The sequence below is a fragment of the Nerophis ophidion genome, linkage group LG06 (assembly GCF_033978795.1).
Source record: "Nerophis ophidion isolate RoL-2023_Sa linkage group LG06, RoL_Noph_v1.0, whole genome shotgun sequence".
Lineage (NCBI taxonomy): Eukaryota > Metazoa > Chordata > Actinopteri > Syngnathiformes > Syngnathidae > Nerophis > Nerophis ophidion.
In genome coordinates this window covers 42,055,028-42,127,116 of record NC_084616.1, presented here as the reverse complement: position 1 = coordinate 42,127,116, position 72,089 = coordinate 42,055,028, and the positions used below count along the sequence as shown (strand labels likewise).

The window sequence follows — 72,089 nt, the reverse complement described above, 5'->3', positions numbered from 1 at the left end:
GTGTCAAACTCATTTTAGATGGGGGGCCACATGGAGAAAAATGTACTCCCGAATGGACCGGACCGTTAAAATCACAGCACGATAACTTAAAAATAAAGACAACTTCAGATTGTTTTCTTTGTTTAAAAATAAAACAAGCACATTTTGAAAATGTACAAATCATAATGTTGTTGTTGTTTTTTAAACTTACATGTTGCGGTTAATAGTATTTTACCTTTATTTGTCGTTATTTATACCTTCTGAATAAATTGTGTGATGATGTTCATCAGTCAAATCATTGGTGTTAATTTTCAATCTATCAAGATAAAAAATACAATTTGATGAAAGGCCTAATGAAATGAGATTTTCTGATTTAAACGGGGATAGCAGGTCCATTCTATGTGTCATACTTGATCATTTCACGATATTGCCATATTTTTGCTGAAAGGATTTAGTAGAGAACATCGACGAGAAAGTTCACAACTTTTGGTTGCGAATAAGAAAGCCTTGCCTTTACCGAAAGTAGCAGACAATGTGCGCGTGACGTCACGGGTTGTAGGGCTCCTCACATCCTCACATTGTTTACAATCATAGCCAGCACCAGCTAGGGCTATTTGGACCGAGAAAGCGACAATTTCCCCATTAATTTGAGCGAGGATGAAAGATTCGTGGATGACGAACTTTAGAGTGAAGGACTAGAAAAAAAAAAGGCGATTGCAGTGGGAGCGATTCAGATGTTTTTAGACACATTTCCTAGGATAGTCCTGGGAAATCACTTATCTGCCTATTGTGTTGCTAATGTTTTAGTGAGTTAAATAGTACCTGAAAGTCGTAGCGGTGTGGCAACGGGTGTGTTAATGCCAGAGTCTCTGAGGGAAGTCACGGCAGCTGCAGCAGGACAGAAGCTCCGCTGATCTCCGGTAAGAGCCGACTTATTACCACAATTTTCTCACTGAAAACTGCCGGTTGACATGTGGTTGGGACGACGTGGCGCAGTGGGAGAGAGGCCGTGCGCAACCCGAGGGTCCCTGGTTCAATCCCCACCTAGTACCAACCTCGTCACGTCCGTTGTGTCCTGAGCAAGACACTTCACCCTTGCTCCTGATGGGTGCTGGTTAGCGCCTTGCATGGCAGCTCCCTCCATCAGTGTGTGAATGTGGAAGTAGTGTCAAAGCGCTTTACGTACCTTGAAGGTAGAAAAGCGCTATACAAGTACAACCCATTTATTTATTTATTTTATCCATGTTCGCTTGACCGCTCTGATTCACCTCCGGGAATTTTAAACAAGGAATCACCGTGTGTTTGTGTGGCTAAAGGCTAAAGCTTCCCACCTCCATCTTTCTACTTTAACTTCTCCATTATTAATTGAACAACTTGGAAAAGATTCAGCAACACAGATGTCCAGAATACTGTGTAATTATACGATTAAAGCAGACTACTTATAGCTTTGATCGGGCTGAAAAATAATGTCCGCTACAACCCAAGACGTCAAATGCATGCGCCACCATACGCGTCATCATACCGCGACGTTTTCAACACGACACTTCGCGGGAAATTTAAAATTGCAATTTAGTAAACTAAAAAGGCCGTATTGGCATGTGTTGCAATGTTAATATTTCATCATTGATATATAAACTATCAGACTGCGTGGTCGGTAGTAGTGGGTTTCAGTAGGCCTTTAATATTACAGGATATACTGATGTACTAACATTGTCTGTTTTTTTGTTTTTTTTTACATATGTAGCATCATCTACAAAGATACAAAAAATTGCTTCTGCGACATCTAGTGGACACATTTAGAACAGCAGTTTCTTTTGTTCAAAAATGTTGGCTCATTTATATACTTGGCAAACTCATCCCACGGGCCGGATAAAACCTCTTTGCCCGCGGGCCTGATAAAACCTGTTTGCACGCGGGCCTTACGTTTGACACCCCTGATGTTAGATATTTTCTGACTTATAAATGTCTTTACAATGTTGGATACTCCTGTTAAACAATGTCAAAGCATCAAATCAAAAGGTTCATGCATTTAGGTGTGAGCTTGCACGCAGTTTTGGATGCCTCTGTTCGCGTGGTATTGCAGCCTGGCTACGTCGTGACATCACAGTGAGGTGGACGTACTTATATGAACATTAAGTAAAGCTCTCTGCGGCTTCAGGATTTGAGGAAACACACACACACAAAATAATCCTGGCATGTGCATAGAAATTCTGACGTGCAACATGCAGTGACATAAATGCTGCTAAAAGCAGCTTTTTTTATGCAGTCTGAATCGATCTGTAAGTGGGCAAGTGTACCTAATGTTGTGGTAGGGTGAATCTAAATAATGTTTGTTAAGTTAATTTTCCACCGAAAACTTAAAGATATACAGTTCAGGCCAAAAAGTTTGGACACACCTTCTCATTCAACTTGTTTACTTTATTTTCATCACTTTTTTGCACACTCTTTTCTCCATGAGCTTCAAGAGGTAGTCACCTGAAATTGTTTTCACTTCACAGGTGTGCTTGAAGCTCATGGAGAGAATACCAAGAGTGTGCAAAGCAGTAATGAGAGCAAAAGGTGGCTATTTTGAAGAAACTACAATATAAAACATGTTTTCAGTTATTTCACCTTTTTTTTGTTAAGTACATAACCCTACATGTGTTCATTCATAGTTTTGATGCCTTCAGTGACAATTTACAATGTAAATAGTCATGCAAATAAAGAAAATGCATTAAATGAGAAGATGGTGTGTCCAAACTTTTGGCCTTTACTGTATATTTAAATGGGAACATTATCACAATCGCAGAAGGGTTAAAACCAATAAAAAACAGTTCCCAGTGGCTAATTTTATTTTTTGAATTTTTTTTTTCAAAATTTTACCCATCACGCAATATCCCGAAAAACGGCTTTAAAGTGCCTGATTTTAACCATCGTTATATCCACCCACATTTCCCTGTGACGTCACAGTGTGACATCACCACAAAAAAAGATGGCGGATAGCACAGAAAGGTATAGCATAGTAGTTTGGATTCAGACTCGGATTTCAGCGGCGCAAGCGATTCAACAGATTGCGCATGTATTGAAACGGATGGTTGGAGTGTGGAGGCAGATAGCAAAAACGAAATTGAAGAAGAAACTGAAGCTATTGAGCCATATCACGACAAACAGCGGAACGGGAGGAAGCAAGGACGAATTTGGCGATCGCCTTCTAACCAACGATTGGTATGTGTTTGTTTGACATTAAATGTAGGTGGAGGGAAAGGCTGGATTCAAATATAGCTACAAATGAGGCATAATGATGCAATATGTACATACAGCTAGCCTAAATAGCATGTTAGCATTTATTAGCTGGCAGTCATGCCGTGAACAAATATGTCTGATTAGCACATAAGTCAATGACATCAACAAAACTCACCTTTGTGATGTTGTTGACTTTATCGTTGGAAATGCATCTGCTTTGAGTGTCCCAGGATATCCACACATCTCTGTGTCATCTCTGTCGTAGCATCGCTATCGTCGGTAAAGTGTGCGAGGGACTTTTGCATCTTTTGACCACTGGTGCAACTTGAATCTGTCGATTGGTATGTGTTTGTTTGGCATTAAATGTGGGTGGAGGAAAAGGCTGGATGCAAATATAGCTACAAATTAGACATAATGATGCAATATGTACATACAGCTAGCCTAAATAGTATTTTAGCATCGATTAGCATACCGTGACCATTAATATGTCTGATTAGCACACACCACGTAAGTCAACTTGAATCGTGTTGTTACACCCTCCGACAACACACCGACGAGGCATAATGTCTCCAAGGTACGGAAAACCGTCGAAAAAACGGAAAATAACAGAACTGATTTGACTTGGTGTGTGTAATGTGTTTGAGAAAATGGCGGATTGCTTCCTGTTGTGACGTCATGGGTGAAAGGTCATTGCTCCGACAGCGAACAACTGAAAGGCGTTTCAGTCGCCAAATTCACCCTTTTAGAGTTCGGAAATCGGTTAAAAAAACATATGGTCTTTTTTCTGCAACATCAAGGTATATATTGACACTTACATAGGTCTGGTGATAATGTTCCCCTTTAAACGGTATACATTTTCAAAAAATAAATGATCATAGTTCCACTTGCAATCAGGGAACTTCTCCAGAATCGAACATTTTGCAGACAGAGTCAAAAAAATGATTATGAAAGTGCTTTGGAGCAAACATTTGCGCAAAATGAACACCAAAGCATATCCTACACGTATTATCTAGGCCAGGATTCTCAAACTGTTGGAAGTGTACAGGGGTCGGCAACCCACAAATGTTGGAAGAGCCACATTGGACCAAAAATACAAAAACAAAATGTCTGAAGCCGCAAAAAATTAAAGGCCTTATATAAGTGTTAAAATGAAGGCAACACATGACGTAGCCATAATAGCCTACTATCAAAATTACTGTGTCGCAGGCTGACGCAAATCTTCATTGACAGAAATGTTGAACTGTAATATTTATTCCACACATTTTTACAACATTGGAAAACATTAGTAAAACGGAGGCTTCTTAGAAGGTGAGATAACTCCTACAAAATACTGGCATAGAATGGCCAAAGGTATAGATGTTTGTGTCCAAGTTAAAAGAAACGGCAGGCTGTGTCCTTCTAATGGATTTATTACGATCTTTGCAAGCTGGGTACCGTTCAGAAATGCAGCTAATATTACATACAGATAATATGTAACCGTGTAATACTCTTCCATATCAGTAGGTGGCAGCCGGTAGCTAATTGCTAGTGTGCAGGTAAAAAAGTGTCTAATGCTTAAACCAAAAATAAACAAAAGGTGAGTGCCCCTAATAGAAGGCATTGCAGCTTAGGAAAGGCTGTACAGAACGAAACTAAAACTGAACTGGCTACAAAGTAAATAGAAACAGAATGCTGGATGACAGCAAAGATTTACTGTGGAGCAAAGACAGCGTCCACAAAGTACATCCGAACATGACATGACAATCAACATTGTCCCTACAATGAAGGATAAAAACAACTGAAATATCCTTGATGGCTAAAACAAATTGGCACTAGTGTGTGAATGTGAAGGGGAATGTTGTCTGTTTATCTGTGTTGGCACTGCGATGAGGTGGCGACTTGTCCAGGGTGTCCCCCGCCTTCCGCCCGATTGTAGCTGAGATAGGCACCAGCGACACCAAAGGGGAATAAGCGGGAGAAAGTGGATGGATGGATGGGCTAAAACAAAGTAGATGCGGGAAATATCACTCAAAGGAAGACATAAAACTGCTACAGGAAAATACTAAAATAAGAGAAAAAAGCCACCAAAATAAAAGGGCAAGACAAGAACTAAAACAATAAACAGCAAAAAAGTCCAAATAAGTCAGGGTGTGATGTGACAGGTGGTGACAGAACACCTACTTTGAGACATGCATGCTTGGTTATGGTTTGAAGTCATATCCAACAATTGCGACAACGACTTTTTACTGTCAACTGAGTTTCAATTTTGAAGGATTTCTGCTGGTGGCGTGCCTCCGCAAAATATTTCAAAGCAAAAAAATATGCCCTGGCTCAAAAAAGGTTGAAAAACACTGCATTACACAATCTGGATTATGACCTTTTCTTAGTGTACTCCTGCCACCTCTAGGTCAAATAGGTGAACTGCGATTATCAACCTATTGACCTTCATTTACTGCATAATAAACATACCAACAATGTTAAAACCCACGTTGACACTTTAGACCAGGGGTCACCAACGCGGTGCCCGCGGGCACCAGGTAGCCCGTAAGGACCAGATGAGTAGCCTGCTGGCCTGTTCTAAAAATAACTCAAATAGCAGCACTTACCAGTGAGCTGCCTCTATTTTTAAAATTGTATTTATTTACTAGCAAGCTGGTCTCGCTTTGCTCGACATTTTTAATTCTAAGAGAGACAAAACCCAAATTGAATTTGAAAATTTAAGTAAATATTTTAAAGACTTGGTCTTCACTTGTTTGAATAAATGTATTTATTTTTTATACTTTGCTTCTTATAACTTTCAGAAAGACAATTTTAGAGAAAAAATACAACCTTAAAAATGATTTTAGAATTTTTAAACACATATACCTTTTTACCTTTAAAAAATTCCTTCCTCTTCTTTCCTGACAATTTAAATCAATGTTCAAGTATTTTTTTTTAAATTGTAAAGAATAATGAATACATTTTGATTTAATTCTTCATTTTAGTTTCTGTTTTTTTCGACAAAGAATATTTTTGAAATATTTCTTCAAACTTATTAGGATTAAAATTTAAAAAATATATTCTGGCACATCTAGAAAATATGTAGAATCAAATTTAAATCTTATTTCAAAGTCTTTTGAATTTCTTTTAACATTTTTGTTCTGGGAAATCTAGAAGAAATAATGATTTGTCTTTGTTAGAAATATAGCTTGGTCCAATTTCTTATATATTCTAAAAAAGTGCAGATCGGATTTGAACCTATTTAAAACATGTCATCAAACATATATATTTATTTTGCGAAATCATTAAGATGATCAGTGTTTCCACAAAGATAAATATCATTAATCATTAATGATAACATAGAGTTAAAGGTAAATTGAGTAAATTGGCTATTTCTGGCAATTTATTTAAGAGTGTATCAAACTGGTAGCCCTTCACATTAATCAGTACCCAAGAAGTAGCTCTTGGTTTCAAAAAGGTTGGTGACCCCTGCTTTAAGCGAAGGTAACACACACACACACAAACACACACGCACACACAAACAGATTAAATTAAAGTGTTCCACACACAATAAGACCGTGCACTAGTTTGATATGAGTAGGACACAACTCCGTGATCAGGAAGCTTGTTGAACTTTATCAGTGAATGGTTACATCCTGGAGAAAAGTGTGTGAAGGCTGAAGCCACGTCCTTCTACCTCTGAGGAGACATGTCAGGGTCTTCTCTGACAAATTACTGAGAGTTAGGTCATCGGCCTTTTGTGTGTGTGTGTGTGTGTGTGTGTGTGTGTGCCCCCCCACAGGGAACATGTACATGGACTCCAGACAAAACATTCCTTCCCTGATGGGACCACCCGGATACCCCCACATGCCTCCCATTAGCAACACAGCTCCCGCTATGACGGTGGACTCCTCCATCACGCTCTTACCAGGTGTGTTTCTGTGGATTATACGTTGTGTTCCATTGTATAATGTCAAACTGGAGTTTATGTAATTTTGTATACTTAAAATTCCTATAAAAATGATATTTCAGACTCTACTGCTGGTAAGTACAAGTGGAACATCGATTTACGTACACCTATTTGCAACCTTTTAGGTTTATAAACGTTTACACGTTTTATGTATCAATGATTGTCACACACACACTAAGTGTGGTGAATTGTGTCCTCTGCATTTGACCCATCCCCTTGTTCACCCCCTGGAGGTGAGGGGAGCAGTGAGCAGCAGCGGTTGTGGCGCTCGGGAATAATTTTGGGTGATTTAACCCCCAATTCCAACCCTTGATGCTGAGTGCCAAGCAGGGAGGTAATGGGTCCCATTTTTATAGTCTTTGGTATGACTCGGCCAGGGTTTGAACTCAAGACCTACCGATCTCATGGCGGAAACTCTAACCACAAGGACGCTGAGCTGGTATATGCCCTGTGTGGGAACCGTGTCTCGCCGTACAAACGCTTCTCACCCCTTAAGAGGTGAGGGGAGCAGTGGTTTTCGTGGAGCAGTGGTTTTCGTGGTTTAACCCCCAATTCCAACCCTTGATGCTGAGTGCCAAGCAGGGTCTTCGGTATGACTCGGCCGGGGTTTGAACTCAAGACCTACCGATCTCATGGCAGACACTCTAACCACAAGTTCGCTGAGCTGGTATAGGCCCTGTGTTTTTTTTTTCTAAAAGTATCTTCCAAATATGAATAAAGAGAGCAACAAATATTTCTATTCAGCTTGTTCAAACATTCTGCTATTATTCTGCTGCTTCCATAATTTTGCCAACTTCCGACGCCCATCACGAGAAAACTATTCAGTCCAAGCCTGGGACTGTGGAGAGGAAGTCCCGACTGAGACCAAGGGAGGAAAAAAATTAATAGCCATAGCACACATTAACATGTGTTTAAGAGGGGAACATTAAGTTAAAGTTAAAGTACCAATGATTGTCACACACACAGGAGGAGTGATGGAATTTGTTGTCTGCTTTTGACCCATTCCTTTGTTCACCCCTGGAAGGTGAGGGGAGCAGTGGGCTGCAGCGGTGGCCGCGCCCGGGAATCATTTTGGTGATTTAACCCCCAATTCCAACCCTTGATGCTGAGTGCCAAGCAGGGAGGTAATGGGTCCCATTTTTATAGTCTTTGGTATGACTCGGCCGAGGTTTAAACTCACAACCTACCGATGTCAGGGCAGACACTCTAACCACTAGGCCAAACATCAAAGAACATGAAGGACATTAAAGATATTTAAAAAAAGCAGAGGCGCTGCAACCAGCCATTTCTACAAATAGCTACAAAAGTAAAACAGCAACAAAAAAAACATATACACTGTGGTGGCCTCTGCGGTGTTGCGTGCCATCGTCTACTGGGGTGGGGGGGAGCATGGCCAGAGACAGGAGCAGACCCAACAAAGCAACCAAGAGAGCCGACTCCACCCTTGGCCGCCCACTAACTCACGGCCAGTGTCCAGTCCGCACCGAGACCGAGGCAATAGTTTTTTTACTACCTGCTATTGTTCTGTTTGAGTAATTCCACATGATCAAACCATGTCTAATGTTCTGTTTAGAAGCACTGCTTTAAAGGCTCTGTATACTAAATATGAAATGATAAAATAATCTTGGCTTTTCCTCTTGTCCAGGCCATCATGGCCAGCTGAGCCAGCAGCAGCACATGTTTCCCCCGGGACACTTCCAGGTGAGACGCATGCTGGCTGCAGACGACATCCAGGACGACTTTGACTGGGACTCCATAGTATAAGCGGACGCAGGAAGTAAGGGATAACCTGTGTTGATGTTCATGGAGGTGTAGGACTGTACAGTCAGCTTCTTACTCACGCCAGTGAGAAATTAACTCAGAAGACAATCCAAAGGGATAAAATAAGTCTTTTTGGGGGAAGGGTGGGGGGTGTATGTAGCTGGAGGACAAGTGTAAAGACAATCAAATTGTTGCAAGTGGACCAAGTTGTAAACAACACCTGACACTGTGCCAACATGGCTGACAAGTTGCTAAATCTGTCAAAACATCTGTGAAATGTTAATACATTTTATACATACCTACATATATACACACACACACACACACACATCTATATATATATATATATATATATATATACATATATATATATATATATATATATATATATATATATATACACATATATATATATATAAACACACACACACAGGTTATCATTTGGAATGGGGACCAAGTTTTTGATCATCACTTGTGGAGGCATGAAAAAAATTGGGTAAAATGGCCAATTAGCTCATACACGTCTGTAAATCTCTGGGTTGATGAAGTAATGTGCTGATCATACGTACTGGGGAAAAAAGAGTTAATATGGTTCATGGGGACCAAATTTAAATAATTTTGCGTAATTCACTCAAATTTGTTCGTGACTACTGAGGACCATTTAAATTATTATTATTTTTTACAACATTGAACATAAAGAACATAAAACACTGTTCTACTTAACCAGTCTTGCTGATTATCTCTTCATCTACTATTTTACCTACAATCTCCTTTTGTAGGCCGTAATGCGGCTGTGCAAATGTCTCACACTCAAACTAACCAGTAAATATGTTTTAAGGGCCAAAGCTTTAAAATCACTTAAACATCTTCAGAATGGATCTGACTATCATTTAAAAAGGTTTCCCTTAAGGGAACCTGTTTTTTGGTCCCCATACTGTCAGAGGTGACTGTGTAAACAGAGCGATGTCCCCATTTAGTCAGTATTGCCAGAACACACACACACACACACACACACACACACACACATACACACACACACCCACAACCTGTGAATTTACCATACGTTCCAAACAGAAGGATATTAATTTAAAAACAACCGTTTGTTTTTTCTTTGTGATTTCTCTGTACTGCTTGTATTACCTGTTCTTATCTGAAATGAGGACACACAGGGTGAGGAGAATGCGTGAGTTGAGCGCCTCCTGCTGGTCAAAACAAGCAACACAACATATCCTTTCAGAAGAATTCTATGCACCCACTCTCTTCTTGTTTTGTCTATGGACATTGTTTCATCGTTTTCTTTAGAATTGTTTTTTTTTATGTAAGAATCCATGCTGTCACATTCTCAGGGTGTTTCACCGATTGGTCATTTGAAGCCGTTTGCGTCTTAAGGTGACTGCAACGTTCAGTTGTTGGCTCCTGGGACAAAAAAAAAACAACAACAAAAAACAATAATTTGTCATGGAAAAAGAAAGTACAGTAGAATAAGCTCCGACAACACTGGCTACACTCGGATTCTTGCATCCTAAATGTAGTCATTCTGAAACCATGTATATGATCTATAACAGGGGTCGGGAACCTTTTTGGCTGAGAGAGCCATGAAAGCCAAATATTTTTAAAATGTATTTCCGTGAGAGCCGTATAATATTTTTAACACTGAATACAGCTGTCAGTTTCAAACACTGATGACATCTATTAAACAGACAAGAAGCAAGGAATTAAACAGAGACTGGATTCAATTTAGCTCAATGAGGAGAAACATGTAGACCTGTACCCTTGTATGCCCATCCATCCATCCATTTTCTACTGCTAATTCCCCTTTGGGGTCGCGGGGGGCGCTGGTGCCTATCTCAGCTGCAAATGGGCGGAAGGCGGCGTACACCTTGGACAAGTCGCCACCTCATCGCAGGGCCAACACAGACAGACAACATTCACACTCACATTCACACACTAGGACCATTTAGTGTTGCCAATCAACCTATCCCCAGGTGCATGTCTTTGGAAGTGGGAAGAAGCCGGAGTACCCGGAGGGAACCCACGCATTCGCGTAGAGGACATGCAAACTCCACACAGAAAGATCCAGAGCCCGGGATTGAACCCTGACTACTCAGGAGCTTCGTATTGTGAGGCAGACGCACTAACCCGACTGCCACCGTGAAGCCCTTGTACGCATCCTCTTTTATTTGGACTGTCCCTGATCACAAAAACTAAATGCGTGCATCTCTTATTCTTTTTAATAAAATTGTTATTCTGAAGCTAACCAATAATAATTAAAATACTTTTCACCATTAATGCGACTTCTTGAACAGGTGCGATAGAAACGGATGGATGGATGAAAGTGCATGAGAATATTTTATATTTTGAACGTTATTTTTAACACTGATTACCAGCGGAATTATTCATTACTTATCGTGTTAAGCAACGTCAGCTAAGATTTATCTGAGAGCCAGGCGCAGTCTTTAAAAGAGCCACATCTCGCTTGAGAGCCATAGGTTCCCTACCCCTGCTCTCTAACAACGGTCAGCCATGACTCATTTTGAGGTGAAGACGAGCATCTTTTGCACAATTGTAGTGGAAAAAGTAAGTTTAACGAGAGGAAAAAATAAAGTGATTTTTTTTTTGTGGAAAATCGGATCAGGTAACGAGGGAACAACTCTTGTTTTATCCATTGTGTTCTAGTCCTTGTGTGGAAAAAGTGCTTTGTTTTTTATTTTAAATGTACAGCTCCACATTGCTCAAAAGAAACCATGTTTGTATCAACTGGACGTGAACAGGAAGTTGAAAAAAAAAAAAAGATGACTCTTTGATATTATTGCCATCAATGCTGTATTACAGTGACCAGCATTATATTAGTTGTTTGTGCGTTGTTGTCCTTATGTAAATAACACAATATTTCTCATCGGTTTCCCTTTAAGAAGGAAAAAAACTGCAGACTGGTGGGGATTTTTTTATTATTATTATTATTATTATTATTTGTTCTTCAGGAGACACTGTGTGTAAATATCTTCCTCATATTGTAAATATGTGCTTTTTTGTGTGTCATAGGTAATGTGTGTATGGTTCAACGGTTACAGATTTGTTTCAGTGTTGATTAAAATGTAATTGAACATTTTTACTGCCCTAACCATGCTTCTGCTATTGATGCTTTACTACAGTGGCACATTGTGTTTGTATTAAAAAGCAAACAAACACGTACAGTCTTGGTCAAAAATTTTACATACACTTGTAAAGAACATAATGTCATGGCTGTCTGGAGTTTCCAATCATTTCTACATCTCTCATTGTTTTGTGATAGAGTGATTGGAGCACACACTTGTTGGTCACAAAAAAAATTCATGAAGTTTGGTTCTTTTATGAATTTATTATGGGTCTACTGAAAATGTGACCAAATCTGCTGGGTCAAATGTATACATACAGCAATGTTAATATTTCCTTACATGTCCCTTGGCAAGTTTCACTGCAATAAAGCGCTTCTGGCAAGCTTCTAGTTGAATTTTTGAGCACTCCTCTTGACAAAATTGGTGCAGTTCAGTTAAATTTGTTGGTTTTCTGACATGGACTTGTTTCTTCAGCATTGTCCACACGTTTAAGTCGGGACTTTGGGAAGGCCATTCCAAAAACCTTAATTCTAGCCTGATTTAGCCATTCTTTTACCACTTTTGACGTGTGTTTGGGGTCATTGTCCTGTTGGGACATCCATCTGACCACAGAACTTTCCTTGAGAAGGTCTTATCTTTGTCCATGTTATGTCAGATGAAACAAAAAATCGAGCTGTTTGGGGACAATACCCAGCACAAATTTTGGAGGACAAAAGGTGAGGCCTTTAATCCCAGGAACACTACTCCTACCGTCAAGCATGGTGGTGGTAGTAGTATGCTTTGGGCCTGTTTTGCTGCCAATGGAACTGGTGCTTTACAGAGAGTAAATGGGACAATGAAAAAGCAGGATTACCTCCAAATTCTTCAGGACAACCTAAAATCATCAGCCTGGAAGTTGGGTCTTGGGCGCAGTTGGGTGTTCCAACAGGACAATGACCCCAAACACATGTCAAAAGTGGTGAAGGAATGGCTAAATCAGGCTAGAATTAAGGTTTTAGGATGACTTTCCCAAAGTCCTGACTTAAATGTGTGGACAATGCTGAAGAAACAAATCCATGTCAGAAAACCAACACATTTAGCTGAACTGCACCAATTTTGTCGAGAGGCGTGGTCAAAAATTCAAGCAGAAGCTTGTAGATGGCTACCAAAAGTGCCTTATTGCAGTGAAACTTGCCAAGGAACATGTAACCAAATATTAATTAACATTGCTGTATGTATACTTTTGACCCAGCAGATTTGGTCATATTTTCTGTAGACCCATAATAAATTCACAAACTTAATGAATGTTTTTTGTGACCAACAAGTATGTGCTCCAATCCCTCTATCGCAAAAAAAAAAGGAGTTGTAGAAATTATAGAACAGTCAAGACAGCCATGACATTATGTTCTTTACCAGTGTATGTACATTTTTGACCGCGACTGTACATACAATTTCAAAGCATCTAACAGTGTTTTGTCTCGGTAAAATACTGCAATCAAAATTAATTGTACCATTAGAAAAATTGACCATAAAAATATGATATCCTTTCATAAGAAATACTTTTTGGCATGGTCCTGTAATATCACAACAAATTATTGTAAATTTAAACTGATTGGTCTCTTAAGTAGACTACATTGCACACTCTTGTGCAATAGGTCAAGTTATAGCTTTTATTTGTGACTTTATTTGTAATTAACTGCATATTCACAGTTCAAAAATTACAGTAAACTGCAGTGAAGATATTTCACAATAAGTTAATGTAACTATTATAATAAAAGTAATGTAATTAGAGTAGGAAGACTGTTCATATGGTCCCATTTATTGCAGTTTACCTGACACAAGAAACGTGACGAATAGGGGGGGCTATCTACTTTGGCAGCAAGATGGCAGTAATGTGTTGAACGCCTCCCTGAGGAGGTGTTTAGGTCACGTCCACCCAGCAGGACGCCACGGGGAAGACCCAAGACACGGTGGAAAGATTATGTCTCCCAACTGGCCTGGGAACACCTTTAGGATCCCCTGGGACGAGCTGGACTGGGTAGATAGGGAGAAGGAAGTCTGAGCTTCTCTGCTTGGGCTGCTGACCCTGCGACCCGACAATCTAATGTATGGAGCTTTAAAAGAATAGCTATTAATGTTAAATATATTTTTATTATAAATTAGGGGGCCTCAGTGGGTTAAAATAATTTGAAATAAATACATTTTGCATTTTATTTTGGGAACATGGACCAGTTCCCTTTTGGAACTTGTGGTAAAGGGCTCCAGAGTACCAATCAGCAGAGAAAGGACAGGGAGATGCGGCAAGGCGGTACTTTTGATCCTCAAAATGAAATCATTACAGAGCTACCTCGGTTTCCCTATGCTGCCAAACACTAGGTAAAATAAATTAATCTGTTGGCCTGCGTATATTTTTTGTTCTTTTTTCTTTTTTTTTTCATTTTATTTTTATTGACATCCAGCATCAGACATTTCCATCTACTAAATCATATTCACATACATCACATAACCGTTGTCTGTCCTTAATGTCAAAAGTATTTTTGTTTGCCACCCACCACCCCAAAATAAGAAAAAGATAAACAAAAACAAGGTAGTATCTACACATACATCAATTAAATCAGAAAAGAATAAATAATACATTGATAATAATAATGAACAGAAATAAAATAAAGTAAAATATATACAGATACTTATATGTATATATACACATATAGGGAGTAACTTTTTTTATTTTTTTTTAAACAGTACACTAATTCCCAAGATTTAAGTCAGGCTTATGGAGCGTGACATAATTGACCCAGTTTTCCCAGTATGAGGCAAATTCCTCCAATTTATAATTAATAAAGGCAGTTATCTTCTCCATATTATATATGTCCGTTGTAGTTTCCATCCATTGCTTCAAAGTTGGGCTCTCCTGGGATATCCATTTCCTAGTGATGGTCTTTTTACAAGCCACCAGTAGTATATTCATTAAGTATTTATCTTTCTTCAGCCAATCTTGAGGAGCAAGTCCAAAAAACTAAGTTTTACTTTCAAGGGGTATTTCTCGTTTAAAAATATCCTGTAAAGCTTGGTGTATATCTTTCCAATAGACCTTTATGGTAGAGCAGTTCCAGAAAACATGGTAGTGGTTTGCGTTTGAATTCCCACAATTCCTCCAGCAGGCAGGGGAGTTATCATAGTGAGACTTCTGAGAGGGTGTAATAAAAAATCTGATCAAACTTTTCCAGCCAAACTCCCTCCACTTGGGTGAGCTGGTACAAGTCCATTGATATTTCCATATTATTGTCCATTCTTCCTCCAATATAGTTACCCCCCCTTCCTTCTCCCATTTTGTTTTAATATATGAGGTTGAGTATAATTTCATATTCAACAAACACTTATACAGGCATGAAACAGTTTTATCAATAATTTCTGAATTGTAAGCTTTTGTAAACAATTCAATCCAACATATATTCGTCTTTGTAACGCTTTTCACCTTCATATTAACAAAATGACGCAACTGCAGATATCGATGAAAATCTTGGTTTTCTAATATATATGTCCTTTTCATAGTTTCAAAACTAAGCATTTTTTTATTTTCCATTACACTACATAAAGCTGTTATACCCTTAGATATCCAGTCCTTAAATCTTGAGTTTAATTGATTAGGTGCAAACTCTGTATCATAACCCTAACACCCATGGATTATCAATGTTATTTATGTGGGCTTGTAAATTGCTATCTGCCAGAATTGCTTGTATGGGGATGGAGACCATTTCTTCTTGGATAATTTTCCATTGAGCAACATATGACGGGTTGCACCAGCATATCACTGCTCTCATCTGGGCTGCAAAATAATAATATCGGAGGCAAGGTAAACCCCATCCTCCTTTTTGTTTGATCAATTGTAAAGTTTTGAGACAAACTCTTGGCCTTTTACTTTGCCATATAAACCTCGATAGCATTTTGTCCCATTCATTGAATTGGTTTTGGTTAATCTCTATTGGAAGGGTTTGGAACAGGTATAGCAGTCTCGGCAGTACATTCATTTTAATGGAATCAATTTTAGAACTAAGGCTAAAGAAAGGAATTAAGTTCCATCTTGCTATATCATCTTTTATTTTTTTATGTATGGGTAGATAATTGTATTCTGATAATTTTGTTAGATCTTTTGACAAATTAATGCCCAGATATTTAAAAGAGTCTGTTTGCCATTTCAGAGGGTAACTACTTCTAATTTCCCCTGGTGGGTTATAATTATATGAGAGTAGATGGGTTTTTGTTCTTTTTTCAATTGACTACAAGTGCAAATGAAGCCACCGTGGAGTCCAAAAAAATTTACAAGCGCTTCTTGAATTCTATTAAATTCAAGAAGGAACTTGTGGATCTACCCACTTCATTCGTCATTTACATGTATTCCACATTGTTTTCTACTCATATAAAACTATAATTGTTTTACAAACCCCGTTTCCATATGAGTTGGGAAATTGTGTTGGATGTCAATTTTAAACGGAATACAATGATTTGCAAATCATTTTCAACCCATATTCAGTTGAATATGCTACAAAGACAACATATTTGATGTTCAAACTTTTTTTTTTGCAAATAATCATTAACTTTAGAATTTTGATGCCAGCAACACGTGAAAAAGAAGTTGGGAAAGGTGGCAATAAATACTGACAATGTTAAGGAATGCTCATCAAACACTTATTTGGAACATCCCACAGATGTGCAGACTAATTGCGAACAGGTGGGTGCCATGATTTGGTATAAAAACAGCTTCCCAAAAAATGCATAGTCTTTCACAATAAAGGATGGGGCGAGGTAAACCCCTTTGTCTACAACTGTGTGAGCAAATAGTCAAACAGTTTATGAACAACGTTTCTCAAAGTGCAGTTGCAAGAAATTTAGGGATTTCAACATCTACAGTCCATAATATCATCAAAAGGTTCAGAGAATCTGGAGAAATCCCTCATGACCGGAAACCAACATTGAATGATCGTGACCTTCGATCCTTCAGACGGCACTGTATCAAAAACTGACATCAATCTCTAAAGGATATCACCACATGGGCTCAGGAACACTTCAGAAAACCACTGTTTGTCGCAGTTTGTCGCTACATTTGTAAGTGCAAGTTAAAGCTCTATTATGCAAGCGAAAGACATTTACCAACAACATCCAGAAACGCCGCCGGCTTCTCTGGGCCCGAGATCATCTAAGATGGACTGATGCAAAGTGGAAAAGTGTTCTGTGCTCTGACGAGTCCACATTTCAAATTGTTTTTGGAAGTATTCGAGATTGTGTCATCCGGACCAAAGGAGAAGCGAACCATCCACACTGTTATCGACGCAAAGTTCAAAAGCCAGCATCTGTGATGGTATGGGGGTGTATTAGTGCCCAAGGCATGGGTAACTTACACATCTGTGAAGGCACCATTAATGCTGAAAAGTACATACAGGTTTTGGAACAACATATGCTGCCATCTAAGCGCAGTCTTTTTCATGGACGCCCCTGCTTATTTCAGCAAGACAATGCCAAGCTACATTCAGCACGTGTTACAACAACGTGACTTCGTAAAAAAAGAGTGCGTGTACTTTCCTGGCCCGCCTGCAGTCCAGACTTGTCCCCCATCGAAAATGTGTAGCGCATTATGAAGCGTAAAATACGACAGTGGAGACCCCGGACTGCTGAACGACTGAAGCTCTACATAAAACAAGAATGGGAAAGAATTCCAATTTCAAAGCTTCAACTATTAGTTTCCTCAGTTCCCAAACGTTTATTGACTGTTGTTAAAAGAAAAGGTGATGTAACACAGTGGTGAACATGTCCTTACCCAACTACTTTGGCACATGTTGCAGCCATGAAATTCTAAGTTAATTATTATTTGCAAAGAAAAAAAATAAAGTCTATGAGTTTGAACATCAAATATCTTGTCTTTGTAGTGCATTCAATTGAATATGGGTTGAAAAGGATTTGCAAATCATTGTATTCCGTTTATATTTACATCTAACACAATCTCCCAACTCATATGGAAACGGGGTTTGTATATGAAATGTATTTTTTCTCAGTTTTGGGGAGGTTTGGGACTAGGAATGGGTTCCGAATTTGGTACTTTTACAGACATTTACCAAATCCCGTCGGTACTCTCCGATATTGAATCACGTAAAATCAAACAGTGCCATTTTTGATACCTTCGTTGCACGTGACTTCACATCTGATTGCAGATTAAACACTGACCTTTACTATAACAATCTACAAGTTTAATATAGGTTGCTTCTCTGTCTTCCCCTCCATTTTTCGGTATTTATTTTTCTATCTCTAGTTATCATTACGTACATGTATTGTTGCATTTTAACAACTGTATTGTTGATAATAGAGGTAAATTATTGTTATTATACATTATCAATAGCGCTATCTTTATTGGTATTCATATTGCTCCTTTTGTAGTGTAAAAATGACCATTGTCATTTCTGTATTATTATTTATTTCACTATCTGCTTCTTTGCTATCACTTTTGCGACCATATTTGTACATATCCTATTTGCTGATATTGTTATATTGTTGTTGTTTTTGTCTCTCTGTCTTATCCTCCTCTTGTCCCCACAATTTCCCCCTCTGTCGTCCTTTTTTTTTCTCTTTCTATCCCCTCCAGCTCCGGCCCGGCTGCACCAAATGATAATATAAATACATTCAATAAAGTCAAATGCAAATAAGGCGACAAGATAAGTATTCTACACTTCTCTTTTGTAGAGTAAATCTGAACAGCCGATATGGGCATCTACATCAACTATATGATTTGCCTGAGAAGCTGGACAGGACAACAAAATAAATAAAAAATGGCCCCAAAACTTGGCAGGTAAAAAAGCAGTCAACCGCCCCTTAGAGTGGCCTTAGTGAAACTGCCTGGTGATTAGGCGATGATAGAAAACATGTAGGCTCACAGTAAAGTTCCACTTATCAAAATGTGTTAGCATTATGCTAATTTACATTGGATTTAGCATAACATGCTACTCATTAGCATGAACAATTTCACATGGCAATCTCAACACCTCCACATTTGGTAAATAAAACTACAGCTAAGATGTAATTAACAGTCAAACATTAAGTACAATACTTACAGTATAAACCAGACATAGGCAATTATTTTGACTCGGGGGGCCAAATTTAGAGAAAAAAATGTGTCTGGGGGCCGGTATATCTGATTTTTAGGAACACAAATACAAAACTTCATAATAATGTCTAATTGAATGCTGAAAACAATATGACAGATCGCTTTAAAAAACGGAATGGAACTATTTTTTTAACTGAATGAGACACCCAGAATGTACATGAAATAAACAATGTGGGATTTACAATATTAACTACGAACGATAAAACACTGAATATTGACAACATATGAACGTCAGACCCCCTTTCGATCGACATATAATCAAGCCAAACGCAACAAAAATTCAACGAACAGCGAAATATGTAAAAAAAACAAAAAACACCTACAATCTGATAAATCACAAAGCTTTCGAACTTTGTTGCACAAATCTCCTTCCGCATCTGTCCCTAAAACCTACATTTTCGGCTGGCCGCTCTGGAAACACTCTGTGGAAACGCTCCCCACCCACACTGCTTGGTGCCTCGTCTGAGTTGCTGTGACTTACATTGCCATAGTAACTAATTAGATAACCCTAGTAACTAGTATATTATGCAAAAGTGCAGATTCTAACCTATATCTATATATCTATCTATAGTTCAAGACTTACGCTAATTTAAAAATTACTGCACATCATAATGGCAGCTACAGTTTCTATCTTAAAGATCTAAAAAAATTATTTGGGAATGCCCGCTAGGTCAGATTGAAAAACTTAACGGGCCGCATGTGGCCCCCGGGCCTTAATCTGCCCACGTCTGGTACAAACATTATGTAGGGTTCAACAAAAGACTAGATTCAACTTAATGGTAAAAGCTACTCTCTGAATAGGCAACATGCTACTGCCATCTAACATCTTGGTAGTGCAACTGCATGCAGAGTCTACTATATAATACTTGCAAATGAGATTAAAAAAATGTAAGAAAACAAGCTTAGTGTTAAATGTCAAATACATTTGTTTTATTATGAAACCATAAACATTTATTAACACATGAACACACACACGCAGAAGTACCGAATATTGGTACTGTTGAGTAGCGGTATTGATTCCCAGATACAGTGTATCAATACCGTATCAATTGAAATGTAAAAGGTATTCAACCTATTTGAAAGAGAGTAATTGAAGTTTCATTATTTCTAATGAATAACATTTATTCGGTCTTCGTCTGACCTTTTGGAATGGGTTACCAACAAAACATATATCACAGTGATTCTCAAAGATATATGGGTACCATTAGTGGTATGCCAAATTGTAATTTGATTAAATATCATAATGTAACAGTTTTATTTTTCTATATTCAACTGTGTATACTGTTACAAGATACTTCAATCAATCAATGTTTACTTATATAGCCCTAAGTCACGAGTATCTCAAAGGGCTGCACAAGCCACAACGACTTGCTAAATAAAACTTCTGCCTTATTTTTTATTGAATACTTAGGCCTACTATGCTACCTCTGCCCACTTCTCCCTTGTGGTTCGGTCGCCATGGATGAAGTGCTGGCTGTCCTGAGTCGGGACCCGGGGTAGACCGCTCGCCTGTGCTTCGGTTGGGAACATCTCTGCGCTGCTGACCCATCTTCTACTGGCCCCACTATGGACTGGACTCTCACAATATTATGCTTGACCCACTCGACGTCCATTGTATCTGGTCTACAGCCACATCTGCGGTCCTCTCCAAGATTTCTCATAGTCATTCACATTGACGTCGCCTTGGGTTGTGAGTTTTTCCTTGCCCTTATGTGGGCTCTGAACCGAGGATGTCGTTGTGGCTTGTGCAGCCCTAAATAAACATCGATTGACTAAATTATACTGTATTTTTAATGTTGGTCATTATGGTGGTACTTGAAGAGCCAAGTGTTTTCAATGTGGTCCTTGGTGAAAAGTTAAAAAGAAAACATTTGCAACTCTTTGGTGATGTCACTCTAGCACAGGGACGTCAACCAAGGGGTATGACTTTGCCAAGTGTAAAATTAAGGTGCATTTTTAAACTAAAAAACTGCTGTTCTAAATGAGTCCACTGGATGTCGCAATAACATTTCTAGTATGCAAGGAAAATGGCTTAAACCGACTCCTCCACCTCCACCCAATGTAAAACAAACAGGGGTACAATCAACAATTGGCATCCCCACTTATTTTTGTTTTTGTATTTATTTATTTATTTTTTTGTCCTGTCCAGCTTCTCAGGCAAATCATATAGTTGATGTGGATGCCCATATCGGCTGTTCAGATTTACTTTACAAAAGAGTAAACCCACTTAAAAATCAAGATTCAAGATTGTTTATTGTCATATGCACAGTTAAACAGACAGTTTGCCGTACAACAAAAATTTTACTTTGGTAGTCCACCCTTCAACAAGTCGCACGGTACTTAGCTAAAAATAAAAATAAAAAGTATATACAAGGCACAGTAAGTAACGTAACATTATTGCACATTCTGATTGACAGTCAACAGTATAAATATGCAGGTGACCTTTAGTGATCTTTAGTGATCAAAGGTGAAAGGTGTCTACAGTGATGGTTCACAGTTCGGGGGTGGTCATGATAGCTGTCTTTTGTTCAAAAAGACAAAAGTAAAGACGGGGGTGGGATATAGCATTCACAAGCCTGATGGCCTGTGGGTAGAAACTGTTTGTCAGTCTCGTAGTCTTGGATTTCAGGCTCCTGTATCGTTTGCCTGATGGTATGAGGCTGAAGAGACTGTGCTGGGGATGTGTACTGTCCTTGATGATGTTGTGAGCTCTCCTGGTGGCCCTGGTAGAGTATATGTCCTGTAGTGAGGGGAAGGCTGCTCCTGATATGTGCTGAGCAGTTTTAATCACTCGCTGGAGTGCCTTCCTGTCCTTAGCAGTGCAGTTTCCATACCAGACCGTGATTGAGCTGGTAAGGACACTCTCAACCGTACTTCTATAGAATTTGCTGCGAATTTTGGGTGGCATACCAAATTTTCTCAGCCTTCTTAGGAATTACAGTCGCTGCTTGGCTTTCTTTATTGTTTGTTGGGTGTTGTGAGCCCAGGTGAGGTCCTCGCTGATGTGGGTCCCGAGGAATTTAAAGGTTTTCACCCTGTCCACCTTTGTCCCCCCTATGTACAAAGGTGTGTACTGTGCACTCCTTCTCCGTGGGTCAATTATTATCTCCTTGGTCTTGTCTGTGTTCAGAGAGAGATTATTGTCCTGACACCAGGCCACCAGTTTTGCTACCTCCCTTCTCTACGCTGCCTCAGTTCCCCCGGTGATCAGTCCGACGACCGTAGTATTATCCGCAAACTTGATGATACTGGTGTTGTTTTGGGAGGCCACACAGTCGTGTGAAGAGGGTGTACAGTAGGGGGCTCAGCATGCAGCCTTGGGGGGTCCCTATGCTTAGAACCTTTGTGCCTGATGTCTGGTTGCCGATTCTGACTGACTGGGGCCGGTTTGTGAGAAAGTTCAGGACCCAGTCACAGAGAGACATAAGACACTGCACATTAATATAGTTCTGTAAAAATTATTGTCGTCTTTGCAAATTTTAAGAAATTGAACAGTGGAAATGACAACCGAGGTAGTTGATACATAGAAACGTTTTTATTCATGCTTTATTTTGTTATGTTCAATCCCAGATGGACTGTGACTTAAAGTTGAATTGCTGTCTAGATCAGTGTTTTTCAACCACTGTGAGATACAGTCTGGTGTGCCGTGAGAGAATATGTTATTTCACCTATGTTGGGTAAAAATAAGTTTTGCAAACCAGTAATAATAATCTGCAAATGTGCTGTTGTTAAGTGTCGGTGATGTCTAGAGCTCGGCAGAGTAATACTCTTTCATATCAGTATCAGCAAACAGCTGATTGCTTTGTAGACGTCGGGAACATAGTTTGTTGTGATCCCAATATGCAGATGACAGCGTGCAGGTAAAAAGGTATCTAACGCTTAAGAAATGGGGGTTTGTTCACCTAAGATGCAAATGGACTATTCCAGACAAGGCGTGCAGGTAGGAACATATTTATTTCTCAAAACTCAACAAGGTGAAGGCACAACGCGCTGATCGCACTTGGAGACAAAAGCTAACACCTAGCATCGACTATGGACATAGAGAACTTATGAAACCTAGTCCAGGCATGAGGCAAACTACTAGCATAACTATGGCATGGAACAACAAAAACTTATTTGGTATGGCATTAAGTAAACACTTGGCATAAACTATGGCATTGCATAAAACAAACAAATGATACCAGGCCGAACTGACTCGCAAACGCAGGCTTAAATGATGTCTCATGATTAGAGCCAGGTGATGCTCCCGAACACAAGGGGCAGGTGAAACTAATATGCAACCATGGAAACCAAAACAAACAAGGTGTCAAACAGGAACTAAAAGAGTCCAAAACTAATAGAACATAACAAAAACATGATCCGGACCATGGATCATGACAAGGGGAGGCTTTGCAAAATGAAACTAAAACCGAATTGCCTGCAAGGTAGACAAAAACAGAATGCTGGACGACAGCAAAAACTTACAGAGTGTGGAGCAGACGGCGTCCAAAAAGTACATCCGAACATGATGTGACAGTCAACAATGTCCCTGCAAAGGATAGCAACAAGTTAAATAGTCTTGATTGCTAAAATAAAAAAAAGTGTGGGGAATAGCGCTCGAAGGAAGACATGAAACTTCTACAGGGAAATACCAACAAAACACGAAAAGCCACCAAAATAGAAGCGCAAGATAAAAACTAAAACACGACACACAGGAAGACACCCAAAAACTCCAAATAAGTCACGGCGTGATGTGACAGGTTGTGACAGTACACCTACTTTGACACAAGAGCTATAGTCATGCATGGTTGGTTATGGTTTGAATTCTTATCCAACACTTGCGGGAAAAACCTTTTTATTGTTAATATCAGCTGCTGGGTTTAATTTTTTTATGTTTTCTGTTGATGGTGTGCTTCTGCGTTTTTTCAATGAAAAAAGTGTGCCTTGGCTCAAATAAGGTTGAAAAACACTGGTGTATATACACTGAGATTAGGTCTAAGTGGTTTTGAAACTGCACCAATGTTTTTCCTTTGGAATGTTCAACTATAACGCTTTCTCGGTTACTTTGTTGGGTCTGTTCTTGTCTCTGCCCATGCTCCCTGCACCCCAGCGGACGATGGCGTGGAACACCGCAGAGGCCACCACAGTGTATATGTTTCTTTTACTTTTTATTCATAGCTGTATGTAGAAATGTCTGGTTGTATCCGCTGCTTTAATGTCTTTAATGTCCTTTGTCTTCTTTGATGTTTCCCTCTGACACACATGTGAGAGGGATGTGTACTATGACTATGAGTTGTTTTTTTCGCCTTGGCCTCAGTCTGGACCCCTCTCCAGGGCCCAGGCTTAGACCGATTTTTTTTACTATATTTTATTTTATTTTAATCTTCTATTGTTTTCTCCCATTCCTCCCACTTGTTTACCTGTATCTCACCTTTTTTGTAAGGGGCACTGGAAGCCGGCAGACCCGTCAGCGATCCTGTTCTGTCTCCCTGTAATGTTTGTCTGATCTTGAATGGGATTGTGCTGAAAATCTTTATTTTCCTGAAGGAATAAATAAAGTACTATCGAATCTATCTAATCTAAGTGTTTTGTCAAGAAGACCATTTGTGATATGTACATTTTTAGAATGCGCTTGTTCTATTTTGAGCCAAAGTAAAACAAAAAAAACAATCTGAAGTTGTCATAGTTGTATTTTTAAGTTATCATGCCATTAATCTACCATGCCCGGCCCACGTGGAAATAGTTTTTTTCTGAGATAAAATGAGTTTGACGCCCCCATGGCTCTAGCACCATCTACTGGTCGTGGTCGTGGTTGAACCCAACTTTGAAACCCCACCGCCGTAAAACACTCACGACCTATATCCAGTTCTGCGTGAACCCCCAAAGGCCGCTCTGCGTGCCGGCCAACAGGTGCCAGCCAAGGGCCGGTCAGCTCTGCAGACCACCCTCGGGCTCTGTGCTCGTGAGAAAGTCACACCGTGTTCCCACTGCTGCGTCTTTTCTGCCCGCTTTGCATGCAACAACAACTACTTCACTTCCTTTAGCAAGGCATCGGTCATTAATTTTTCAATGTGCAAAACTTTTCTTTGGATCCTCATAAATAAGTGTCATGAATTTAACTATGATTTTTTATCTCTTCTTAGTGCCCTCCTCCCAACACAAACCTGCCCCCCCACCCACCCACACACACACACACATACACACCCACCCCTAAATCCACAAGACCCACACAGCCCAGAGTCAGTGCCCACACCCCTCCTCCACTCTGCTGTTCAGTCTTTCTCTCTTTCTGCTGTGTACCAGTCCCTCAGCCTACCTCACGTCCACAAAGTGACCACAGCTCCTTCTCCAAACATCCTCGGATCTCCTTGGCTTTTCCATTCTTGACCTTTTTGGGGTTGTTATTTTTTTTGTTTTGGCTCCCTCACTCTCTACCGTGTGAGGACTTCAGTGACGTTGCTCTCTGCCCCCCCTACCCCCAGAAGTGCGCTCAGGAGTCTCTTCATTCATCACGGACCAGGACCGGATTTGACCGCCATGAATGTTCAGCTGCTTCTCCTGTTGGCCGTCTGCGCCTTCACACATGCAAGTAAGTCAAATTCTTCCCCCTCCACAAAAAAACCCTGTAGTCATCAGGCAGTCACCATGCATCCTGTGAGTCCACCTACTCGTGTGCCAACGCTGCTACCCCTTTGTCTGCTTCAGGCCATGATATCATTCTAACACTAAATGTGGAAAATAGTAATGCTTCATAAAGTTTAAAAAAAAAAAAAGTAGTTGAATAAATCGTACTTGTTTTTATTTGCTTATAGTTCTCAAACTTTTTTCACCAAGTACCGCCTCAGAAATAAAAATTGGCTCTCAAAGTGCCACCATAATCACCAAATTCAAAATGCATAGCATAGTAGACCTAAGTAGTCATAAAAAACAAAGCAGAAGTTTTATTTATCAAGTATATTCAACATCAAACACAGTTCAAACAGTAAGACTGTGTTTAAATATAGGGGGAAAAAAAAAAAAACTTTCATCAAGTGGTTTATCATCAAGGGGTAGGCGGGCTCCATCTAGTGGTAGGCCAAAAAAAGTCACTTGATTAAAGTACAGTGTTTTGTTTTCCCATCTTCAAACGGTGTTACTGTTCAAACTGTGTGTAATCTTACAGTGGCCAAAATAAAAAATAGAACCTCTGCCTTGTTTTTAATGAATACTTAGGCCTACTGTAGTTTAATGTTGGTCACTATGGTGGTACTAAGGACATTTTATTTGCATTGCTTTCAATTTCAAACAGGACATACAAATCCTTACATTTTACGTTTTAAATCAAATTTCCTCAAGCATCAGTCCTAAAAAAATCAAACATGTAATTCAATCAATCAATCAATCAATCAATCAATCAATGATTATTTATATAGCCCGAAATCACTAGTGTCTCAAAGGGCTGCACAAACCCCAACACAAACCAATACGACATCCTCGGTAGAGCCCACTCAAGGGTAAGGAAAACTCACACCCAGTGGGACGTCGGTGACAATGATGACTATGAGAAACCTTAGAGAGGACCGCATATGTGGGCAAAACCCCCCGCCCCGCCCTCTCTAGGGGACCGAAAGCAATGGATGTCGAGCGGGTCTAACATGATACTGTGAAAGTTCAATCCATAGTGGATCCGCAAGAGTTAAAAAAAAATAAAAATCTTAACCCTTTTATTTAGGTGTAAATACATAAAATAACGCCCCCATAATGATCAACAATAAAATCCACTAGTGTAATAGGCCTCAGTATTCATTAAAAACAAGACAGGTGTTTTATTTAAGAAGTATATTTAAATTTTTGGCCACTGTAACATTAAACACACTTTGAACAGTATGACTGTGTTGGAATATAGGAGCATTTAAAAAAAAAAAAAAAACTTTCATCAAGTGGTTCTCATCAAGGGTTACGCGGGCTCCATCTAGTTGGTAATAATGGTGGTACTTAGAGAGCCAAGTATTTTCTGAGGTGGTACTTGGTGAAGTAAGCTTTAGAACCACTGCCCTAGGGACTTTGGATTTGAATTACTCTCACTGTCAAACAAGACATAAAAGTCCTTAAATTTACGTTTTAACTCAAATTTCTCCAACATCCATCCATCCATTTTCTACCGCTTGTCCCTTACATCAGTCTTAATAAAAAAAAATCAAACATGTAATTTTAAAAACAAATCTTGACCCTTTTATTTTGGTTTAAATACATAAAATAACTCCAACATAATGACCGACATTAAAATAGAGTCGCATAGTAGGCCCACGTGTTCATTAGAACGAAGCAGAGGTTTTATTTGACAAGTGTATTTCATATTTTGACCACTGTAACATTACACGCCGTTTTAACATTAACACTCTGTTCCAATATAGGAGAAGAAAAAAACTTCCATTAAGTGGTTCTCATCAAGGGTTACGCGGGCTCTATCTAGTGGTAGCCCAGAAAAAAGTCACTTCCATATTTTGACCACTGTAACATTACACGCCATTCGAACAGTAATACTGTGTTTGAATGTAGGAAAATAAAACACTGTAATTTAATCAAGCCATCGTTTGGTGTACCACCAGATAGAGCCCGCCTACCACTAGTGGTACACGTACCGCAGTTTGTGAACCGCTACTGTCGGGTGTTGTTGACTAACTGCATCGTACACCTTTGTAAGAATTGGACATTGACATTTTAGGATTTAACATATAAAATAAAATGGGGGGAAATGACATGTATTATAACACAGCAAAATGGTGGCCATAATGACGATAATTTACTAAAAGAGTATAATACTACCACCACCATGGTTGACGGTAGGGATGGTGTTCCTGGGATTAAAGGCCTAATTTTTTCTCCTCCAAACATAGTGCTGGGTATTGTGACCAACCAGCTCAATTTTTATTTCATCTGACATAACAAAAATAAAATGAGGGGAAATGACATGTGTATTATGAACACAGCAAAATGATGGCCAAATAATGGCAATAATTTACTTAAAGGTCAAAAAAGTTTGTCAAATCCCATCTCTTCTCCATTTCTCAGCAGTTACTGCCAGTTTATTTACTTCATGGGTTTAAAGAAGAAAAAAAAGATTAAAGTACAAATTATTGTCACACACACACTCGGTGTGCTGAAATTATCCTCTGCATTTGACCCATCTCCCTTGATCACTCCCTGGGAGGTGAGGGGAGCAGTGAGCAGCAGCGGGGGCCACGCCCGGGAATCAGTTTGGTGATTGTGAAAAGTTGCTATATTCCATTGGGGAGAAAAGAGTTTAAGGGAAGTGAAAAATTGAAAAAATATACATATATAATTAATAAAAAAAAAAAAAAATTGTCAATGGGGAATCAAGCAACTCTTACAGTAAATGTGAGCTAAAGTAAACAAATGGCAGTAGTTTATTAAGGCGCCAACAACATGTTTGGATATGAAGTCGTCATGGCGGGTGATGTAATCAGAGGTGTAGTGCAGCCGCATGCCTTGTACATTTTTTGGCACCAGCTAAGAGAAGCAAACTTTTTCAGAAGAAGAGGAGGATGTGTGTGGGCGTATACGCCGTAACTTACACTGTGCACATTTATCTGACAGCATATCGTCCTCCTTTTCACTTTATTCTTTTTTAAAAAAGTCTAAATGGTGCTCCATTTCTATTCTTTTGCTCGGCCCAACCCTAGGCATGGTCAGAAGAAAGGGGGTGTGGCCGACTGAAGCTGCAGGGCAGAACTCATGGTTGGTGTATTAATAGAGGGGGTTCTATATTTAAGAGGATGCATAGAAATGGTGGCAGGACATACAGTGGTGGTCAAAAGTTTACATACACTCGTAGAAAACATAATGTCATGGCTGTCTTGAGTTTCCAATCATTACTACAACTCTTGTTTTTTTTGGTGATGGAGTGATTGGACCACACACAGTGGGGCAAAAAAGTATTTAGTCAGCCACCGATTGTGCAAGTTCTCCCACTTAAAATGATGACAGAGGTCTTTAATTTTCATCACAGGTACACTTTAACTGTGAGAAACAGAATGTCAAAAAAAATCCAGGAATTCACATTGTAGGAATTTTAAAGAATTCATTTGTAAATTATGGTGGAAAATAAGTATTTGGTCAACCATTCAAAGCTCTCACTGATGGAAGGAGGTTTTGGCTCAAAATCTCACGATACATGGCCCCATTCATTCTTTCCTTAACACGGATCAATCATCCTGTCCCCTTAGCAGAAAAACAGCCCCAAAGCGTGATTTTTACACCCCCATGCTTCACAGTAGGTATGGTGTTCTTGGGATGCAACTCAGTATTCTTCTTCCTCCAAACACGACGAGTTGAGTTTATACCAAAAAGTTCTATTTTGGTTTCATCTGACCACATGACATTCTCCCAATCGTCTGCTGTATCATCCATGTATCCATTTTGGTATAAACTCAACTCCTCGTGTTTGGAGGAAGAAGAATACTGAGTTGCATCCCAAGAACACCATACCTACTGTGAAGCATGGGGGTGGAAACATCATGCTTCGGGGCTGTTTTTCTGCTAAGGGGACAAGACCATTGATCCGTGTTAAGGAAAGAATGAATGGGGCCATGTATCGTGAGATTTTGAGCCAAAACCTCCTTCCACCAGTGAGAGCTTTGAATGGTTGACCAAATACTTATTTTGCACCATAATTTACAAATAAATTCTTAAAAATTCCTACAATGTGAATTCCTGGATTTTTTTTCACATTCTGTCTCTCACAGTTGAAGTGTGCCTATGATGAAAATTACAGACCTCTGTCATCATTTTAAGTGGGAGAACTTGCACAATCAGTGGCTGACTAAATACTTTTTTGCCCCACTGTACTTGTTGGTCACAAAAAAATATCGATGAAGTTTTGTTCTTTTATGCGTTTATTATGGATCTACTGAAAATGTGACCAAATCTGCTGGGTCAAAATTTTTGGTAGCAATCCACAAGCTTCTGGCAAGCTTCAGGTTGAATTTTTGACCACTCATCTTGACAAAATTGTTGCAGTTCGGCTAAATGTGTTTTATTTCTTCAGCATTGTCCACACGTTTAAGTCAGGACTTTGGGGAGGCCATTGTTAAACCTTAATTCTAGCCGGATTTAGCCATTCCTTTAACACTTTTGACATGAGTTTGGGGTCATTGCCCTGTTCGATCACCCAACTGCGCCCAAGACCCAACCTCCGGGCTGATGATTTTAGGTTTTCCTGAAGAATTTGGAGGTAATCCTCCTTTTTCATTGTCCCATTTACTCTCTGTGAAGCACCAGTTCCATTGGCAGCAAAACAGCCCCAGAGCATAATATTACCACCACCATGCTTGACGGTAGGAATGGTGTTCCTGGGATTAAAGGCCTCATTTTTTCTCCTCCAAACATACTGCTGGGTATGGCTGGCTCAATTTTTGTTTCATTTGACATCACATGGACAAAGATAAGACTTTCTGGAGGAAAGTTCTGTAGTCGAATGAAACAAAAATATGTATGTGCTCCATTCACTCTATCACAAAAAAAAGTAAGAGTTGTAGAAATTATTGGAAACTCAAGACAGCCATGACATTATGTTCTTTATGTATGTAAACTTTTGACCACAACTATATGTTGTATGAAGAGATCATTTCTATAAGAAAAGTTTAGAGGGGACTGGAGTTTATCGTGTATTGTGGTGATACCGCAGTTAACAATGTACACTAGGTGGCTATTTTGAGGAAACTAGAATAAAAAACACATTTTTGGTTATTCCACCTTTTTTGTTAAGCACATAATTCCAGATGTGTTCATTCATAGTTTTGATGCCTTCAATGACATTAAATAGTCATGAAAATAAGGAAAATGCATTGAATGAGAAGGTGTGTCCAAACTTTTGGCCTGTACTGTACATAAAAACACATTTAAATAATGTAAGAAAATTAAACATATGCAATTAAAACATAGACATATATATAAATATATAAATATATATATATATATATATATATATATATATATATATATATAAATTATCAAAAATAATAATAGACTGTATGTTTGAATAAATAATAACATACTCTATGTTTATTGCCTTAAGTCAGACCTTGGCAAATTATTGAATTATATTTATAAATTAAGTCAATAAAGTAATTTTTTTTTTACTTTAAATTTTCGATCTTTAAGATGGAGATGTAGCTGCCATTACGATGTGCACTGAAGTTTTCTAATGACCGTAAGTCCTGAAGTATGCAAAGTATTTCAATGGTTGGAATCTGCGCCTATGGATGATATACCAGTTACTATGGTCATCTACTTAGTTACTATGGTCATCTACTTAGTTACTATGGTAATCTACATCACTGCAGCTCAGACGAGGCACCAAACAGTGTGGGTGCATGTGCAGCGTTTCCACAGACGCGGAAGGAGATTTTCACAACACAGTTCCAAAGCTTAGTGATATAACAGATGTATCAGATTGTAGGTGGGTTTATTTTGTACCCTTCGCGTTCATATTTCACTGTTTGTTGCTTTTTTGCTGCGTTTCACTTCATTGTAAAATATGTCGATCGAAAATGGTTGTCAATATTCAGTGTTTTATCGTTCATAGAAAACTTTAAAATTCCATTAAGTTTTTTGACGCGGTCCGTCATAACCTACACAGTGTCCTAGTGGTTAAAGTGTCCGCCCTGAGATCGGTAGGTCGTGAGTTCAAATCCCGGCCGACTCATACCAAAGACTATGAAGATGGGACTCATTACCTCCCTGCTTGGCACTCAGCATCAAGGGTTGGAATTGGGGGTTAAATCACCATAAATGATTCCCGGATGCGGCACCGCTGCTACCCTCACTTCCCAGGGGGTGATCAAGGGTGACGGGTCAAATGCAGAGAAAAATTTCGCCACACCTAGTGTGTGTGTGACAATCATTGGTACTTTAACTTTAACTAACGTTTTTAGCATTCAATCAGACATTATTACGAGGTTTTGTATTAGTGCCCCTTAAAATAGCTATACCGGCCCCAGACACATTTTTTTTCTCTAAATGAGTCAAAATAATTGCTCAGGCCTGCCTTAAAGGGGAACATTATAACCAGACCTATGTAAGCGTCAATATATACCTTGATGGTGCAGAAAAAAAGACCATGTATTTTTTTAACCGATTTCCGAACTCTAAATGGGTGAATTTTGGCAAATTAAACACCTTTCTGTTTATCACTCTGGAGGCGATGACGTCAGAACGTGACGTCACCGAGGTAATACAGCCGCCATTTTCATTTTCAACCCATTGTAAACATTGGGTCTCAGCTCTGTTATTTTTCGTTTTTTCAACTATTTTTTGGAACCTTGGAGACATCATGCCTCGTTGGTGTCTTGTCGGAGGGTGTAACAACACTAACAGGGAGGGATTCAAGTTGCACCGAAGATGCGAAAGTCTGCCGCCAGACCCCCATTGAATGTACCAAAGAGGCTCCACATTTTACCGGCGATGACAGACATGGCACAGAGATGTATGGATAACCTGCAGATGCATTTGCAACGATAAAGTCAACGAAATCACAAAGGTGAGTTTTGTTGATGTTGACTTATTTGCTAATCAAACATATTTGGTCGCGGCGTGACTGCGAGCTAATGGATGCTAATATGCTATGCTAATCGAAGCTAACATGCTAGTTACCGGCGGTGCTAAAGAAGACATGGCACAGAGATGTATGGATAACCTGCAGATGCATTTGCAATGATAAAGTCACAGAAATCACAAAGGTGAGTTTTTGTTGATGTTGACTGCCAGCTAATCGATGCTAACATGCTACGCTAATCGATGCTAACATGCTATTTACCGGCGGTGCTAAAGCAGACATGGCACAGAGCTGTATGGATAACCTGCAGATGTATTTGCAACTATATTACGTTTCTTTCCACCCACATTTAATGCGGAAAAAACACTTACCAATCGACGGATTTAAGTTGCTCCAGTGTCACAAGTTGCGAAAGTCCTGATCGTTTGGTCCACACATTTTACCGGCGATGCTAACGCAGCTATTCGGCCATGCTACGGCTATGAATAGCGTCAATAGCTATTTGCTCAATAGCTTCAGTTTCTTCTTCAATACTTTCATACTCCAACCATCCGTTGCAATACATGCGTAATCTGTTGAATCGCTTAAGCCGCTGAAATCCGAGTCTAAATCCGAGCTAATGTCACTATATCTTGCTGTGCTATTCGCCATTGTTTGTTTGTATTGGCAGCACTGTATGACGTCACAGGGAAATGGATAGTGGCATCGCAAATAGCGAAAATCAAGCACTTTAAAGCTTTTTTTAGGGATATTCGGAGACTTGTAAAATTTTGAAAAAAACTTCAAAAAATACAACATGCCACTGGGAACTGATTTTTATTGTTTTTAACCCTTTTGAAATTGTGATAATGTTCCCCTTTAAGTCATGGTTAGCTTCTTCAATAAATATTTAAAAAAATATAAATTAAAGTTTTATACATGCCAACACATTTTTAATATATTAAAAAAAATATTGTGTAAAACTTTTGACTTTTTAAATATTTTTTATTTCAACTTTCTTCCCCTTGCAGAACACTGTGAAGTGGTAGAAATAAGTGTCTACCTCTCAGGGAGTTCTTAAAACTGAACTCCTTCATAGACTTGAAATCTCAACAAGTACGACTGTGGGATTCTGGTAGAACGTCGTAGAGAATTCCCAAAGAGCGGGTGAAACCAAGACAACAGGTCATCAATACTCTAATAAGGTCTAAACTTTAAGCCCGCCCCCGTTAAACTGCATCCTGTAAAAAGCCCGCCATCGCCGCCCCCAGTCTCCGTCTTAATGAGTTTTGTCTGCCTCAGCGGGGCTAATAACGCCGCCGTCACATCTGGCTGTTGAAAGGGGGAGGTCAGCGCCCTCTTTGGTCATGGGCCCGCTTTTAGAAATGACTCAAATGTGGCGCTCATACTCCAAATATGAGGCTGGCACAGAGCGCTTAGTCACACTCGCGGGTCTTTTCACCACGCAAAAAGAAAAGTCTGTGCGCGGAACAAAACCTGCTATTTCAGAGACTACACCAAGTAATATCAAGAGCCCCCCGAAAAATGGCGCACATGTTTGTGTGTGACGTGCATGTGAGACATGGAGCAAGCACACAACAAAAGCAGCTGACTCAGGAACACGACTCAAGTGAATGTTGGCTGGATTAGAAGCCTTTAAGAGGCTTGTTTTAAAGCTGTTTGCGAGACATTTTGGAACATTCTATGCATGCATGAGGACAGTCTTGTGTTCTGGTGCACAAAGCAAGCTCCACAAAGAAGTGGGTGGATGGAGTTTGAGTTTGAGTTTGAGTTTGAGTTTGTTTAGAACATGCAAGCATACAACAAGATACATCACAATTTCCAGTTTCTCTTTTCAACATGTTCGAAAAGGAGTAGGAAGAAGCAGAGCTTATTTAATACTACCCCTTTTCTTTTGCATAACAGTTGCTAAAACTTTTGTTCACTTCCTGTTCCCAATGTATTCACAATATACTCCATAAGTAATCACAATAAAAATAAATAATTGGTGAAGTAAGTTATATTTCATATGATGAGATAAGTATGATTATTTTGAGAATGAAAGAATGAATAGGTGAATAAAATCAGAATGTTTATCATGGTTCTTCTTTTTTGTACTTTGTAAACACTTCCAGTTTGAAGAGATTCTTGAAGTGGATCATATTGGTACATTGTTTGATTGCTTTGCTTAATCCATTCCATAATTTAATTCCACATACTGATATACTGAAGGTCTTAAGTGTTGCACGTGCGAACAAATGTTTTAAATGAAATTGTTCTCTAAGATTATATTTCTCCTATTTGGTTGAGAAGAATTGTTGTATATTCTTGGGAAGCAGGTGATAGTTTGCTTTGTGTATAATTTTAGCTGTTTGCAATTTCACTATGTCGTGGAATTTCAATATCTTTGATTCAATAAATAAAGAGTTTGTATGTTCTCTATATCCAACATGATGTATTATTCTAACTGATCTTTTTTGTAACACTGTTAGTGAATGAAGTGTAGTTTTGTAATTATTTTGTAAACCATTTTTTAAATTTGTTAATTTCTTCTGTTATTATTTGTATTGTCTTCTGTGTGTTCTCTCCTGAACAAAAGGCTGTTGTATCATCTGCAAATAATACTAACTTTAAATATCTTGTAACTTTACAAATGTCATTTATATAGAGATTGAATAGTTTAGGTCCTAGAATTGATCCCTGAGGTACACCACAGGAAATCATTAGCATGTATAGGATTGGTTTGATGTAGTGTTGTCCCGGTACCAAAATGTATTTAAGTACTTTTCGATACTTTTCTAAATAAAGGGGACCACACAAAGTTGCATTATTGGCTTTATTTGAACAAAAAATGTTAGGGTACATTAAACATATGTTTCTTAGTGCAAGTTTGTCCTTAAATGAAATAGTGAACATACTAGACAACTTGTCTTTTATTAGTAAGTAAGCAAACAAAGGCTCCTAATTTAGCTGCTGACATATGCAGTAACATGTCATGTGTCATATTCCATTTTATTATTTTCTCAAAATTATTAAGGACAAGTGGTAGAAAATGAATTATTAATGTATGAATAAATTACTTTTTCATTTACTGTTAATATCTGATTACTTTCCCTTTCAACGTGTTCTATCTACACTTCTGCTAAAATGTAATAGTCACTTATTCTTCTATTTGGATACTTTACATTAGTTTTTGGATGATTCCACAAATTTAAGTCATTGGTCATATTCAAAGTCCTCAGGTGTAAAGGGACATATTTCCTGAGTTTATAAACATAATATAAATTTAAAAAAATATATCGATGTAATCAAATGAGTATCGACTGAATACGCTCCTGTACTTGGTATCATTACAGTGGATGTCATGTGTAGATCCACATTACATTTTGTTGGCGTTCAGTTACGTTGTGTAGTGAAGCATGTTTAGCTATTCCCCGTCCTGCAAGGATGATAAATAAAATAAATGGGTTGTACTTGTATAGCGCTTTTCTACCTTCAAGGTACTCAAAGCGCTTTGACATTACTTCCACATTTACCCATTCACACACACATTCACACACTGATGGAGGGAGCTGCCATGCAAGGCGCCAACCAGCACCCATCAGGAGCAAGGGTGAAGTGTCTTGCTCAGGACACAACGGACGTGACGTAGTTGGTACTAGGTGGGATTTGAACCAGGGACCCTCGGGTTACGCACGGCCACTCTCCCACTGCGCCACGCCGTCCCATGATACTTGTAAGGAACTTAATTTATTTGTCGCCATGGAGGCCAGTATTAGTGATTTAGAAGTCGCTAAAACACTGCAGACTGCAGCTGGACTTTAGCCCGTGTCTTAAAGCACCTCTTCCTGAGGGCGTTTCAGTGTTATAACTTCACCATTATCTTTACCTTTTTAAGACAAAATGCATCAGTTCTCCATTTTTCTGTCTACACACTGTGTCTGCTTGTAAGTACTCTGTGATTGTGCGCTGCCGAACATGCTCCTCTGCTTTAAAACCAACAATGACACGGCGGACTTTGACTGGGGGGCAAAGCGTCAGATGCAGTGGTGTAAAGCATGTCGCCACTGGACTCTAGAGCAGTGGAGACGCGTTCTGTGGAGTGATGAATCACACTTTTCCATCTGGAAATCTGATGCACAAGTCTGGGTTTGGAGGTTGCCAGGAGAATGCTACATTTTGGACGAGTGCCGAGTGTGAAATTTGGTGGAGGAGGAATTAAGGTGTGGGGTTGTTTTTCAGGAGTTTGGCTTAGACCCTTATGTCCAGTGATAGGAACTTTGAATGCTCCAGGATACCAAAACATTTTGGACAACCTTGCAGGAACATTTTGGAGCGGGCCCCTTCCTCTTCCAACATGACTTTGCACAAAGCGAGGTCCATAAAGACATAAGAACTTGACTGGCCTGCACAGAGTCCTGACCTGAACAGCTTTAGAACAGAGACTGAGAGCTAGGCCTTCTCCACCAACATCAGTGTGTCACCTCACCAATGCGCTTTTGGAAGAATGGTGGAAAATTCCTATAAACACACTCCGCAACCTTGTGGACAGCCTTCTCAGAAGAGTTGAAGCTGTAATAGCTGCAAAAGGTGGACCCACATCATATTGAAGCCTTTGGGTTAGGAATGGTAGGGCACCTCAAGTTCATATGTGAGTCAAGGCAGGTGGCCAAATACTTTTGGCAACATAGTGTATGTTGGATTGTGTTTTTTTCATAAACAAAAGGTTAAAAATTCCAAAGTAGCCTCAGTGTTCTGGAATTCTCCGTTTGCACAACCTTGTGTACAAAGCAGTGTTTTCCACCGTCTTCACTTCCTGTGTGCGTCACGTCTTCATTGGCTGCTTCGGAACGGTTTTCAGATGTGTGAGTCACATGATTAAAGGTCCGCCGCGTCTGCCGTACCAGTTGGCGGCGGGTGATAGAGTCCAGATGGGACATCTCCGTATCTAAGCTCGAACAGGATGGGCGCACCTTCAATGTGTTGCCTCCGTGATAACGCCCCGGGCGCCGGGCCGCAGTGCGCATGGCACCCCCTGGTACCCTCGCAGCTGACTGAGGAGGGGAGGTCGTGACGGGTGATGGGTGCCTATCGAGCTGGCCGACATTCCTGGGAAGGCAGTCACACCATCTGCATGGATGCATCCCCACCCAGACAGGATAGTGAGTTATAGGCACGCACGCACGCACACACACACACACACACACACACACACACACACACACACACACACACACACACACACACACACGCACACACACAGTATCTATGAACACAAAGCAGGGGCCTCAGTGACAGCTGATTGAAATGGATGGAGCCTGTTACTCCCTTCTTTCCTGTCTCACACTTGATATTGTTGTGGTTGGACCTCAATTACTCATTCTCTTCTCACTGGAGGTTTGTTGTGTTCACGTGGGGGTCTTCTTTCTCTTTTGACCCTCCAACCCAGGGGTGGGCAACCCAAAACGTTGAAAGAGCCATATTGGACCAAAAATACAGAAAAACGAATCCGTCTGGAGCCGCAAAAAAATTAAAAGCCGTATGTATTAGATCAATCAATCAAAATTGACTTATATAGCCCTGAATCATGAGTGTCTCAAAGGGCTGCACAAGCCACAACGACATCCTCAGCTTAGATCAGATCTCCCGTCCAAAGGCAAAACCCAGTAACTCAATGTTGGTCAAAACTGAGCTGATAATGATTTTGGAGTTCCTAGGTGATATGCTTTACATTAGTGTATGCGATATTGTAATTTGTTCCGTAAGTAAGCTGTTCCGTAAGTAAGCATGTCAGGACCTAGCAACTACCACATAACCGCGTAGATACAACAGAAAAACCTAGTATCTCAAGGGACCAATCGGAGCTTCGTTGTCAGTCGCCTTATTGTCTTTAATGAGACATTTGCACGAATGGGGGCCGATGGGCAACCTGATTATGTGATATTATGGCACGAGGGGATATTTGGAAGATTGGCCCAGGACGGTGCAAGCACCTTCATTAAATGTATTGTTCTTAATTCTTCCCCTTGCATACTCTTTTGGGCAGATAACTGTGGAGGTCAAAATAAAAACTGGACGCTGTACACGGCTCTTGCCCAATGTGCAAACGCAGAATGGGGCCCACCCGAGATTGTGATAACATATCTGGAGAAAGGGCACACGTTGATGAGAGCAGATTCAATCCATGGCTCAATCGGCAAGAAAATGAAAGCTCAAGAAAACATCTATACGTTTGATGACTTTGCAGATCTTTGTAAGACAGCATCAAGATAGATTGGTTTTCCTTTGTTTTCTCAAAATCTGTTAGAAGTGAGTTACTAGATTTTGCCTTTGGACGGGAGAGACACAAGTCTTATAATGAAGCCAACACATGATGTGTCTATATTAGCTACAATAGCCTACTATCAAAATGACTATGTGTCACAGGCTGAAGCAAATCTTTGTTGACAGAAATGTTGAAATGGAATTGTGACAGTTCTACAGCCTTCATCATGTGGGTTGCAGTGATGATCCATGCAAGACACATTATAGCAGGTTTGACTGTGGTTTATTGTTTCAATAAATATGTTTTCTTGCCAGTCGGTCGCGCCAATTTCTAGCGTACCTGCTCTTCCTGCTCGTCGCGGCACGCCTTTCGGTGGCCGGTAGCTGCGTCTTCCGCGGGGGCTCATCTCGCTCTTGGTCGCTCTCGTCGTGTTCTGATGTTTCCTCGCCTACTTCTGCCGCAATTGTTCCTCCTTCTCCCCTTTCATACTGCAGCAGAAGATGCAGAGATTGAGAGCAGGTGTGTCGTTTACGAACCTGGCTTGGCTTGCTGCAGCGTCGCTCCAAGTGCGCCCCGCCTCTCCTCTCCTCTCTGCCGCATGCTCCGCCTCCTGGCCGCCATCTCGGGTAGGACCACTGTCTGTCCTATCCCGCTGTCGCCTCGTCGGCGCCATCTCTCCACAGTAATATTCTACACATTTTTACAAAATTACAAACCATTTGTAATTCACAGGCTACTCAGAAGGTGAGAAAACTAATGGAAATTACTGGCTTTTTAATGGCCAGAGGTATAGATGTGTGTGTCCAAGTTAAAGGAAACGGCAGGTTGTCTTCTTTTAATAAATTAATTACAATCTTTGCGAGCTGGGTAATGTTTGCTGTGGTCTGGAACAACGTGGCACACAAACTATCAGAAATGCAGCTGATATTACATGCAGGCAATGTGTCATGAGACATGCAAAACTAAATTATAAAAGTAAAGGACATTAAATGAGCTCAAATATAGCTACAAACGAGGCATAATGATGCAATATGTACATACAGCTAGCTTAAATAGCATGTTAGCGTGGATTAGCTCGCCGTCATGCACTGACCAAATATGCCTGCTTAGCACTCCACACAAGTCAATGACATCGACAAAGCGCACCTTTGTGAATTCAGGCACAGCTTAAAAGGTTTGGTGGACAAAATTAGGGAAAGAAGGAGTGGAAGGTTTTGACAAGTAAACAAACTGTTGCGTCACAGTCCACGCTATGGTGAGTTCAAGAACTGCCAAAAATAGAATGACAAAACAATGTTAACCAAATAGTCTCATCAGTGAAGCATACAAACAAACGTATTAAAAAAGTTCTAACAATTGGGAAGGTTTGTGTCATGTTTGTCCTCAAACCAAAAATATACTAAAACCCCAAAAATATTTTTCCCCCATCTTTTTCCATTCTCAATCCTTTAAAAAAAAAAAAAAAAAAAAAAAAATGCTCCAGGGAGCCACAGGGCGGCACTAATAAGCTGAATGCAGCTCGAGAGCCGCGGGTTGCTGACCCCCGGTCTAACCTTCTGCACATCGTCTTGTTCTATCTCCCTGCCTTTGTCATGATCCATGGTCGGGATCATGTTTTGTTTAGTTATGTTCTGTTAGTTTTGGACTCCTTTAGTTCCTATTTGTGCACCTCCTGAGTTTAGTCACCATGGTTACTTATGATTTCCACCTGCCTCTGTTGTTTGGGACACACGTGTGTCTAATTAATAGACTACTGTACTACTGAAGTCTGCTTTTGTTGATCACTCGTTCTGGCTTCATTGTTTGCGTCACACCTTTGCCGAGTGACTTTTGTTCCATGCTCTAGTCTGTGCTAAATTGTAGCCTTAGCTTCCGGTGCGATCGGCACCTTGTTCCGTCTGTTTGTTTTCTGTTTTGTACCTGTTTTGAGTTCATTTACGACTAAATTATGTCGTTACCTACAAGTCCTATACGGAGTTGTCCTCTTGCTTCCTGGGACAACAAACCCCGCATCACCAAGCGACCCGGTTGTGACAGGGAATGTTATTGTCATTGCATATAGGAACGCAGGGATATTCAACCTAATTGTTTTGGGGGCCACATTTCCAGAATTTAAGGACCAGTGGGGCGGACTTCTTCCTTCACTATTAGTCTTATCTAACCAGGCTCCTCTACAGTAGACATTTCATGTTTGTCTATTATTTAGCATGTTGCTGTTTGTGTCAATCAATAAATCTATCAAAGTTTACTTGTATATATCCCTTAATCACAAATGTCTCAAAGGGCTGCACAAGCCACAACATCAGGGCAAGAAATAACTTTACTATATGGTAACAATGAAAAACCATGGCAGGGTTTTAATTACTTTCTGCACAAAAGCTTGTCCAAAATGTAATTATCTCACCAGGTTTTTTAGCTGAACTCGCGGACCACTTGAGTAGCCCAAATGGTGAAAAAGAGAGGACCTAAAATGGACCCTTGGGGAACACCACTGGTATAACTAGAGAAATTAAATGACCACTGACTGCATCTGAAGTAAACAAGCTACGGCAAACACCTTAGTTACATAGATCACCTTACAAAAACAGGTTTAAAGTGTCAAAAGTGAGAGGACTTAAAAGGGTGCCTTGAGGAATGCATCAGTTATGTCAATCACAAGTCTGGAGCTCAATGGTCTGTTTGCTAGCAAGGTTAAAACGTCAATGTTTACAGTGGTCCATGTTCCTCTAGACCAGTGATTCTCAAACTGTGGTACGTGGGCTTCATCTAGTGGTACGTCAAAGAATAACTTGATTAAATCACAGTGTTTTATTTTCCTGTATTTGAACACAGTGTTAATATTCAAACTGTGTGTTATTTTAAAGTGGCCAAAAGTATTCAATACAATTGTCATATAAAACCTTTACATGGTTTTTAATGAATAGTTTCTTCCTGAGGTGATACTTGGTGAAAAACATTTGAGAACCACCGCTCTCTACACAACAGGAGCACTCTTGTGTTTATAGGAATTTGCTGCAAAAATGTTTGTCTCCCAAGTTTTGAACTGAGCTCAGGGGAAAGTTGTATTTCCATCACATGTTTTTACACTTGCACAATTCAACCTGTCAGAAAAGGAGTAGGAAGAGGCATAGCTGATTTAGTCCTCCAACTTTTCTGTGTCTCGGTACAGCAGTTAGTAGTGTGCCCACTTCCTGTGTTTAACTACTGTTTTTCTATGGTATAAAGCATGTGTAATAATAGGACAGGAGAGTATAGAGTTCATGTGTCCCACAATGGATGAATGATGTGGCTGCGGTGCAGATTTTGCATGAAATAACACAAGTAAAATGAAATTTAAAAAATGCAAAACTAAAAACGAGTAATGAATAATAACAACACCACTATTTCCACCTATGCACATATATTTTAACACTAAGTGACTGCACTATGTATGAATAATAAAACAAAAACACCCAGATCAAAAATATATACATTATAAAATATTGACATAACTGTGTTGTTAGTCTCCTTTCAAAATATTGATTGATTTAAAATAATACTAATAATAATAATAATAATAATAATAATATAATATAATGTACTGCAAAAACAGGAAAAAAACCCATTTCAACTTACTTGCAACTTACTTAAATGTTTTTCTTGTTCTGTTGGATGATTGTTTTGCTTACTTTAATGAGCAAAACAATCATATTTTAGTATATATAACTAAAGATAAGCATGCAGGTCTAATATACTAAGAAGAAATATCCAGTGTTTCAAAAACTATATATATACATATATATTTGTTGGTATACAATATTTATACTTGCTTACTTTTAATTTTAGCTTCTACAATGTAAAGATGACCCCATTTCCCCCTTTTATTTTAAAGAAAAAATTGTTTGAATTTGGCTTAAAACACTTTTTAAGTTGAATTCAAATACACTTTTTTAAATACAGTTGTACCTCAACTTACAAGCTTATCAATTGGTTCCGTGACTTAGCGCGTAACGCAAAACACTTGTATCTCAAATCAACGTCCCCCATTGAAATTAATAGCTTTCATTTAATTGGTCCTTGGCCCCCCAAAACACACACAATTTCTACATATAACATACCTTTTAAAAAGAATAAAAAACCTTTGGATGAGAAATAGTGTTTGAATCAACAATTTTGTAATACAGTCTGCAGAAAATGATGGAAAGCACAACTCTACATAGCAACTGACACTGTTGTCAGAGTTGGAATTGCCGCAAAGCACGTTTTAAGATATTCAACACTCTTACTCCCATCTGGCGGCTAAAGTGGATAGTGCAACGTTACCCTAATTCATCATGTTTCATGTGCCAGGTAAACTGCGACAAATGGGGCCATATGAATCCCCTTCCTTACTGCACTTGTAACTCAAATGTTTACTTGTGACAGCTCTTATTACAAAACTCTCTTAAGTTGAGGTACCATTGGCGATCCATCTATTCATGCATTATCTACCGCTTTGTCCCTTTCGGGGTCACGGGGGATGCTAGAGCCTATCTCAGCTGCATTTGGCCAGAAGGTGGCGTACACCCTGGACAAGTCGCCACCTCATCACAGGGCCAACACAGATAGACAAACAACATTCACACTCACATTCACACACCAGTGTTGCCAATCAACCTATCCCCAGGTGCATGTCTTTGGAAGTGTGAGGAAGCCGGGGTACCCAGAGGGAACCCACACAGTCACGGGGAGAACATGCAAACTCCACACATAAAGATCCCGAGCCCGGGATTGAACTCAGGACCATCGTATTGTGATGCACATGCACTAACCCCTGTGTCACCATGCTGCTCATATATAATGTATAAATGAATAATAATTTTGTAATGCGGTCTGCTGAAAATGATGGAAAGCACCACTGTACATAACAACTGACACTGTAGTCCAAGTTGGAGTTGCCACAAAACACATTTTAAGACATTCAACACTCTACTGCCATCTGACTGGCTAAAGTGGACGAAGTAAACCCCTCAATGTGTCATGTTTCATGTGTCAGGTAAACTGCGACGAACGGGGCCATATAAATCCCCTTTCCTACTGCTCTTATTTCACAACACTCTTAAGTCGAGGTACCATTGGAGATCACTTTTTCAATATTAGTGAAATAGCAACTGGTAGCAAGTTGCTATACAAGAAAAGCTGTTTCATTGATCTCGTGCGTGTGAGTGACAAAAAGAAAAGCTCTGGGGAGCAGTTGTTGGCCGCCACCTGTTGCTTCGCATGCTTGGATCAACATTTACAGAGTTCGATTTACTGATGCATATGGTTCTTGTTGAGAGTATGATCATTCTTTATCATAAACAAACACGGAGTAGTGAGAGCTTTATAGCTGCTGAGGGAACTCAAACCTGCGGCCTGTCAATCACATTCTTAGCCCGCTCATGGCTGCTCCATGTGCTTGTTTGGCGAGAGTATTTTAAGGCCTCCTGCTGAGACTGTGTGGTCGCATGATTCAAAACGTTTAGAATATGCACTGCAGTCTATAGGAACACACATATGGCCGCCGAGGAACCCGTGTTGTGTTGAGCTGGAACCCGTTAAACATCTATGCAGTTTTTGGCAATCCTGAGGGACTCGCGCAGGGTAGAGGAGGGGATATATGCACCATTGACGCAGACCCCCTGCTCGGGGAGGAAACACCACTCTGAGCTAATTGTGGGAACGGGGCATATAGTGAAGCGATTGTTAGCGGGTGATTACATGTAGTGTAAGGACATTTTATCATTGCTTACAGACATTCCAAACAAACAGTCTCGGCCGCCCCCCTTTTTCCTGTTCAATTCTTTACCGCGACAGGAACAAATGCTTGGGTGCATTTACCGCCTGTTACAGCAGCAGCTCTGGTCAGGCTAGACCGGGGATCGGCAACCCAGAATGTTGCAGGCGTCATGTAAAGCCTTATGTAAGTGTTATAATGAAGACAACACATGACGTAAGTGTCTATATTAGCTATAATAGCCTACTATCAAAATGACTTTAAAAGCCTTATATAAGTGTTATAATGAAGGCAACACATGACACAAGTGTCTATATTAGCTATAATGTACTATCAAAATGAAATTAAAAGCCTTATATAAGTTTTATAATGAAGACAACACATGACATAAATGTTTATATTAGCTAAATAGCCTACTATCAAAATGACTTTAAAAGCCTTATATAAGTGTTATAATGAAGACAACACATGAAGTAAGTGTCTATATTAGCTATAATAGACTACTATCAAAATTACTTTAAAAGCCTTATATAAGTGTTATAATGAAGGCAACACATAAGGTAATTGTCTATATTAGCTATAATAGCCTACTATCGAAATTACTTTAAACGCCGTGTATATATTTTATAATGAAGGCAACACATTACGTAAGTGCCGATATTAGCTATAATAGTCTACTATCGAAATGACTTTAAAAGCCATGTATAAGTGTTATAATGAAGACAACACATGACATAAATGTTTATATTAGCTAAATAGCCTACTATCAAAATGACTTTAAAAGCCTTATATAAGTGTTATAATGAAGACAACACATGACCTAAGTGTCTATATTAGCTATAATAGACAACTATCAAAATTACTTTAAAAGCCTTATATAAGTGTTATAATGAAGGCAACACATCAGGTAAGTGTCTATATTAGCTATAATAGCCTACTATCAAAATTACTTTAAAAGCCGTGTATATATTTTATAATGAAGGCAACACATGACGTAAGTGGCGATATTAGCTATAATAGCCTACTATCGAAATGACTTTAAAAGCCATGTATAAGTGTTATAATGAAGACAACACATGACATAAGTGTCTACACTAGCTATAAAAGCCTACTATCAAAATGACTTTAAAAGCCTTATGTAAGTGTTATAATGAAGACAACATATGATGTAAGTGTCTATATTAGCTACCATAGCCTACTATCAAAATTACTTTAAAAGCTTTATATAAGTGTTATAATGAAGACAACACATGACGTAAGTGTCTATATTAGCTAAAATAGCTTCCTATCAAAATGACTTTAAAAGTCGTGTATAAGTGTAATAATGAAGGCAACACATGACGTAAGTGTCTATATTAGCTAAAATAGCCTACTATCAAAATGACTTTAAAAGCCTTATATAACTGTTATAATGAAGACAACACATGAAGCAAGTGTTTATATTAGCTATAATAGCCTACTTTCAAAAAACCTTTAAAAGCCTTATACCTTTGTTGACAGAAATGTTGAAATCTAATATTTATTCTACACATGTAACTGTTGAGTCACAGTCCACACTACGGTGAGTTCAGGAACCGCCGAAATGAGTAGGACAAAACAATGTTCACCAAATACTCTCATCAATGTAGCATACACACAAGTATATTAAACAGTGGGTGTCAGAGTTTGTTGTTGACGAACCCCAAGATGCAGGGACGGAGGCAGGCATTGAACAAGAAAACATGATTTAATAAAAATACTAAGACAAAAACAAGCAAAGGTTTCAAACCAAAAGCGCGCACGTGGGTGGGTGGATAAAAAACAAAAGGCCTTGCGTGGAAGCTTAAAGGTATCTAGAAGGAAACAGAAAAACTGGAAACAACTAATGGCTAATGAAAAAACAAAAAGCTAGGAGAAAAAAAACTACAAATAGCTAACAGGAACAGCTTACCGCTACGACGACAAGGACAAATAGTAGCATGACAGGTAGAAGCTGTAATGATGACATCGACACGACAGGTAGCAACGGCAAAAGAGCGACAATAATCCAGCACTGACTGGAGGAAAAAGCAGGTAATATAGGAGCGTGCTGATTGACCACAGGTGTAGCCAGGTGCCAATCAGCCGCAGCTGAGGGAAAACAGCACACAGGGAGACAAACAGGAAGCTAAACCAAAATAAGAGTGCTGACAGGAACTAAGAACAGGAAATACTAAACACACAAAGGAAAAACTAAAACACAAACTTCTTTCTAACAATTTGAAAGGTTTGTGTCATGTTTGTCCTCAAACAAAAAACATACTAAAACAAAAAGATTATTTTCCCCCATCTTTTTCCATTTTCCATCATTTTTTAAAAATGCTCGAGGAAGCCACTAGAGCGGCACAATCTTTGCAAGCTGGTTAACGTTTGCTGGTGTCTATAAAGGCAAACAACTATTAATATTATATACAGATAATTGTGTCATGAGACATGCAAAACTAAATTATATACAAAAAGGAATTAAATAAAGGACATTAAATGAGCTCAAATATACCGACAAACAAGCCATAATGATGCAGCGAGCCGAAATAGCATGTTTGCATTGATTGGCTTGCACTCATGCACTGACCAAATATGCCTGATCAGCACACCACACAAATCAATAACATCAACAAAGCTCACCTTTGTGCATTCACGCACAGCACAAAACAATTGGTGGACAAAATGACATAAAGTATTGGCACAAAACACGTCTTTCTATGGCAGCGTTGCAGAAAGTTGTACGTGTAAACAAAGTACGAGTGAGTTCAAGGACCACCAAAATCAGCAGGACAAAACGGCGCTCACCAAATACTCTCATCAGTGAAGTATGTTTAATATAAAAAAAGTGGGATTTCTAACAATAAGAAAAGTTGGTGTCATGTTTGTCCTCCAACAGAAACCATATGACTACAAAAAATATATTTTCCATTTGCATACATTTTTGAAAAAGCTCCAGGGAGCTACTAGTTTGGCGCTAATGAGCCGCTGACCCCCGGACTCACTTATTTCAAGCATTCACAGCATTGACAAGAGAGAGTGTTCAGTAAGAGAGCGAAGTGTTGTTTTTTCCCCCCACTTTCCATTGAGAAGAAGTCAAGTCAGGCCGACTTTTTTTTTTTCAGTGGAAAAGTTAGGTCTAGTCCGTAATTTTCCGTAATCCTTGATTTGGATGCGGCGCTGAAGCTTTCAGTTGTGGTGGCGAGGATGTTGAACATGGCGGCATGGAACTCGGGTTATTGAGGGGAAATGATGAGGTTGAGCTTTATGGTGCAGACCTTGATGACAGACACAAGGATAAATACATGTCTTCATGCAGCTGCTACATCCATAAAGGGAGGCTCCTTTTCTTTAACTCTAAGTCAGCCTGCAAGTGGAAAGCTAATAAATGGAAATCGGCCAATGGATGGGCTTAAACCAGGGGTATCCAAACTTTTTTTCACCGTGGGCCGCACACGGAAAAATAAAAGCAATGCAGGGGCCATTTTAATATTTTTTATTTTCAAACCATTACAAAATATATGTGTTTTGTTTTTTTTTTGTTTGTTTTTTTTACCTTTAGGGCTCCCGGGGACCATAGAGGGTAATAAGTGAAATTTTATTATTTATTTTTTATTTAACGCTTACAGTAAATCCACTTCAGGTTGATAAAGTAAAACAACAACAACAACAAAAAAAGCCTTTTCTGTCAAAGACAACTAATTTGAATTTTTTTTTTTTTATAGTAAAACAAATGCAGTATTTAGTAATTAGAGCCCTAAAATATCAATAATGCAAGACACCATTTATTTTAATTCATTATCACTTTTGAGTAATCACAAAGAAAAGATAAATACAGTGATACATTTTATTATTATAATTTTTTTTTTCAACACAAGTTACTGGATCAGCTTCTGTCCATTTTACGTTTGAACTATTATTTTGTTTGTTTTATGCTCTTTTGTCAAATAAAATATTGATGTATTTATATGGCAACCACACAATATGTGCAATATTGTCCCCATTAAACATTTTAAAGTGAAATATTTGAAGTAATTGGAGCCTTGAATAGGTCAATAATTCTTTATAATACTGATTTTTGTTTTGTTTTGAGTATGGCAATAAAAGAAAAAAAAAGGTAGACAAAGAAAAAAAAGCCTGCATGGCAGCTTTGTGTCAACATTGCAACTTTGCTAGTTAGATTTCTCCTCATTCCACTTTTTTTTAAATGTTTTTTTAATTTATTTTCGCAATAGCATTTCCAGAATGTGTGGTATGCCGGAAAACAATTAGCTGCGGGCCGAAAATTGGCTGCACTTTGGACACCCCTGGCTTAAACCCACAAAATGCCAATGAACAGAACTGCTTGAGTTGTTCAACTGCTTGTTGCTAGGCAGAGTTCACGGGGCTCCAACATAACTGCCCTGTAGGTCAATGATATATGCCAGTCAAACGCATTAGTTTGATTAATTGATGAATATGTCACGGTTAAGTGTACGAGTGCATAGTATAGTGAATGTAAAAATACAACAAAATAAAATAAATTAAGTTAATTAGATAACATCCTGTAAGCGTGTTATATTTTTTGTTTTAAAAATGTAAAAAAAAAAAAAAAAAAGGATTATGATGCGAGTGTATCAATTCATTGTAATTCTTTAGGTGAAAATATCACAATCTTTACTTTTTATTATTTATTCTATTTTGATTTGCATTGTATGTTTTAGTCTTACAGTATAATATTGATATTATACTTACTCTCAGAAAATCCACAACACACTAACTGTAAAATAGTGAAGTTAATTTTCTGTAGTGACTTAAAGTGCTTTACATGGTTAAGCCCAATATCTAAGTTACATTTGAACCAGTGTGGGTGGCACTGGGAGCAGTAGGGTAAAGTATCTTGCCCAAGGACACAACGGCAGTGACTAGGATGGTGGAAGCCGGGATTGAACCGGGAACCCTTAAGTTGCTGGCACGGCCACGCCGCCTGTAACACCTGAAACCGGCAGTTGCTGTCCTTCTGGAGGAATTCTGTTCTATTTTCACCCTATATCATTATTAAATAATTGTAAAATAAATAATATTCAAACAAAGCTAATAAAGTTGGTATTTTCAGTCAATGTAATTTGTAGTTTTTTTTCCTCCTAATAATATTAAAACCCTATTTTTTTTAATAAAATGTAATATATTTTCCATCCATCCATCCATTTCCTACCGCTTGTCCCGTTTGGAGTCGCGGGGGGTCGCTGGCGCCTATCTCAGCTGCATTCGAGCGGTAGGGAATACAACTTTATTGTGGTAGAATTAGGACTTAATTCCCGTAATATTGCAACTTTTTGAACACAAAATTAAAATATAAAGGTTAATTCCCATAGTATCTTGTTGTTGTGTTTTTAGGTGTTCAGTGTGGCGAGATTACTCATTACTAAAACATTGTAAAAATGATAATGATTCATTTTATTAATGGCCGCTACCTTTTTTGAGCACCGTACAATTCAGGAAAACATTTTTTTTTAATAAGTTTTACATTTAAAATGTCTATCAGCAGTAGAAGCAAGGCAACAGACCATACATTTTTGATCGGTAAATTGAAATGTTACGGTTTTAGTTCTATGGCTATCTCTTGGTTTGAGAGTAACTTATCTTCCAGAACTCAACGTGTATATTTAAATGGAATGCTATCAAACACCTATTGTTTAAGCTATGATGTGCCGAAAGGCAGGTTTTTGGGACCACTTCTATTTTAATTTTCTTTACAAAAGATCTTCCGCTTGTGACTCAAACATCCAGTTTGGTACTGTATGCTGATAACACCACATTATATCATTCTGCATCTTCAATAGGGGAACTTCAGTTTGTCCTCTCAAAGGACTTAGATGCTGTTATTGAGTGGGTGATAAGTAATAGACTTGTTCTAAACATTTTAAAAACAAAAAGTATTGTCTTTGGTTCACGACATAGTCTGGCAAAAAAATCCTATACTTAATTTACAGATTTTAGGACAATTAATCAAACAAGAGGATAAAGTTAGACTTTTGGGCGTTACACTTAAGTAATGCACTTTCTTGGTCCGAATATATCAATCAAATTGCCGCTAAGATGGGTGGAAGTATCGCTGTTGTTAGGAAATGTGCTATGTATGTAACACCTGCAATTAATAGTTTAGTCTTTATTTGAAGGGGCAATGCACAGAAACAATAAGCTCAAAGACAGACATGTTTTGTACCAGATTATAGCTAAATAGCTCATTTCCATCTGCAGTCCCTGGCTACATAAATCAAAGGGATACAAAAATCATGCAATAAAATTATGACAATAAAAACATACTATAGCATGTAATCAAATTAGGAAAAGTTTAAAATTTGCAGACAGGTAGTACAAACATTGGCGTTGTGTCATCTGGATTCTTGTTCAGTTATTTAGGCTTGAGCTTACAAAATTACAAACATGTAAAGAATTTTTATCATTTTTTCAATCAAAAATGAACACCATCCACTCTGAACTGGCCGCCTCCTCTCCCACCTTCTCCCCTGATCATGCCCCCTCTTTACTCTCCAACCACCCACTCACTTTCTTCTCTGAAATCACCACAACTGACCTATCCTCCATAATTTCTGGTATGAAAGCCTCCACCTGCATTCTTGTCCCAATCCCATCCACTTTATTCATAGCCTGCCTCCCCTCACTCTCACCTCTCATCACCACTATAATTAACTCCTCCCTATCTACTGGCTCTGTCCCTCCTGCCCCCAAGCTGGCTGCCATCACCCCATTCTCAAGAAACCCGGTCTCGACCCCAACTCCCCCAACAACTACAGGCCCATCTCCAACCTACCCTTCCTCTCTAAAATTCTTGAACGTGCAGTTGCCTCCCAAATAAAATCCCACCTTCACCACAATAACCTATACGAAAGTTCCAATCCGGCTTCCGCTCACTCCACAGCAGAGAAACTGCCCTACTCAAGGTCACCAACGGCATCCTCCTCTCTGCCGATTCTGGTTCCCTCTCCATCCTCATTCTCCTCGACCTCAGTGCTGCCTTCGACACCATCAACCACTCCATCCTCCTATCACGCCTCCACTTCTCCCTTGGTTTATCCGGCACTGCCCTCTCCTGGATGAAATCCTACCTCTCTGACCGTCAGCAATTCATTTCAACCAACAACTGCAGCTCCTCCACTGCCCCAGTCACCCACGGCGTCCCCCAGAGCTCAGTACTTGGCCCCCTACCCTTCACTATCTACCTCCTATCCCTCGGTCAGATCCTCCGCCACTACGGCTTTCAGTTTCACTGCTACTTCTTGAACAGGTGCGGTAGAAAAAAGGATGGATGGATTCAAATGCATGAGCATTTTTATATTTTTAACGTTATTTTTACACTGTAATTACAAGTGGAATTATTCATTACTTATTGCGTTAAGTAGTGTCAGCTCAGATTTATCCGAGAGCCAGATGCAGTCATCAAAAGAGCCACATCTGGCTAACGAGCCATATGTTCCCTACCCCTGCTCTACGGCATCACCTCCAAAACCCTCAATAAACTGCAATATGTCCAGAACTCCGCTACCCGCCTGCTCACCGGAACCCGCTCCAGAGAGCACATCACACCTGTCCTTCATGACCTCCACTGGCTGCCTGTCAAATACAGAATCACCTTTGAAATACTCCTCACCACCTACAAGGCACTCCATAACCTGGCTACACCCTACCTCTCTGACTTCCTCCAGCCACATGTCCCGTCCCGTTCCCTCAGGTCTAGTGATGCCGGCCTCCTGGAGGTCCCCAAGTCTAGGCGCCGAACCTGGGGCGACCTGGCCTTCTCCGTGGTTGCCCCCTCTCTCTGGAACGCTCTCCCCAGGCACATCAGAGATGCCCCCTCTCTCCCTACCTTCACAACCACCCTAAAACTCACCTCTTCACACTAACCTTTCCAAACTGACCCTGCCCTTAGTGTTTCTTCATTCTTTTTCCTTTTTTTACTTTTCTTGCTTGCTTATCTTAGTTTTCTTTTCTGATAAAGTTGTTTTTATCCTCCCTCCTCCCCCCACACACACACATGTAAAGCGACTTTGGGTATTTAGAAAAGCGCTATATAAATCCCAGGTATTATTATTATTATTATTAAACAGCTCAAAATGGGGCAGCTAGACTGTTCTTATTGATCGAGTGTGGACAGTATGCATTCTTGTCTCAAATGGCTGAAGGTTATTCATAGATTATCCAGCAGTCTATTGTTACTTATTCGAAACATTATTCATAACAAGTACCCTAGAGCTCTTTTTAAGCAGATTAGTTATAATGCGGACGTTCACTACTACAGTACCAGAGCTTCAACTCAAGGTCTACTTGCATTACCACCACCAATAATTAATTCAATGAAAAGTACTGATGTGTACAGAGGCATTTCTATATGGAATACTCTTCATTTGGACTATCCATCCATCCATTTTCTAACGCTTATTCCCTTTGGGGTCGCGGGGGGCGCTGGTGCCTATCTCAGCTACAATCGAGCGGAAGGCGGTGTACACCCTGGACAAGTCGCCACCTCATAGCAGATATTAGGACTATTCCCAGTAAAAAAAAAAAAAAATTTTAGGAAACATGTGAAATCACTTTTTAGACTTAAAGAGTCTTTTCTTTTTCTTTTCCCTTGTCCTTGCTTTTGTTGTAACTGGATCCGTGTATGTTCTGTAACTGTATCTGTGTACTGTTATTTTATTTTATTATTTAGAGAATATTCTTTTTCCTTCATTTATTGTAACTGGATCTGCATATGTTCTGTAACTGTATCTGTGTACTGTTATTTAATTTTAATTATTTTGAGAATTTTCTTTTTCTTTTCCTGTTTCCTTTCTTTTATTTGTAACTGGATTTGTGTATGTTTTGTAACTGGATCTGGGTATTATTATTTTACTTTAACTTTAGAAAAGGATCCCAGGAAGACTAGCCTGGCGTTTGTGCGTCAGCTAATGGGGATCCTCAGTAAACAATAAACAATAAACAATAAACAATCTACTGAAAACATACCAGAAAATTCCTGAAAAAAAGTTAATTTGATTAACCCTGAAATGGCAGACTCTGCTCTCCGTCTCTCCAAAGCTTGAATCATCCAGTTGTCCTTTGAACAATTCCACATGTTTAACAAGGCTTCCCGCATTCTCCTCACTCATCAACTCGGGCAGTGGCAGCCCCATCCTGCAGGAAATGAGGCAGAGGATGTGGCCTGTAAAGACGCATGTGGCCGTAAAGACAGGATGGAGGGATTGCTCGAGGATGAAGCCTTTATGAGGTCACGAGGTGCGGTGGCAGCATTTGTGGCTTGGAGGACAAGTGCAGTGACAGAGTGACATCACTCCACTATCTCATCATTCGCACCTTTAATTTATTTCACATTGACGCTGTTTGTCGTCAGCACTCATGCAGTTTGTGCACTGAGAGGCTCGACTTTGGTGTGTGAGCGCAGGCCCACGAGCAAGAAGCGGTCAGCCGTGATGGCGGCCTGGTGCAACAATGACTACATTCACATAGGAGGCTCAAGTCGTCCATGAGTGTAGAAAGACGAGAAGATTGGTATGTAAGGTCTGGGAGCGACACCACTCGGGTTACCTAAAGATTTACCGGGGCCCACATTGGGTTGCTTGACTTGTGACCTCTGTAATTAGCCGTGATGTGTTTTTCCCGCGATACAACGACATTGGTGTTGTGAGTCCTACTTTTAGGGGCCACTTTGGGAACATATGAAACAAGTATAAACAATGATACGGTTTTATTGTGTGACTCACACTTGGACAACTGCAGTCAATACAGGAAATTGAGAGTCTTGCTCAAAAATGATAAAGTTACATTCTTTCTAGCAGATGCGGTTTCAAAAGGTTTGGCCAATTAGAGGTAGTCAGTGGTGGGGGGCACCCCCACTTACTTTCCTTATCTGATTTGTAGTCATTTCTCTTTTTGTTGTGTTATGGATTGCACTGATTGCAAATGGTAATTATATACAGTAAGTATTGTATTTCAAAATATATAAAACCAGAGATTTCTTTAGAAAACAAATGTCCATATCCATGTATCATCCACCCACCCACCCATCCCTCTTGCATCCATGTATTGATCCGTTATCATTCACCCACCCATCCATGCATTCACCCACCCACCCATGCATCTATCCATCCATGCATTTATCCATCCATCCATGCATCCATCCATCCTTCCATGTATCCATTTATCCATTGATCTATCCACCCACTGAAGCAACCATTTAACAATCCATGCATCCATCCATCCATCCACAATTTAATTCATCCATTCATCATCCATCCATTCATTTACACAACAAACTACGTATCCCTCCACCTATGCATCTATCTACCCACCATCATCATCATCCATTCATCCATCCACCCACCCAACTATGTATCCATTTACCTAGCCATCCATCCAACCATTAATCCATCAATCTGTTCATTCATGCATCCATACATCCACCCATCTATCTATCCAGCCATCATCCATCCACCATATGCATCTATCGACACATCATCATCCATTCATCCATCCACCCACCCAACTAAGTATCCATTCATCTAGCCATCCATCCATCCATTCATCCATGCATCCATCTATTCATTCACCTATCCACCCACCAATCTATCATCCAAACAACCATTTATCAATCCATGCATCCACCCATCCACAATTTAATGAATCCATCTTTCATCCATCCATTCATTTACCAAACCACCTATGTGTCCATCCACCCATCCATGCATCTATGTACTCATCATCATCATCATCATCATCATCATCATCATCATCATCATCATCATCATCATCCATCCACCCACCCAACTATGTATCCATTCACCTAGCATCCAGCAACCCATCCATTCATCCGTCCATCCATCCATCCATCCATGCATCTATCTACCCAGCATCATAATCATCTATTCATCATCCATCCACCCATCCAACTATGTATCCATTCACCTAGTATCCACCCATTCATCATCCATCAATTCATTTACACAACAAACTAACTACGTATCCATCATCCATCTATTCATTCATGCATCTATCTACCCATCATCATCATCATCATCATCATCAGCCATGTATCATCCATCCACCCACCCAACCATGTATCCATTCCCCTAGCAACCATCTATTCATCCATGCATCCACCCATCCATCCATCTATTTACCCATCATCATTCATTAATTCATACATCCATCCATCCATGCATTTATCTACCCATCATCATCATCATCATCATCATCATCATCATCATCATCATCATCGTCATCAACATCATCATCAACATCCATTCATCCATCCAACCCAACTATGTATCCATTCAACTAACCATCCACCCACCCATCCATCCATTCATCCATCTATTCATCCATGCATTCATACATCCACCCATCATATTCATCATCATCATCCATTGATACATGCATCCATCTACCTATCATCATCCATACATCTATTCATCCACCCACCCAACTATGTATCCACTCACCTAGCCATCCACTTACACATCCATTCATCCATTCATCTGTTCATCCATGCATCCATACATCCATCCATCCATGCATCTACAGTTTGTATCTACTCATCATCATCCATTCATCCATTCATCCACCCACCCAACTATGTATCCATTCACCGAGCCATCCACCTACCCATCCATTTATCCATCCATCCATTTATTCATCCACACATCCATCCACCCATGCAGTCATGCAACCATTCACCCACCCATCCAACCATATAGTCATTCATGCATCCACCTATCCATCCACCCATGCACCTATTAACCCTCTCACCCATCCATTCATGCACGCATCCCTCAATCATCCATCCATCAGTCCCACAACATACATGTGACCTGTGTCTGTATGTTCCCTTGTAGGTCCCACCGCCCTCCCAACAGACCGTGACATTTTTGCAACTGACTCAGTAGCAGACATCACCTCGCAGGCCACGGAAGGCAGCAAGGATCTTGAAGTGGTCACCGGTCCCCCTACGACTGAGCCGCCAACGGCCGCAGAACAAGTGGCGACAGACATCGTGACCGAGGCCCCTTCACCTCAGGTTACAACCAATGGCAGGGAGGGGCCTACCTTGGAGACCGAAACCCCTGCTCCCGCTGCAACTGCAGAACCTGAGCCCCTTACCACTGAGCCCCCTGCTGTGCAGACCGATGTGCCAACTGAGCCTGCCGTGGTCAGCCCTCAGTGGACGGAAACCAGCCAGGCCAACACGGCCGATGAAGTGCTTGTAGAAGACGACGCAGCAGGTGAGGAATAAACTGATACAAACATATCAATTATTTGATATGCTAATACTTTACTTCCCTGTCCTGTAGAAGGCCTGAGCTCTGGTCAGGTGGTCGGCATCGTGATTGGTGCCTTGTTGGCCGTAGTCATTGTCGGCGCCGTGGTGGTTGCTGTTGTGAGGAGGATGGGAAAATATTCGTGAGTACTTTGCCTCAATTTAAAATTATGTCCGGCAAGTAATAAACATAAGTTTTTATTCTTTTTGAACATTGTCAACAAAAATCTAATGATTATGCAGACCTGCAAAAAACACTGCAATGTGCATGCCAGACCAATAGTTGGTGATGTAACTTTGTACAGACATACGCCCACATTTCAAACAACAATTTCAACCATTTTTAAGTCTCCGACATTCAGTTGGTGCCATTTTATTTTTTTATCCAGATGTAAGTTAATTACCGTATTTCCTTGAATTGCCGCCGGGGCGCTAATTAAAATAAAACTTCTTCTCACTCCTGCGCTTACCAAAGGCATGCGGTAAAAGTAAGCATGCCCTAATTATTTTAAAACCTCTTCTCACTCCGGCACTTACCAAAGGTATGCAGTAAAAATTTGAGTGTGATGTAGGCTTGGACATTAAATCCTACTGAATAGCTCTTAATCTTCTTCCCTTTATGCGATTTCAAATTACCGGTATTGAAATCAGCCTCCTCCATTTTGAAAATGATGACAGGGGAAGTGTCACTCGTGATGTCACGAGTTTGACCAGGCGGTAATACTAAGCATGCGCTAATTATTTTGGAAAGCGAGTTTGACCCGGCAGTAATACAAGGCAGCCGCATACTATATGCCCTGCGGAAATTCAAGGAAATACGGTATATCCCGTATAAATCACCACAGTGAACAGAATTTCTAGGCTTGGTTCAAAATGTAACAACAAAAAAATCTGATATTTTCTAGACTGAATTTGGTCCATACCAACAAGCTGCTATACAACGTTGTCTCGTCTAAAGAGTCAGTTCAGCTAGCCTGTCTGAACTTTGAGAGAGGTTGGGTGTGTTCAAGTGATAGACGGGGGGAAAAAGCTCTGACTTGCTTGGGCAGAAGTCGTCCGGTGCCAGCTGTTTTTTTGCACGGAGACCTTGAATATTAGACATCCGGCTGTGGCCCGGTACACTCAGACCTCTGTACTGAAATATACAAAACACTAAAATTAGCTCATGGCTCGAAAACATTTTCCAGCATCTGCAATTGTGTAAACAATCCAATATTTGAAAAGAGCCCAAACAACTTTATTGGCACCTGTGTAAACAGAACGCTACCTGTGATGTCATTTCACACACGGTTGGAGAACAGCGGCGTTCAAAAAAAAAAAAAGATCTGTGGTTTTTGCTCCTGAGTCATCCTTTGATGAAACCCAACCTTTGAGATGTCTTGGACCTGAAGGAGCGAATTTGATGATCTCACTTTCCCAGAAGGGCTTAGATCATCATTTCTGCTCAAATATTTTAACTTTCCTCATGAGAGTGACTACACCATCGCCTGATACAAAACACTAGTGTGCTGCGTTGATGATGTCTGAATGTTTGTGTGTGTGTGTCACAGGTCTGCCAGGAACAGAATGCCAGTGAAAAAAGACAATGTAACAGTTTCTGTCATTTTCCCTATTCCATCAATTCGGCTCGTCATTGACAGCATAACCACACCCTTCCCAATAATGTGCAGAACATTAATTCAGTCTGACAATTTATTACATTTGGAAATTATGTTACTGTATAAAAACAATCCTGAACAAAGCACCAAAGCCGTTTTCTACAAATTAAAGTGCTTGTTTGTACAAGTGCTTGAATTGACCCCCAGTTTGTCTTGAACGGCACCAAACAATGGGAGAGCTTATGGTGCAACACAAAGGCGCCAAACAACATCAAGTGGCTTTTTCATCTTAGGGATGAATTATAACTTTTCCTGCAATTGTTGGTCTATTTCTGCCATGTGTAAACAACATTATGTCTTTGGCTTCAAAAGTGGCAAGTTTTCGGGTTTTGACAATACGCATAACATGTCTGTTATTATACAATGGTACCTCGGTAGTAATTCATTGCAAAGTGTCCGATAAAAACTGAATGGGGCGGACATCCAAGCAATTTTTACCATAAGTTATGGCGTAAATTAAATTGATCCTAAATACCCAAAATTATGAACACAAAACACATTTTATGGCAAACAGATGAGATTTACATGCATAAAACGAAAAATATAAAGGAAAGATGAACATTTAGCATCATTTCCACTTTGATGAAGACGCTTGTTGGCGAAGATGGCGATGAGTGGAAAAGCAGGATGGGACTTGGATGCCTTCTTCGTACTTCACTACAAGTTATTTCTTAAACTCAATGTTGTTGTTTTTACCTTGTCCATCAAAGTGCTTTGTTTGGTAATTTTGCAGTCAAACTCAATACAAATACTTCGGGACACTTTGTTTGGGCGCTCGATTCAGGGGAATGATACTCGGGCAAACACACTGGTTCGTTGTACGCACTGATTGACCGCATCAAAAATCGAGAGTATATGAAAACTGAATCATGTGAAAAGTGGAGCGTACAAAAGCTGTGGTACCACTGTGAAATTATTGATTTCTAATTTCCATGTTTCCTTATAACAAGAATACCAAATTGACCTGAATATAAGACAACCCTGAATAAAAAGACAACCCCTCTTTTTTAAGACCACACCCCTGTGATGGGTGCATTTGTCCAGGTCGATGGTTTGTGTAAGTGACGGCAAGAAAAGCTGTGATTTTCAGAAGGAAAATTCATTTTGTGCCACCTGTTAGCTTGCATCTCCAAATCTCTATATAAACACGGAATACAAGATTAATTTTTTGGGGGAGAATTTAAACTAAGCCTAAAATACTTTGGGGTGTCCAGATCCAATATTGTTTTCGGATATCGGTCCGATGTCAGCAAAAAAAACCAAGAATCAGATGATATCATGTCAAATTTTCCATACACGCCCTGATACGTACAAGCAGTCCTGCAAAGCGTTTACTCGTCCCAAAATGGACAGACACTGAATATCAATGCACACAATAGCACACAAGCCAGCCATACGTAATTGAACAATATAGCAGTCTAAAACCCCACGTGTCAATATAAAGTGTATAACATATATATATATATATATATATATATATATATATATATATATATATATATATATATATATATATATATATTGTGTGTGTGTGTATATATATAGTATCATATTGAGACTTATTATATAAGTATCAATAGTTGCATATTACCTACACATACAAAGTCTCTGAGGCAGAAGCGTATTGGAAAGTATTTGGTAACAGACGTGTCCGCATTATTCATGTTACTGCATCATGAGCTTGACCTGATAGATTATTGTCGCCACAAGTTGTTGCAAAAAAAAAAAATAATAATACCACTCCACTTCAACTTCAAGATAGCATAAGTCCATTCCAGCCAGTTGATAGTAAATAGGTCTTTTTCATACTTACCGTATTGTAATACACTTAAACCAACCAGTAACTTCAACCAACCAACCACTGTTATCCGCATGACTAATATCACTTGATCAAACCTTTTCTAACATCCCATACGACAAAACAAATAACGTATGTATGATTCCTGCGGAAATAGTACTGGATGCGAAAAAAAACTAAAAACTGGTGAAATTATCTGTACATGCAGCTAGTTAATTTTATTTGATAGCACATCCTAAATTAACATTTTTATATCTTGAAATTAGCAGGACTTTCAAGCTAGCAATCAGTATTTAATTCTGAAAACTAGCATTATTCAATTTGCAAGTCTTAAATTAAGCATCCTCAGGGGGTTGCAGAATCTTTAAACAAAGATTATCTATGTGGAAAAAACCAAAATATCGTATTTGAATAATTTTTTTCTCAAATTCAACATACTTAAACTCGAATAGACACAATATAATTATACATAATAACATTAGGATTAGGATGTAAAGCCATTGACTAAAAATAAAGCCCTTAAAACTAGGGACTTTCCTAGAAATACAGTTCGAAATCTGGGCAAGTGGAAAATAATTTTCAGCGTACACAGTGCGTTTTCTGCCCATAGGGCGGGGCAGCCCTGATTCGACGATTTCCCTGGCAATGCCAAAATGCCAAGGGTGGAATTTTGTCCAAAATAATTGAGAAATTTAGGATCTTTAAGACACTTTTCCGTTCAAGTACTCAAGTCATCAACACTTGGGCACTAACAGGCTGCCTTCTCTCATTGGCCCAATTCAAATAAAGTAAAAAAAAATATAGCAGCCTAAGCAGCCGTTCAGTCAGTTATTGTTTAACCTTTTTCTAATATTGCACACTACAAAATAATAAACGCATGTATGATTCTTGCAGATATCTTATAAGAAGTGGAAAATGTTGTACCAGTGGCCGTGCCAGCAACTTGAGGGTTCCAGGTTCAATCCCTGCTTCTGCCATCCTAGTCACTGCTGTTGTGTCACTGCTGACACTTTACCCACCTGCTCCCAGTTCCACACACTGGTATAAAAAAATGTAACCTAGATATTGGGTTTCACTATGTAAAGCGCTTTGAGTCACTAAATGGGTTATACAAACCCTGTTTCCATATAAGTTAGGAAATTGTGTTAGATGTAAATATAAACGGAATACAATGATTTGCAAATCCTTTTTGACCCATATTCAGTTGAATGTACTACAAAGACAAGATATTTGATGTTCAAACTCATAACCTTTATTTTTTTTTGCAAATAATAATTAACTTAGAATTTCATGGCTGCAACATGTGCCAAAGTAGTTGGGAAAGGGCGTGTTTACCACTGTGTTACATCACCTTTTCTTTTAACAACACTTAATAAACGTTTGGGAACTGATGGAACTAATTATTGAAGCTTTGAAAGTGGAATTCCTTACCATTCTTGTTTTATGTAGAGCTTAAGTTGTTCACCAGTCCGGGATCTTGTTGTTGTAATTTACGCCTCATAATGCGCCACACATTTTTGATGGGAGACATGTCTGGACTGCGGGCAGGCCAGTCTAGTACCCGCACTCTTTTACTACGAAGCCACGCTGTTGTAACACATGGCTTGGCATTGTTTTGCTGAAATAAGGAGGGGTGTCCATGCTAACTTTGTTTGGATGACAACATATGTTGCTTCAAAACCTGTATGGACCATTCAGCATTAATGATGCCTTCACAGATGTGTAAGTTACCCATGCCTTGGGCACTAATTTACCCCCACACCATTACAGATGCTGGCTTTTGAATTTTGCGCCTATAACAATCCAGATGGTTATTTTCCTCTTTGTTCCAGAGGACACCACGTACACAGTTTCCAAATATAATTTGAAATGTGGACTCGTCAGACCACAGAACACTTTTCCACTTTGCATCAGTCCATCTTAGGTGAGCTCTGGCCCAGCAAAGCCGGGGGCGTTCCTTGGTGTTGTTGATAAATGGCTTTTGCTTTGCTTAGTAGAGTTTTACCTTGCACTTACAGATGTAGCGACCAACTGTAGTTACTGACAGTGGTTTTAGGAAGTGTTCCTGAGCCCATGTGGTGATATCCTTTACACACTGATGTCGGTTTCTGATGCAGTACCGTCTGAAGGATCAAAGGTCCGTAATGTTATCACTTACGTGCAATCATTTCTCCATATTCTCTGAACCTTTTGATGATTTTACGGACCATAGATGGTAAAATCCCTAAATTCCTTGCAATAACTCGTTGAGAAACATTGTTCTAAAACTATTCGACAATTTGCTTACAAAGCGGTGACCCTTGACTCATCCTTCTTTGTGAATTACTTAGCATTTAATGGAAGCTGCTTTTATACCCAATCATGGCACCCACCTGTTCCCAATTAGCCTGCACACCTGTGGGATGTTCCAAATAAGTGTTTGATGAACATTCCTCAACTTTATCAGTATGTATTGCCCCCTTCCCCAACTTCTTTGTCACGTGTTGCTGGCATCAAATTCTAAAGTTAATGATTATTTGCAAAAAATAAAAATGTTTATCAGTTTTCATATTAAATACTGCATGTTGTCTTTGTAGTGCATTCAATTGGATATGGGTTGAAAATGATTTGCAAATCATTGGATTCCGTTTATATTTACATTTAACCCAATTTCTCAACTCATATGAAAACGGGGTTTGTACTTGTATAGCGCTTTGAGTACTTTGAAAGTAGAAAAGCGCTATTTCCACATTCTCCCATTCACACACACATTCACACACTGATGGCAGGAGCTGCCATTCAATGCGTTAACCACCACCCACCAGGAGCAAGGGCGAAGTGTCTTGCTCAAGGACACAACGGACGTGACTAGGTTCATGGAAGGTGGGAATTGAACCATGAACCAGGAACCCTCAGGTTGCTGGCACGGCCACTCTCCCAATCGAGCCACACCGTCCCCTAGAGAAAATCTAGAGAAAAGCGCTATATAAATATAATTCACTTCACTTCACTACCCTAAAAATATTATATATTCTGGTCATTTTGGTGACCGCACACTAGTTAGCACTAACACACCTAACTGCTTTTATGATAATAATGACCGTTCTAATCTTCATTCACGATAATCTCTCAATTTTTCTATCCCACAGTCCTTGAAGAAGAACAAGAAGCCGGCAAAGCAGCAGAAGTTGTCAAGGTTCTGGAAAATTCTGAACTACTGAACTGTGATGTCATTTCCAATCATTAAAAAAAAAGAAAAAAAAAAGAAAAACAAAAATCATTGTGATACCGGAAGTTAATGATTCTAACCCGGACCCTGGACTGTTGCCAAAAAAAGAAGGCACGGGAGGCTAGTATGTGTGTTTGTATGTACTGTACTGTACTGTACTGTATGCATGTATGTCTAATGTATGTATGTATGTATGTATGTCAGACAAGAGGAGTACTCGTTGCTCAGCTCATTTACTTCATGAACGGCCCCTGGAGGGATTATTCTAAAAAAAAAGATTCTGGATTGGATACGAGATATTTTAAGGGCTTAAGTGATAGTTAGATTTTCCTAGACACTGTAGTACTTTAAACAAAGGAAGCCAGCAGGCCGCTTCCTGGGTTCACGGAGGATGATATACTGTAGTGTGATGGCACAGCACCATTTTGTTTCCATTGGGATTCAAAACAGCAAAGAAACTGTTGAATTGAAAAAAATGCTAACAAAAGTGAAACGTTGAGAACAGGTTCATATTCGTGTTTGTTTCATCCAGAAGTGGAGGGTATGGAAAGTAAGGTAAAAAAAAAAAATTCCACGGAGTGCAGTTTTTGTTTTGGTTGATCAATTCAGTTCAAGAACATGACAAATTTCCGTTTCACGGAGAACAAATAATGCTTTTTGAATTACCTCAAGAGAAAGCGATTTCCTTTCACCGTAGTAAAAACGTTATGAAGCGCCATGTTTGTGTTTGTCTCGTTAGTTTGCGAGCTACTTCCTGGCATTCTCGTTTTGAGGCGGGCAGCAACTATTTTATGACTTAAATTGGTGAGAAAAAAAAACATACATTCTTGTAACAGAAGTAAAGAAATGTGGTTTCTGTATTGTTTGTATTGTATTTGTTAGTTAGCATGCTACTTTTGTGTGCTTTCTTCTAGACGTTGGAATCTTTGGGCACCTCATGATTCGATTACGATTCAGGGGTTACGATTTGATTGTAAATCGATTAATTATGTATATATTATTAGCATTCTATAACCTATTATTATTATTATTACTATTATTATGATTTATTGTAATTGTATTATACCTAATTATTAATACGTATGAAAAGCTCCTCCTATGGCAAATGGCGTATGCGATATGGCCTCATTTCCGCTTTTGGATGTGGGTACGCACAGCATAGACATTTATATGGAACAATAGATACACAAGAATTGCCTGCTAAGGGATAAAATAAATAAACCTCCCCACTATATCTGCCCCCTATGTACCCAATCATATCCATGGCTGACAGTGTTGCCGCACTCTCTCCTGACTTATTAATATACTTGCTAATTTCCTCTTCTGAGCTGGTTACTACTCTGTTGTAGCATACTGTAGTTAAACTTTTGTTAAAGTGTCCAAATTATGTATTTTTCTCTTGTTTCACTACTTCACATTCAAGCTAGCGTAGCGCCACAGCTAGCCTAGCTTTTCTTTTGTTTTTCCCGGCCCTATGCGGGTCTGTGCTAGATTGGAATTTTTAAAACTGTCTCTATTACTTAAACACACTTAAATAATCAATTTAGAATACGCGTTCCATTGAAGAATTCATCATTTTCCCCACTTCTACTTCCATGACATGTGTTGACGCGTAATCTTGCTAGCTAACAAACTAACCATATAGTTTTCATGAGCGGCAGAGGAAATTATCAGCACTGTAGTTACAGAAGAACAGCAATGATGGTTATAAATTCCACACAATGTATAAAAGGACTACGTTAGACGACAGCACGTAGCATAAAGCTAACATTAGCAGCCATTCGCTATTATTTTCCTTATTTTCACTGACCTGTTAACGGCCAACTGTATGACGCACCTTGTGCAGAAGTGGCCAGAACATCAAAATGTCGCACTGTCGAGTGTGTGGTAACATAAAATAAAAGGTGACCCTTGTGACATTCTGACTAATTTAACACTGACATCTAAAAACCTAATACATATCTGTGAAATTTAGCAGAAGGGTTTGTGCCACTGACACTGGTTTTCTTCTGGTCGATTGGAGCTGGACGTTCGAGTGCCTCATCACCGTGTACGTCACTTAAAAAAGTAACTTTAATGTTGAAGTCTCCTACAAATTCTGTGTTCCTTACCAGGGTTGCCCGTGGCACTTAGTTGAAATGCACAGGCGTTAATAATGCCCTGCTTTGTTACTTCGTAAGTGTGCGTGAAAGGGTGTACAAATAATTAAGTCTCGGCTTGGCTTCGCTTGCCTTACCAACTTGCGTAATGTGCACTAAATGAGTGATGTAATGAGCGTTAATGAATAGGCTTTAAGACACAGCAAAGTTTTGCAACGACGTGTTTTTGTTTTTCCTCCCTCCCTGCCTTGCCGTAATACCAGGTTCATTTGTGCCATCGTGTTTTGTTTCAAGCCTTTTATTTAATTGCAGTGTTTTTTTTGTTTGTTCATATTGTTTCAATAAAAAATAAAATGTAAACACTCCATGGCAGTTGTCACTTGATTTCCTGTAAAAAGTTCCATTTGTTTCTGTTTGTAAGCCTTTACATACACAACCTGAAAGGGACAAGCGGTAGAAAACAGATTGATGGTGGAGGATCCTTCTGGTGTATATATATATATATATATATATATATATATATATATATATATATATATATATATATATATATATATATATATATATATATTTGTGTGTGTATATGTATACATGTGTGTATTGTTGTGGCTTGTGAAGCCCTTTGAGACACTTGTGATTTAGGGCTATATAAATAAACATTGATTGATTTATGTGTATGTATGTATATATGTATACATTTATATATGAATATATATATATATATATATATATATATATATACATGTATATATATATATATATATGTGTGTGTGTTATATGTTTATTTTGTATATATGTTTACATTGTGAATATATATGTATACATGTATAATGTATACATTATATCGATATATACACAATGTATACATTGTGTATATATGGACACATATATGTACACATACGTATATGTATAATGTATACATTATATCCATATATACACAATGTATACATTGTGTATATATGGACACATATATGTACACATACGTATATGTATACACATGTGTATATATATGTATAAATATATATATATATATATATATATATATACATATATAAATATATATATATATATACAGTATATACATAGACATGTCTATGTATACACATCTATATATGTATTCATAGACATGTATATATTATATAGACATGTCCATGTATATATATGTATACACATATTAATATGCATTCATAGACATATATAAATATATATATATATATATATATATATATATATATATACTCCTCTCTGAGCTGCCACCTTATCGTGGTAGAGGAGTTTGCGTGTCCCAATGATCCTAGGAGCTATGTTGTCCGGGGGCTTTATGCCCCCTGGTAGGGTCTCCCAAGGCAAAAAGGTTCTAGGTGAGGGATCAGACAAAGAGCAGTTCGAAGACCTTTATGAAGAAGAAAAAACATGGACCCAGATTTTTCTTGCCCGGACGCGGGTCACCGGGGCCTCCCTCTGGAGCCAGGGCCAGAGGTGGGGCACGATGGCGAGCGCCTGGTGGCCGGGCCTGTTCCCATGGGGCCCGGCCGGGCACAGCCCGAAGAGGCAACGTGGGTCACCACTCCAATGGGCTCACCACCCATAGCAGGGGCCATAGAGGTCGGGTGCAATGTGAGCTGGGCGGCAGCCGAAGGCAGGGCACTTGGCGGTCCGATCATTGGCTACAGAAGCTAGCTCTTGAGACGTGGAACGTCACCTCACGGGGGGGAAGAGCCTGAGCTAGTGCGCGAGGTTGAGAAGTTCCGGCTGGATATAGTCGGACTCACTTCGACGCACAGCAAGGGCTCTGGAACCACTTCTCTCGAGAGGGACTGGACCCTCTTCCACTCTGGCGTTGCCGGCAGTGAGAGGCGACGGGCTGGGGTGGCAATTCTTGTTGCCACCCCGGCTCAAAGCCTGCATGTTGGAGTTTAACCCGGTGGACGAAAGGGTAGCCTCCCTCCACCTTCGGGTGGGGGGAGCAGCAGTTCAGAGTACCCACCCTTTTTGGGAAAACTCGAGGGAGTACTGGAAAGTGCTTCCCTTGTCCTACTGGGGGACTTCAACGCTCATGTTGGCAACGACAGTGAAACCTGGAGAGGCGTGATTGGGAAGAATGGCCGCCCGGATCTGAACCCGAGTCGTGTTTTTCTATTGGAATTTTGTGCTCGTCACAGTTTGTCCATGACAAACACCATGTTCAAACATAAGGGTGTCCATATGTGCACTTGGCACCAGGACACCCTAGGCCGCAGTTCCATGATCGACTTTGTAGTTGTGTCATCGCATTTGCGGCCTTATGTTTTGGACACTCGGGTGAAGAGAGGGGCGGAGCTTTCTACCGATCACCACCTGGTGGTGAGTTGGCTGCGATGGTGGGGGAGGATGCCGGACAGACCTGGGAGGCCCAAACGCATTGTGAGGGTCTGCTGGGAACGTCTGGCAGAGTCTTCTGTCAGAGAAAGTTTCAATTCCCACCTCCGGAAGAACTTTGAACATGTCACGAGGGAGGTGCTGGACATTGAGTCCGAGTGGACCATGTTCCGCACCCCTATTGTCGAAGCGGCTGATCGGAGCTGTGGCCGCAAGGTAGTTGGTGCTTGTCGGGGCGGCAATCCTAAAACCCCTTGGTGGACACCAGCGGTGAGGGATGCCGTCAAGCTGAAGAAGGATTCCTATCGGGTTCTTTTGGCTCATAGGACTCCGGAGGCAGTGGACAGATACCGACAGGCCAAGCGGTGTGCAGCTTCAGCTGTTGCTGAGGCAAAAACTCGGACATGGGAGGAGTTCGGGGAAGCCATGGAAAACGACTTCCGGACGGCTTCGAAGCGATTCTGGACCACCGTCCGCCGCCTCAGGAAGGGGAAGCAGTGCACTATCAACACCGTGTATGGTGCGGATGGTGTTCTGCAGACCTCGACTGGGGATGTTGTGGATAGGTGGAAGGAATACTTCGAAGACCTCCTCAATCCCACCAGCACGTCTTCCTATGAGGAAGCAGTGCCTGGGGAATCTGTGGTGGACTCTCCTATTTCTGGGGCTGAGGTCACTGAGGTAGTTAAAAAGCTCCTTGGCGGCAAGGCCCCAGGGGTGGATGAGATCCGCCTGGAGTTCCTTAAGGCTCTGGATGCTATGGGGCTGTCTTGGTTGACAAGACTCTGCGCGTGGACATCGGGGGGGTACCTCTGGATTGGCAGACCGGGGTGGTGGTTCCTCTCTTTAAGAAGGGGGACCGGAGGGTGTGTTCCAACTATCGTGGGATCACACTCCTCAGCCTTCCCGGTAAGGTTTATTCAGGTGTACTGGAGAGGAGGCTACGCCGGATAGTCGAACCTCGGATTCAGGAGGAACAGTGTGGTTTTCGTCCTGGTCGTGGAACTGTGGACCAGCTTTATACTCTCCGCAGGGTTCTTGAGGGTGCATGGGAGTTTGCCCAACCAGTCTACATGTGCTTTGTGGACTTGGAGAAGGCATTCGATTGTGCCCCTCGGGAAGTCCTGTGGGGAGTGCTCAGAGAGTATGGGGTATCGGACTGTCTTATTGTCGCGGTCCGCTCCCTGTACGATCAGTACCAGAGCTTGGTCCGCATTGCCGGCAGTAAGTCGAACACATTTCCAGTGAGGGTTGGACTCCGCCAAGGCTGCCCTTTGTCACCGATTCTGTTCATAACTTTTATGGACAGAATTTCTTGGCGCAGTCAAGGCGTTGAGGGGTTCCGGTTTGGTGACCGCAGGATTAGGGCTCTGCTTTTTGCAGATGATGTGGTCCTGATGGCTTCATCTGACCGGGATCTTCAGCTCTCACTGGATCGGTTCGCAGCCGAGTGTGAAGCGACCGGAATGAGAATCAGCACCTCCATGTCCGAGTCCATGGTTCTCGCCCGGAAAAGGGTGGAATGCCATCTCCGGGTTGGGGAGGAGACCCTGCCCCAAGTGGAGGAGTTCAAGTACCTAGGAGTCTTGTTCACGAGTGGGGGAGGAGTAGATCGTGAGATCGACAGGCGGATCTGTGCGGCGTCTTCAGTAATGCGGACGTTGCACCGATCCGTTGTGGTGAAGAAGGAGCTGAGCCGGAAGGCAAAGCGCTCAATTTACCGGTCGATCTACGTTCCCATCCTCACCTATGGTCATGACCTTTGGGTCATGACCGAAAGGATAAGATCACGGGTACAAGCGGCCGAAATGTGTTTCCTCTGCCGGGTGGCGGGCCTCTCCCTTAGAGATAGGGTGAGAAGCTCTGCCATCTGGGAGGAACTCAAAGTAAAGCCGCTGCTCCTCCACATTGAGAGGAACCAGATGAGGTGGTTCGGGCATTTGGTCAGGATGCCACCCGAACGCCTCCCTAGTGAGGTGTTTAGGGCACGTCCAACCGGTAGGAGGCCACGGGGAAGACCCAGGACACGTCGGGAAGACTATGTCTCCCGGCTGGCCTGGGAGCGCATCGGAATCCCCCGGGAAGAGCTAGACGAAGTGGCTGGGGAGAGGGAAGTCTGGTTTTCCCTGCTTAGGCTGTTGCCCCCGCGACCAGACCTCGGATAAGCGGAAGAAGATGGATGGATATATATGTATATATATATATATATATATATATATATATATATATATATATATATATATATAAAATACATATATAATATATATATAAACACACATATGTATACATGCACACATATGTATATGCATGTATGTATATATACATATACATCTATAAATGTGTATATGTATGTAGGGACGGCGTGGCGCAGTGGGAGAGTGGCCGTGCGCAACCCGAGGGTCCCTGGTTCAAATCCCACCTAGTACCAACCTCGTCACGTCCGTTGTGTCCTGAGCAAAACACTTCACCCTTGCTCCTGATGGGTGCTGGTTGGCGCCTTGCATGGCAGCTCCCTCCATCAGTGTGTGAATGTGTGTGTGAATGGGTAAATGTGGAAGTAGTGTCAAAGCGCTTTGAGTACCTTGAAGGTAGAAAAGCGCTATACAAGTACAACCCATTTATCATTTATTTATATGTATATACATATATGTGTACATGTACACACACACACACACACACACACACACACATATATATATATGTATATATATATATATATATATATGTATATATATATATATATATAGAGCTCCTACTGTCATCACTTCCACGAAATGCGAGCTGCTGTTTGGCGAGGAAGCAGGTCGCATTGATGACATCTTTTAAAATCTCTCGGTTCTCTTTTACCTTAGCATGACTGACTTAGCGTGAATGACTGCTCGCTGACTGCTCTTGTTGCAAAAAAGCTAAGTATCGTTCTATCTGTGTGATTTTAACTGTTTTGCAGCTTTATTTACAACTTATCGAACATATTTAATAGTTCAATTTAACTTGCAAATCACCCGATCTCTGTCTCACCACTTCGCCCTCAGCTAGCTAGCTGCTAAGCTAACGAGGCTAGCGGAGAAAGGCAGCGCCGGTCTGAAGGAAGCTTCTCCCCCGCCACCGTGACCACCACTTCCCGAAGACAGCTGGCACCCCACTCGGCGACGGAAAGTTTCTGTGAGTATGGCTTCCTGCGCTTCGTGCACTTTACTCATGGATAGGTTGGCTTTGCTAGAGAGCCGTGTCCGCCAGTTAGAGCAGTGTAATTTCGTAACTTTAGATGTTGCGGACACATCTGCTAGCGTTAGCTGTAGCGAGCTAACTAGCCCAGCTTGTAGCAGCCCTAACCGGCCTACAAGCTACGGTGTACCGGTTGAGACGCATAATAGATTTAGCCCTTTAGCTAGTCCTACACCCCTGTCTACCGGGCACCACACTTTAGTCATAGGGGACTCCATCACCCGAAACATAAAGCTTAGCAAACCAGCCACAATTAAGTGTATTCCCGGGGGCAGAGCACCTGACATTGAAGCTAATCTTAGGGAGCTAACTCGCAACAGGTCTAGTAAACACGTACGGCAGGCTAACCGCACCACTAGTTATGCGAATATAGTAATACACATTGGCTCCAATGACGTTAGGATGAGACAATCAGAGATTACAAAGAGAAACATAGCCAGGGCTTGTAATCTCGCCAGAAAGATGTCCAGGCATCGAGTAATTGTCTCTGGCCCCCTGCCTGGGAGAGGCAATGATGAGAGATATAGCAGATTAGTCTCTCTTAACAGGTGGCTGGATAGCTTCTGCAGACAACAGGGATTTACGTTTATTGATAATTGGCCCTCTTTCTGGGGCAAACCAGGCTTGCTGAGGAGAGACGGCCTTCACCCTAACCAGGAAGGCGCTATCCTCTTGTCTCGGAACATAGACTTCGCATTGAGCCACATTTGACTAACTGCACTAGAGCAAGCCCGGTCACAGGCAATTACAGAGCCTGCTAGCCTGGGTATGGAGTCAGTTAAGTTAGAACTAGCCAGCGCCAGG

At 40.2% G+C, this 72,089-nt stretch overlaps 2 protein-coding genes across 3 annotated transcripts in view; both read left to right on the top strand.

The window, feature by feature from the left end:
* LOC133554724 (forkhead box protein J3-like) overlaps positions 1–11,998 on the top strand; it is a 266,752-nt gene extending 254,754 nt beyond the window's left edge. For both annotated transcript variants that reach the window (XM_061903805.1, XM_061903806.1), the window contains exons 11-12: positions 6,962–7,090; positions 8,775–11,998. In XM_061903805.1, coding sequence (XP_061759789.1) covers positions 6,962–7,090; positions 8,775–8,893 — 248 coding nt within the window. In that variant the 3' untranslated portion in view covers positions 8,894–11,998. The remainder of the gene's footprint in view (positions 1–6,961; positions 7,091–8,774) is intronic.
* A 13,308-nt stretch (positions 11,999–25,306) lies between these two features.
* si:ch211-156j16.1 (uncharacterized protein LOC564557 homolog) lies at positions 25,307–66,067 on the top strand. The gene is made up of 5 exons (XM_061903804.1): positions 25,307–25,490; positions 25,576–25,682; positions 56,518–56,904; positions 56,974–57,082; positions 63,524–66,067. The coding sequence occupies exons 2-5, from the start codon at positions 25,631–25,633 to the stop codon at positions 63,528–63,530; spliced, it is 555 nt and encodes a 184-aa protein (XP_061759788.1). The 5' UTR covers positions 25,307–25,490; positions 25,576–25,630; the 3' UTR covers positions 63,531–66,067.
* Positions 66,068–72,089: the final 6,022 nt, after the last annotated feature.

Bases quoted from the DNA above. Each gene is read 5' to 3' on its own strand.
- si:ch211-156j16.1 (XM_061903804.1), top strand. From the start codon at position 25,631: ATGAATGTTCAGCTGCTTCTCCTGTTGGCCGTCTGCGCCTTCACACAT. The intron at 25,683-56,517 runs GTAAGTCAAATT...GTTCCCTTGTAG, and splicing joins CTGCGCCTTCACACATGCAA to GTCCCACCGCCCTCCCAACA. The intron at 56,905-56,973 runs GTGAGGAATAAA...CCTGTCCTGTAG, and splicing joins TGTAGAAGACGACGCAGCAG to AAGGCCTGAGCTCTGGTCAG.